This window comes from Molossus molossus, unplaced genomic scaffold (genome assembly GCF_014108415.1).
Source record: "Molossus molossus isolate mMolMol1 unplaced genomic scaffold, mMolMol1.p scaffold_m16_p_13, whole genome shotgun sequence".
In the NCBI taxonomy this organism is placed as follows: Eukaryota; Metazoa; Chordata; class Mammalia; order Chiroptera; family Molossidae; genus Molossus; species Molossus molossus.
The window spans coordinates 47,910,218-47,982,306 of NW_023425348.1; the positions used below are offsets into that span (position 1 = coordinate 47,910,218).

A 72,089-nucleotide genomic window follows, 5' to 3' on the forward strand; every position below is an offset into this window, starting at 1 on the left:
CAAGAGAAAAATATTTCAATGTCAGAAAATTTTTCAACACATTAAAGCAGAAAATTATATTAATGGATTATGAAAAAACATTTGGCAGAATTCATTAAGTACACTTATTAAAAATGAAAATGAAATGTAAATGAACAATTTAAATGTTATAACATTTACCCATCTAGAAGCCAATCAGTTTTCTAACAGGTGAAACATTAATGCCATGTCCATTAAAATGAGAAACAAGATTTGAATGTTCACTTTCACTCTTAATCTTTCATAATGGATTGGAGATCTAGTGAATTCAATCAAATGAATGGAAATAATGTGCAAGAATTTTGGAGAAAAGTTACCAATCATCTATTTTTACATATATATGCTCTATACAAATAAAATGCCCAAAGTAAAATAAAAAGCTACCATAGTACCATAGTGCATATGATAGTTGGTAAAGTACATATAATTCAAGATAAAAATGTTTTTCTCTTTCTAGTAATATGTATGTGGAAACAGAAATGAGGAAATATTTTATAAATAATAACAGTTGTTATACACTTAAATCATACACTAGAAAACTACATGGAAATAAATCTAATTAAAACTAATGCTTTTATTAAAAATGTAATACTATATTGGTAAAGGCATAAAACTAGGATCTCTTGCAAATTTATATCTAAAACATGAACAATACAATAGAAAAATGGATGAATGTTATTTGAAGAGAGTATTCATAGAGGTAACAAAATAATCAATAGACATGTGAAAGATAGTCATTCTTACAATTGGGGAAATTCAACATAAAGGTAAATGTGATAATTCTCAGTAATAAAATTGAAAATTTAAGAATGGTGGTAACAGCGAATTTTAGTGGATATGCAAGAAAAAGACACACTTCTACATAGGGTAGATATTTAAATTAATATAGCTTTTGGGGGCAGGGACCCACCAATATATATTGAAAATAAAAAATGTACAACCTTTTGAAACCAGCAGTGATGATCAAGAGATCAGTCTTATAGAAGTAAAAGCAGAAGTGCACATGGACAGCTGCATGAGGATGTTTATTACAACATTGTTTAGAGTGCCATAATACTGAAGACAACTCGAACATCCATTACTAGGAAATAGTTCAGTTACTTGCAGTCCATCTGTGCCAAGGAATATTATGTAGTCCTTGAAAGAATCCATATTTACTTTGAGGGATTGCTACCATAAGAAAGACAAGATACAGAAAGGCATGCAGAATGTTATTCAACTTTTGTGCTATAAACAAAGCAAGTGCCTCATACATGTATGTTAGTAATTGTAAGAACATAAAGAAAACATCATTAGGAAATTAACCATATTTATAGAATAAAATTGTAATTGTACTGTTTGTTCATTTTTTCAACGTGCAACCACAAATCTTAGTTGCTTACAACTACAGACTTTATTGTAATGCTTGCTGATTATCAGGTTGACAAAAGTCCTCTTGATTGTGACTGTTTTGACTTGATGGCTCTGCTTCAGGTCTCCAGCCATCTAGGGTTGGCTTCAAGCTCTATGTTTGCCCCATGTATCTCATACTGGGGACCAGGTAGAAGAAACAGTGACTACCAGAGCTAAACATTATTCATAGTAAAGGAAGAAATCCCACTGAAAAAATCCCACTTGGGCCCCTGCTCTTATCACATCCACTAATATCCTACTGACCAAAATAAGTCATATGGACTATGTTGATTAGAGTAAGTCATGCATCCAAGCTCAAAGAAAAAGTGAAGTGAAGGTAAGTACAATATGCCCACTATGACCTCGATGATGTAGGTGTGGATATATAATACTAATACTAGGAATTAAGACCAACAGTTTTATCTACTATGTGTAAGACTCCATTTATATAAAACTTTACATTTACTAGTGTTCACTAAAAAATGAATTATGGTTACATTTGGATAACAAAATTTAAGGTAAGTTTTACCTTTTTCTGAATTATTTGAAATTTTAATCACAAATATGCATATACATTAAAAAATTATACCAACATTTTGAATTAAGTGATGAGTTAAGAAGTTTACTTCCCCTCTTTTTTTCCTGATCTTATCAGAGTTGTATAGCATATATCTTGGCGTGAAAATCCTAAATGAAATACTTACTTGTGCCCTCCCCTTTCACCCAATCCCTAGGATAAGTAAGAAATCTCTACTCTTTTATGATGGCCCAAAGCTAGTTGAAGGTCCTTCATCTAGTTGAGTAGAATGGTTCTGTCTTCTTTTTTTCCCATGTAACTGCTTTACTCCTTCAGTTTCCTCAGTTATTAGGATATAGATGTAGTGTAGAAATTAACAAAAAACAAACAAAACAACAACAGATATACTTGGATGGTTGTGACAAGACCTAGATTCTGGTCCCTTCAATGCCATTAATTTGTAGTGTAACAGTGGATAGACCTTCCATTCTCTAGTGTTCATAAGGTTTCATAAATATACATGGGCACACATTTAGAAATAGGCATATCCATTCATGTTCATGTGCTTATGTGTACCTGGAAGACCATTTCAGCTATGGAAACCTTTGTATCAGGTAGCCTTGAGCCACCAAATGTGGAGGCACATCATTCTCACTGAGCGCAACCTACCTTCCTGGGTTGCAATCTCTTGAGTATTCTCTCTCTAATCTCCTTCATCTTGACACTATACAGAATAGGGTTTATCAGTGGAGGAAGCAGGAAGTGGACATAGGAGAGAAGTGTATGGGCAGACTGAGGGACTGGCATCCTAAGACGGTCAATGAGTGCCAGGAGGATCATGGGCACATAGAAGAGGAGCACAGCAGAGAGGTGGGCAGCACAGGTTTGGCCAGCCTTCCAGCGATCCTCACTTGATCCCAAACCTTGCAATACCCTGCCAATTAAGCCATAAGAAAAGAAAATAAGCAGCGGGTCCAATCCCATGGCTGACAGGACCACAAAGAGGCTATAGACTGCACCCCAAGCTCCTGGGCAGGCCAATCGGGCCATATCTGGGTGCAAGCAATAGGAATGGGTCAGGACCTGTGGGTGGCAATAGGGCATTTGGGCCAAGAGGAATGGTAGGGGCAGATGGAGACCCAGGCATCGGAAAGCAATGGTAAGGCTAATCTTGCTAATGACATCATTGGTGAGAAGTGTTGGGTAGTGGAGAGGACGGCAGATGGCCAGTGCCCGATCTAAGGCCATGGCGAGCAAGACAGAGGACTCCATGACAGAAAAGACATGGACACAGAACATCTGCAGGAGGCAGGCTGAGGCAGGGACAGCATGAGCATCAGCAAGGGCAAGACCCAGCAGCGTGGGCATCAGGGCTGTGGCCAAGCCAACATCAGACACACTAAGCAGGAAGAGGAAGAAGTACATTGGACGGTGCAAGGTGGGCTCTATGGCAATGATCCAGAGGATAGTACTGTTGCCCAAAACAGAGAGAAGGTAGACAGTGATGAGGAGTATCGTCCACCAGGAGGGTACAGCAGCCAGGCCTGGCATGCCTACCAGCAGAAAGGTGGGGGTCATTGAAGTGCTGCTATTGGGGGCTGCCTGGATGGGGAGTGTTGACATCGTTCAGGATCCCACTTTGAGCTCTGGAATCTGAAAACTGATTAGAAAGATTTACTTAATCTTATGACATATTTGTGTGATGCTTTCTAAAAGAGCTTGCCTTTTCCTTCCTCTTCTCCTCCATACCTGTTCTAATGTCTATGCCACAGACATCCATTGCTTTGGAGTTTTATTCTATAGCTGTCCTCAAAGCTCTGTTTCTGTCTTTAAATTGTTTTTCCATTTTCATTTACTCCGTCCTGTCTGGTAGCTTTTTCTTAACTTACCTCCTTCCCCTTAATAGCAAACACCTGGGAGAAAGTTTATGTTCCCATGAATACTGTTTCTGCTCCTCCCAACCCCAGGCAATCTTACTTCTGCTTTATCACACTCACTTTTCAGTTCACTTGAATAGTTCTCATAAGTTTACCAGTTACTCCTTTATTACTAACTCAAGAAGCACTGGTTTTCTGAAACTGATTTATTTCTCAATGAGCTTTGACTCTTACTAATTCACTTTCTCCCTTTCTTTTAAATTCTCTCTCTCAGAATTTACCTCTTTAGTTCCTCTTGCTGTGTCCCATCCAATTTGTACACTGATGTTTCTGAGAGATCTTTATTCGGCTCCCTTCTTTTACCTTGGTGGTCTATCTACTCTCGCGACTCCAACTGAATTCCATAAACTGGAGAGTCAGGAATATATCCCCCAGATTATTCTATATTTATCCCACCATGTAAACCTCTACATGGATATTCCATGTATTTTAAACTAAAACAAATCTTAACAGATGCATCTTAAAATCTCTTCTTGCTTTCTCAGTTAAGAGACAGTGGTGGAAAAATTTCAAAAATGACCAAAGGAAAAGAAGCAATATGTCTTGTTTCCCTAAGTTAATAGGTGGTGTTACTATTCACCAATCTCCAAAAATAAAAGCCTCATGATAAAAACTCTTTACAAAACAGAAATAGAAAGGAACATCTTCAACCTGATAAAAGGTATCTATGAATTAACCTAACATCACACTTGACTGTAAGATTTAGAATGATAAAAAGTTGTCCACTTTTGTCACTTTTATTCAACATTGTAATGAAGATTCTAGATAATGCATTAAAGAAAACTAATTAAAATGTCCAGTTTGATCTTTATTCATAGATGACATGAAGTTATTCGTAAAAAATTCTAAGGAATCCATTAAAGAGCTACTAAAACTAATCAATGAGTTTAACAAGGTCACTGAATACAAAGTCAAGAAACAAACTTCAATTGTTTATATATATAATAGCAATGAACAATCTAAAAGTAAAATTAAGTAAATGATTTTATTCACAATAGCATCAAAATTTTAAAAATTGAAATTAATACAATAGAAAATATCCTATTTATACATTGAAAACTATAACGCAATGCTGAAAAAATTTTACCTATTTTTATATTTTTGAATATGATTTTTTTTAGTGAGAGAGGAAGGGAGAGAGAGATAGAATCATCCATGTGAGAGAGAAACATTATCAGCCGCCTCCTGCAACCCACTACTGGGGATTTAGCCTGCAACCCAAGCATGTACCCTGACTGGGACTTGAACTGGGACCTCTCAGTCCATAGTTCAACACTCAATCCACGAGACACACTGGCTAGGCAAAAATTTTAAAAGCTCTAAGTAAATGAAGAGATATTCTACATTTATAGATTAAAAGTTGACAATAGTCAATATAGTTAAAATATTTATAAATATGAAATATTTAGGTATCTCTCAATCACGCCCCCCAATTTAATCTATAGTTTCAACATTATCCCTAACAAAGGGCCAGAGGATTTTTTGTAGAAATTGATAAGCTTACCCTAAAATTCATATGGAAATGCTATGGAAGTGGAATAGCCAAAATTATTTTGAAAAAGAAAAAACAAAGTTGGGAAAGTATACTAAACTTCAAAACTTACTATAAAACAACACCAAGTCAAGATGGCACAAAGATAGACATAGACTAATAAAATGGAATAAAGAGCTTAACATGAATTAAATATTTACATAATACTGCAAACTATAGAATAAAACATAGGAGGAAGCTTCACGACATTGGAATTGACAGTGATTTCTTGTATGACACCAAAGCACAAGTAACAAAAGCAAAATTAACAAATGGGACTATATTAAACTTAAAACTTCTGACATGAAAGGCAACCTACAGAATAGGAGAAAAGATTTGCAAACTCTATCTGATAGAGGATTAATATCCAAAATATATAAGGATCTCTTACAATTCAATAGTAAAAAAACAAAATAGTTCAATTTTAAAAAGGCAAAGAAACTGAATACATATTTTTCCCAAGAAGACATAAAATGTCCAACAGGTATATGAAAAGATGCTCAAAATCACAAATCGTCAGGGAAATGCAAATCAAAATTATAATTAGGTATCACCTTATGCCTGTTAGAATGGTTTTTATTTAAGAACCACCCCCCCTGGAAAAACAACAACATAATAAACAAAACAGTTACATACTGTTGGTGGGAATGTAAAAAAAAAAAAAAAATGGTGCAGCCATTATGGATAACAGTACGATGGTTCCTCAAAAAATTAAAAATGGAATTATCATATGATCCACCAATCCTACTTCTGGGTATATATCCAAAAGAATTAAAATCAGGATTTTGAAAAATATCTGCATTCCCATGTCATTATTCACAATAGCCAAGATATAGAAACAACTTAAAGGTACATCAGTGGGTAAATGGATAAAGAAAATATGGTGTAGCCCTGGCCGGTTTGGCTCATTGGTAGAGTGTCGGTTCGCGGACCAGAGAATCCTGAGTTCGGTTCCTGCTAATGGCATATACCTTGGTTGCAGTTTGTCCCCGGCCCCAGTTGGGGTTGTGTGGGTGGCAACCAGTCGAAGTGTCTCTCTCACATCGATGTTTCTCTCTCCCCCCTTCTCTCCCTTCTGCTCTATCTGAAGAAAAATGCAAAAAATATCCTCGGGTGAGGATAAAAAAAAAAAGATGTATACATACAATGGAATGTTATTCAGCCTTTAAAATAAAGGAACTCCTGCCACATGTTACAATGGGAATGGACCTGGAGGACAGTATGCTTAGTGAAATAAGCCAGTTACAGAAAGAAAAATACTGCATGATTCCACTTATATGAGGCATATAAATAATCAAACTTCTAGAAACAGAAGAGAATGGTGGTTGCCAGGATCTGGAGGGAGGGAGAAACAAGGAATTGCTATTTAATGAGTATAAAGTTTATTATGTAAGATGAATGAGTTCTAGAGATCTTTTGTACAAGATCGTGCCTATAGTTAACAACTTAAAAATGTAGTAAGTGGTTAGAACTTATGTTAACCATTCTTACAAATATTAAAAATTCATATCACAATATTCTCATATAGCAATGGTATCATATATAAGATTAAAAGATAAGGAAAAGATTGGGACAGAGTGTCCCAAAATGAAATAATATTTGCAACTTAAGTTGTTGGAAAAAATTTAAATTTGGAATGTTTAAAGAACTGAAAATAAATAAGAAAGAGCCCTGGCCAGTTTGGCTCAGCCGTTGAGTGTCAGCCTGTGGACCAGAGAGTCCCGGGTTCAGTTCCTGCTAGGGGCACGTACCATCAAAAAAAAAAAAAAAAAAAAAAAAAAGATGGGTGGTCTAATATAAAATCTGGCAAAATATGAACATAATTTATATAAGAATAAATACAAATGCTAAACAGATGTGTAATAAAATCCAACTCAGTGATTACTAAAATAATACATATTTCAAAAATAATAAAACATTTCTTACCCATTGTGTGGGATATAACCATAAAATTTGATAAAATTATATGCTGGAAAAAATATTAAAACACTACTTTTAATCAAGGCTGTCACTATTATAAAATTATGTAGCCCTTTTGGGAACAATTTAGTACATTGCATTAAAGTTAGAACTTTACTTGATTTGACAATTCTAGTCTTGATCTATCTATCACAGAAAAAAGTTTCTCATGTGCACAAAGAAGCATTAAATTTTTTGTTTGCAATAGGAAAGAAAGTAGACATCCTCATAATTCTCATATTAATCTTATAACTAAGTAATCAGGGAGATGGTCATGGTGCATAATAGTTTCAATAGTTAAGACTGAAAAAATATTGTTGAGTTAAAAAAAGATGCATAGTGATTTATACATTGTGGTATGATATATGTTTTAGAAGGCTTTTAAGTATCTTCCTCCCAGATGCTATATTTGAACCTGTCTAGAAATAGTCCTTAAAGGATTTGCATTACATTGATTTGATTAAAGTAGTGATGTCTGGGGGAAGAGAACTAATATTGAATTGAGGATATGATTTAAAGATGACTCTGGCCTTAATTTTTTCAAGGAAAGCTATATTCTTGTAGCAAATGAGTAACTGTCAAATATTCCTATATTCCATTGTCTCATCTCAAATTTTCTTCCGTATCCAATTCTTTTTCCCATTAATTGTGTTGTTTTTTACTGAGGCTTTTGTTTGAATGATCCCAAATATCTTCCCTGCTGCTGGTTCTGCCTTCCAATCCTTCCTCCAACCAGATCTCACAGCACTATTTCTAATTTGCAGTCTGATAATGTGGCTGTAGCATCTACCCATAAAACCATTCGATTTTTTTGCTACTTTAAAATAAGCGCCACACCTTTATTTGTCATAGAAACCCCTACACCATCTGGCCCGAGACAACCTTGACTGCTTAGCTCATTTCTCTTCTATTTCTGCTCACATCTTAGCCTTTCAGAACTACAGTCACTCCTCAGATGTGTCATTGCTTTTTACACTTTCAAAATAATACATGTTATAAGTGGAGTTTCCTCCTCCCTCTCTGTATCATACTTTATTTATACCGTTAAGTTCCAAATCAGACATTGTTCTCGTCCCAAAACCCCTGCTAAGCACCTCTCCTCTAACAGCCCTGGGATGGATTGTTTACCCTGTGACACTAGCGTCCATTCTCTAGTAGAGTCCCTGTTATTCCCAATTATTCATATTTCTTTCTTTGGCTTTCTCCTCAACGAACTGTTAACTTCCTCAGGGGATGGTTCTTTATTTTATTCATTGTTGCGAGTCCAGTTCCTGGTTTATATTAAGCTTCAAATAAATGTGCTTCATAAGTCTTTGATACTTCTATTTTGTGCTTTTGCAATTCTGTGTTTCAAAATTTGATCTCATTCTGAAATACCCACTTTTATTATTCCATTTTCAAAATCTTCCCATCCACCTGTCATCCATACCTCATATCCCTTTCTCCAAAAGGTTATCTCTCCAACTGATTTTTAGTTTCCAACTCTCTCCTCCTCTGACTCTCTGCCTGAGGTGTCCCCTGGATGAAGCTGCTTCTGAGTGTCTGGGCTTGCAATCCGGAGAACAGAGGTTTCTCACGTACACCGTACTTTTTACAGAACATTCCTGCTCATTAAGAACAAGTCAGGGAGCAGGTATGCTTGACAGAAGGTAAAGCAGAAAGAGGCTTGGGATAGGTGCCTGTTGAACAGAGCCCGTGAGGCTTTCGTGAGGCTATTTAAGCCATCACACAGGAGCCTTAATATTTGACAGGTTCATTTCTTCCCAAAATTTTGAAAGCCGTCTTATGCATACCTAACTGGTGTACCTAAAAGTAATTATATTTTCTGCCATTTACACTATTTATACACAGAAAGATACATTTTATTTTTTATTTTTATTTTTTATCCTCACCCGAGGACATTTTTCCCTTTTTTTTGTTCAGGTAGAGTGGGAGGGAGAGAGAGGAACAGAGAGAGAGAGAGAAACATCGATGTGAAAGGAACACATCGAGTGGCTGCCACCCGCACAACCGACCAGGGCCGGGGACAAACTGCAGCCGAGGTACGCGCCCTTAGCGGGAACTGAACCCGGGTCTCTCAGGACCGCAGGCCGACGCTCTAACCGCTGAACCAAACCGGCCAGGGCCAGAAAGATACATTTTGTAATCAAGGTGAACATCCACAAATAACATAGACTTATATGCATATGCTCACACAAGCACACACTTATCTGCACTGATACACAGAAACACTCAAACTTATGTAAGAAAAGTTTCTATTCATGGATAAACCTATTTTTTGAGACAGATGCATATCAAACTAGCTATTGAAACAGAAATGTACTTCATACTCATATATGCATTGAAGGATACAGAAACATGCAAATGCTCATTCCCTAAGATAGAAGCACCTCTGAATATGTACTGGCATGTATGCATGTACTCACATGAAGAATCACACGAAAACAAAAGCTCCCGTACATGCACATGTGTTGTTATTATGTGTATACTTATCTCCATAAATCATGCATGGCAAATGCTTTTAACCAATCTTTTGCCACCTCAGGTAATGACTGCTAGGTAAATTTAAAGATGCAATAATTGTTCCAAAATGCATGTATGCAGTCAATGAGTAACTCTTATTCATTCACATACACACACATATTCATCAGACATTAACAAACATCTCTTCAACGGTCAGCATATGTACATACATTTATATACAAGGGGATTTTATACCTCTTACAGTCACATTTCATATCACTCAATTAGGCCACATTTCCCTTCGAATATCTAATAGACTTCTACAAAGACAAGTAAGCTTTCTTTTTCTCAAACTAAAGTCTTATTTTCTTTAGATTCAATTCTATGACAAAATAAACAGTGGGGACATTCTCACCATAAGATATTTATAAATCCTGAATAATGTCTTCTAGGAGAGACAAAATTTCATTCACTATCAGATTGATTCCCTGCTATCGGAGAGATAAGTGGCTAAGGTTAGTAAAGCAATGAAAAATAAGATATTTGATTATAGGGGAGATCCTGCAGCCACATAGAGATGGCAGAGTATTATGAATAAACATGCTCACTTTACTTTTGTGTCCAGACCTAGCCTGGCTGTTTGGCCCCTCACCACAATCTTTCCTGCTACTTACCAGATCAGCACTGAAGAGTGTGTCAGACAAGGTCTTTGGTTGCAGATGGATGCTGCAGAATTAGAATGGCTTCAAGAAGTGGCCAGTGTGACAGGGTTTGTAGCATTAACTCCCAAGGACTTGAGCAATGGAAGATAAGCCGGAGTAGGAAGAAATGGCTAAGGGAGTGGACTTATTTCCCAAACAGTGATTGCCCCTCCACATTGTGAGAGACCCCCATTTGTCTCCACATTAATCCTGACTGTACTAAAAGAGATATCTGCAGTGCTGAGCACCAAGCAAGCTGCTGGAGACAGGTGGTGTGACCCATGGATAACCACCTAACAAAAATAAAACAATATAGGAAAGAGAAATGATTAGGTAAGTCACCGGGCCCCAATTTAGAAAATAGCCTTCCATATTCTTAGTCTCAAATCTTTGTGGAATAGAAATGATCAGTTTGGCTGCTCCCTATGTTCAAATTATTTCTCATGCTGTGTCTTTATTGAAGATGCCTGTGGAATTTAACCTTGCCCTGAATAACCTGGGGACAAACACCCCAGTGGATGACCTTTGGGGTCCGGTAGGCAGCCCATATGTAAGGTATAGAAGATTTCCCCACTGAATTTTCAAACTTCCTAAGTTCTACCATTTTTACATCCAGTAAAGTTAGAATTGCACTATATAATTTTAACACATTCCCAGTGATGTTTCATGTGACTTTCTAAAGTATAATGTGTTTTTTTTTAAAAATTAAAATAATTGAGGTGACATTGGTAAATAAAATTATATGGGTTTCAAGTGTCCAGTTCTATAATACATCCTCTGTATGTTGCATTGTGCTCACCACCCAGAGTCAAATCTCCTTCTGTCACAATATATTTGACCCTCTTGATATGTTCAATGTTGAATCCCAATTTCAAATACTACGTGCTTGGTCATAGTCCTTGCCTTTGAACCTGCAGCTACCTTTACCTTCTCTCCATTTTCCATTTCAGGAAACAATGTATACCTACTGGACCTCAGATGCTACCAGCTCACATAGGCCTTCTAATATATTACTCCTTCCAAAAGAGTCACTCTGTCTCCTACCTCTATGCATTTGTCTAGCATAAACTTGCACAATTATACCTCCTCCCACGCCTTCCTACTACTCTTTGAGCTATTGGAAGACAAACGCCATCTTTTATAGTTTTTATTCCTATAATAACAACATCTTTTCATTATACATGAAGTAAGTTTGTTGAATTTCATGAGCTGTTTTAAAAAGACCACTTATTTATAAGAATTTTTCATTCTTGAATGTAAAGCTCTTTTAACTAAAGTTGACATACAATATTATATTAGCTTCAGGTGTGTAGCATAGGGATTTAACATTTATATACCTTACAAAAGGATCACCACGAGAAATCTAGTAACCATCTGTCCCTGTACAAAGTTACTGTGTTATTATTGACTGTGTTCTCTATGCTGTGCTTTACTTCCCTGTGACTCATTTACAGTTTGTGCCTCTTAATCTCCTTCACCTTTCTGCCCATCCCCTCACCACTCAACTCTCTGGAAACTATCAGTTTGTGTGTTCATTTGTTTAGATTTTTAAGGGAAAAAAAATGAGTCTGCTTATACAAAAATGTCTCGCTGCCCGGATTCTGGGCCTCAGAGCTCCTTGCCTTCTACTGTTTCTCTGGTCTCTCCCAATCATTTCATCCCAATTTCCCAGTTCCAGTCTACTTTCCCACTCTTTTTTGAATGAAGTAACTTTCTAAGAATGATAAAATTATTTGCCCAATCTCCTTTCTGTCCTTCCAAGCTCAGAAACAGTGACTTCTACATCATTTTCTCCCTCCTCTTCTCTCCCTTTCTTGTTTTATCTCCCCACATACTACCCTCTCCCCATTGATTTTTATGTCTCACCTGGAGTCTGATTGTCCTTTTCCACACCCGCTCTCTCGTTGTGGCATTCACTCACACCTGGTTCTCCCTGTGACCCTCACACAGTTTGGTGTTCTAGTGGACTGCCTCAGGTGTATTCTTTATACTACTTTTGTTGTGTTCCATCTGGGGGAGTGGGTGAGGTGTGGGATACAGAAAAGGTGAGCACAGGTGTCCAGCCTCTTGTTGCCAGAGTCCCATGGGGAGGCTCGATGAGAATGCTGTGGTTAGTTAAGGGCCTGCTGTTCTGCCCAGAGGAAGCACCATGATAACCTTTGGATGGCAGCAGGAATGGATGCATCCTTCCATCCCCAGCATCTAGCCCAGCTCTCATAGTCCTGGAAGCAGGTCCCTCTCCACCCCACACTAATCCTGAGCACAAAAGCCCCGTAGGTCCCAAGGTCCTCTCTTGCCTGGGCCTGTCTGCCCTTTGGCAATTACCGCCTTCTTTTTTTCAGAGAACAGATTATGAACCCCAGACAGTGCCCCAAGCTCAGTCCACAGGGACAACTTCTGGTTTTGTTGCTGGCCTTTGTTTTGACTAATTGTCATTAGTACAGTGGAGTACCACATGGTGCTAATAGCTAAGGTCACAGATTCCATCTTTGCAGAGATCACTTAGTCACTTTGCTTGGGATCCTCAGGCTAAGGCTTGAATCAATTCAAAGACTATGTAGGATATAGAATGACCTCTTCTTCTGTTAGAGTTTGACCCCCACCCCTGGCATAGGCACACTGCTATAATAAAATCAGATCTGTCTGGAATACAATAGCTAGCTTGACTGAAACCCCTCACTCCTTTGGCCCAGTTATTTTGGCTTATTCTCTTTCTTTGTCTTCCCTATACTTTGCACTTTCTTATTCTCCCTAACATTTATTGTTCTTTATAGATGCCCTGTTTTTTGATGGATCAAATATCATCAGATACCCCCCTCCCCATGCCAGCTTGTGGCTTTTCCTTCACACCCTGGACTTAATCAACCTGGGCATTCATTGTGCACCATGCCATCTACTGCTCCTCCCCCCGTGAGACCTTTCAGGGGTACTTTTGTTCCTGTAATCCCTGCAACAGACCTGGGTAACCAGATCCCAGCTCATGGGTTTATCCTGGCTCATCCCTGTCACTTCTGCTCCCTTTCAGGAGATGGTACATTAATCTCCTTAAGCCCAGGGTGCAGCTAAGCTTCCCCTGGATTCAAGTTACTGCATCCCTCCTCTCACTTCCTTCCAGACAACTCCAGAAGGTTTGATCTAGTGGACCTGGGAGATCCCTCAAACTCTCCTGCTGAAGTTTTAACACCATGGAGAATGGAGATGAACACGTTGACTACATTAGCTCCTCAGAACACCCACAACCCCATATCCAGGCCCTGTGTTAGGCTCCCTGTTCACTTCAATGTACCACACCCTATCTTTTCATCAACCTAGGATCCAGGGCTGTCTTACCTTTAATCTCCAAACTACAGAAAGGCTCTATACGATCTGCTCTCTGTGATGATCAGGACAGCCATTATTAATGTGATAAATGAATCTGGCCTAATAAATTGGAGGGAGGGACAGAATTAAACCATCCCTGGGTTCCTCCTTTTCTCAGATCAACATGTGTGTCATTTGATATTATGTTTCAGGAGCTCCAAGTAGGGTGCTGTGGCTTTCAGATTAGATCATCTAGGTAAAAATATTCACTTTGCCACTTTCTAGCTATAAGGCTCTGGACAAGCTACTTCATATGTCTAAGCTTCAATTTCCTTATCAGTAAAAAGAGTTTACATGTAATGTTAGGCAAGTGTCAGGGACAATGCCTAACTCCTATTTACTGTATGTGCCCATCAATTTTGGTTCTCTAATCACTCTTCTTTGTTGTCTAAAATGGCTTTCTCTCAACAGATAATTTTTGAGAACCTGATATATACCAGGTATTCTTCTAGGCTACAGTAGTAAACAACGGAAGTAAGATCCCTTCTTTTATGGATCTGACCTTCCAGCAGGGAGTGATAAACAATGAATGAGTGAACAATGTGATGATTCCACATAGCTCTATATAAGGTCTATGAGACAAGCTGAAAAGGGTAATGGGATCATAAATGGAGAGTGGCTGAGCACGATGGAAAAGTTTACATTTCTGAAGGTGATATTTAAGCTGAGGCCTAAAGACTGAGACTGAACTAGCCATTGGTGCTATGGTTGAAGTGTGTTCCAGGCAAGTTCTCAGGTAGTGAGGCAAGTCTAAGTGTGGCATTGCTGAGGAACAAGAAGGTGGTCAATACACTTGGAGTAGAAAGAAGGAGGATGAGATTAAAACAGAAAAAGATCAGAGATACTCACAGGGCTATGCCAGATACTGTCAAATCAGTCCTAGTTAGGATTATCTTAAAGGCAAGGAAAAACCCTACAGTGTTTTAAAACCAGAGAAGTATAAAAATGTGATTTGTGATTTTAAAAAGTTACTTCCATCTGCTAAAGTAAGAATGGACTTGGGCAGGGAAAATGGGAAGCAGAAAACATTGTAAGGAAAACCTTTCAAAGCAGTTGAGAGTAGAGGAAGTGACTCATCGTGCTTCTGGTAACAACTACGTTTCTGTATTCGTGTCCACTTAGAAGTGGTTAAAAGTCTTCCCTGTGCTCAGGAGAGAAATTACAAAATCATATTTATATTCCCTGAATATTTACCAAGTTTTGCTGAGTCTCTGTGGTGCTACTCGTATTGCAGTTTGTTCTATCCTGTTGTTTCAACCCTTGTTCATGCTTTCCTCTGGTCTTCTGTTGCCCATTGTCCTCTCCCCTTCTAAAGAATATATCTGATCATGGCATTTTCTCCTGCAGAAGTTTCCCATTCTTTATTCTCTGCCCTGTGGATAACGTTCAAATTCTTAAGGTATTCAAGGCCCTTAATATTTCTAATATTTTCTACTTTCCTCCCCTCATCCTGTGAGGCTACTGCACTGTCTCCTGAAACTGCCTTGAACCTTCCCACCCACATGCTCGTACCATGTACTCTTTCCTCTGCCTGAAATATTCTCCCTAATAGCTCCTCAGTGTAAAACCCTCAGGATTTGCTAAGACCTAGTTTAAATTTCACTCCATATATTAAATTTCCTCTGTCCTCTTGCCCCTACCAACTAGCAATGATTCCTCTAATATTAAATGATTCATCTTGGTCTGAGTTCCTTGTACAGACCATAACACATTTAACTTTAATTGTAGTTATTTTAATCATTTCATTTCTTTTCCCAATGTCATAGTGTTTTTTTTATTATGAAAAGAACCCACTTAACAAAATTTACCATCTTAATCATTATTAAGCATATAGTTCAGTAGTGTTAAGTATATTCATATTGTTGTGAGATGAATCTCCAAAACTTTTCCTCTTGGAAACTCTATACCCATTAAACAACAACTCCCGCTTCCCCTCTCCCCACAGCCACTGGTCACCATCATTCTATTTCTGTTCCATGACTTTCACTACTTTAGATACCTGATATAAGTGAATCTTACAGTATTAAAGGGGTATCACTTCTATTTTTGACTTTCAAATAGAAACCATGTTTTAGTGATACTCATTTATTAACAATGTATTAAAATGCTTCTTTCCTCCATCCCCAATTGTAAACTTACAAACTTTCTCCTGTGATATTTGACATTAACCACTAATTCAAGAAAAATATTTATGACCTATTTCATATAGACTCAAAGATAAAGTTTTTATCTTTAAGGAAGTAAGTGGTTACTCTTGATAAGATTTTTTTCTCTATATACATATCTTTAAAAAGTCGTAATGAACAATTAGATTGATGTTGTAGTACATAATTATATAAACAGCTTTTGAAAACAAAGTCCAACTCAAGGCTGTTTTGTTTGATACAAATAAAGTAAGCAGCTTTAAAAGTATTGCTCGTATCTGTTAAATTAAAACAAAAGTAGACCTAAAAAAGAACATTGATGCAGTTACAAAAGATACAAAGCTCTACTCTTATTTCATTGATACATACACAGTGGAGTTAGTATCAAGGAAAGAAAAAATATAGGATAGTATATTCATACACAAGACTATTGTTTTCAATTGCTCAGTGCAATGAGACAAAAAAAAAAAGCATTAATAACAATTTAAAGATTTAATATTTTATTTTTTACTCTATATTTAAAAATATAGACATGATCATGCAATGGAGGTAATAATAATTAATAAGATATATCTAAATAATAATACATATCTAAAATTTATTATATAAGCATTCTAAGCAAAATTATTGTAAGTCAGAAAAACAAATCAATCAAATTTAATACAAAGAAGTATTCATAGAAGGTCGAATAGCTTAACATTTACCTTTTGAAAATACATGTTCCTTAAAATAGCTTCTTTACTAATAGAAAAGTGTAATTCAATTATGAAATTAAATAAGGTAATTAAATATTACCAGGCAAAAAAGCAGAAGAAAAAACATAAAGTGCATTTCTACCTTCCTGTTCTAGAACATTTAGGTCACACTACCTTCAACATGGCTCCTTGCTCTCTGGAAGTGTCAGGCAGCAGGCAGCAGAACCATGTTGGTCATCTCACAGGGTCACAAAGGGAAGGTGTGAACACAACAGACCTTATGGTGCCTGACACAGTCAGTTTTCAAATGCGAACATGCAGAGCAAAATGGTTGAAAATTATTTTTCAGGGACAGTCACAGCTTGATAACAAAAAATATTTGTATCTTGTGCATATTAGGAGTGAAAGACCTCCCAGAAAAGAAACAAAGACCAAACTCAAAAGGAAAGGAAAAGAATTATATTGCCTATTCCTGGCAACTTGCTCAGAGTCTTTGCTCCATAAGCATTGTTACGTAACCATGGAATGTCCTGTGTGGAAGTCCTCAGAGACAGTGATGAGAAAGGAAGAACAGCCACACAAGGGGAAGGAAGAGGTTGGTGGACATGGATACAAGCATAACGGATGGTGTAGCCTAATCTGGATCTCACTCTCTTGTCCTTTGAAACAACTGAAAGCATAACTTGTTCAGCAGAAAAAAATTAAATCATATTTAATAAAAAATTTACAAAAATGCTTAATGAAAGACAATGTTAAGAGAATCAAAAAGTAAGTTAGAGACTAGGGGGAAATATTCACAAATCACATAAACAATAAAGGCTTTTTATCCAGAATACTTATTTAAATAAAAACTCTAAATTCAACAATAACAAATAAGGAACTCAATAAGAAACAATGGGGAAAAGATTTAGACACCTCCCCAAAGAAAATAAATGGCAAATAAATGCACAAAAACAGGCTCAACATTATTAGTTATTAAGGAAATACAATTTAAAACCACCATGATGAGACGTCACTATATAGTAGAAGGACAAAAATAAATAAATAAATAAATAAATAAATAAATATATATACATATATATATATATATATATATATATAGAGAGAGAGAGAGAGAGAGAGAGAGAGAGAGAGATATCATTGAAGGTGCCGGTTGGAATGCAAAACAGCTAGGACTCTTATACAATGCAAATGAATATCTATGCAATGACACAACCATTTAAAAAAACAGTTTGCTATTTTCTTATCAAGTTAAACAGTTTAGAATAGGAGAGGGCAATCTACGTTTAAGCATTTAATCATGACAAATGAAAGCTTATGTACATATAAAAACCTCTACATATTGCTTATAACAGCTTTCTAACTAAAGTTCCTTCAACAGCCAAATGAATAAATAGAATATCACCTATATTCATGTAATGAATATCCACACAATGCAACACAGTTAATCAATAACAGGATAAATTTCAAATGCACTATGTTAAAGTGGAAGAATTCAGGGTTGAAAGATTAGATGGTATATAACAAACCAAAATTCTAAGGTCAAACAACAAGTCAGTAGTTTCCAAGAGCTTGTGGTGGGTGGAGGGGTTGACTACAAAGGGGTAACAGGAGGGAATGTTTTGGGGTTGATGGGACTCTCCTGTATTAGGATTAGGATGGCGGTTATATGACTTTGTATTTATCAAAACACAGAATTGTCCTACAAAAAGTGTATACAAATTTAAAAAGTATTTTAAAAATATAAACTGTCATAAGATCATATGGCAATTTAATTTAAAATTTACCTTTCAAGGCTTTTCCCATCTTTTCTTATGTCCTTTGTCTCTCTTGCATTTTCTCATTATGTATTCCTTGCTTGTTTCCTGATTCTTTTCTTTTTTTCCCTTCTGTTTTTAATTCTTGGCAGTTGGATCGAAACATCTGTGCCAAATAGTAATCCAGTTTATCAGATGCCTCAGAAATGTATTAAGAATGAACACATAAGAAATAATATATGAAAAATACATGCTTTCATCAATGCTAAAGATTATCTTGATGTTATGAAAACTGCTTAAGGATAGACAAGCTAAATTATAGTCTCTTACAAATGATTTACAACTGTATTTTAACTTCTCATGGTTATGTTTTTTAATGAGACTTTCACATAAAATCAAATTTATGTGGCAATGAAATCATTTAACTAGATGTAATAATACATCTGTCTAATTCAAATTTGTTTAAGTGCCAAATGTTATTAGAGTAATATTTTCTAAAGAAATTGACAAGAAATAAGAGAAACCTCATTACTTGCTCATAGTTAAGAGAAAGAAGGAACAGGAAGAAACAAGATTAAGCAAAGCAATTTATTTTTACATGAATAAAAAGTTAGTATGTTATTGAAAAAGTTCACCTAGGATAAATAGAGGGTCTGGATTTGTATAGCATTGTTAGAAAGAAAGAAAAAAACAACACATTAGAAATATTTAAGTGGTAAATTATTAGGACTTATTATTTATTTGATGACATTATTATTTATTTTACATAACTAGATAGATTTAATTGTCAACTGAGACATAAAAATTTAAAAAATAACTGGTTAAGGTATATAAGAGAAAGCACAAACTTTCTTTCTAAAGTTGTGGATTTTTTGGTTCTGATAAATGTGTGTGATACCGAATTGAAGACTATGTGGCCCCCAGGCAGATACATATAACTGTCTAAAACTCAACACAAGAATCAGTATCAGAAATATAGATTTAAAATTAATCTGCTTATATATGTAGTTGAATATATATATATATAAATTCATATTAACAACATGAACAAATGTATGAATATATATGTAAATTCAATCACCAGGGAAGAAGGTGAAATGAGAAAAGCAAGTTGTTAGATGGAAGATGGAGTCAAAGACATGGGGAATGGAGTGGGGTCACTACTGACCGTGGGGAGAGGCAATTTACTTAATTCTGGAAAGGTAAAAATGGGTGTGGATGTATTTCAAAAAGAAGCTGAGAAAGGTGGATGTTGAGAAAGATTGGATCAAATGATCACATTTTAAAAAATGAGTAGGGGGAAGGTTTTTCTATAGAACATGATGGAGAGATGATTGAATGGGAAGGGGGTAAAAAATGTGGTGAATTCTTGAAATGGTTTTGATAGGAATGGGACTAGTATACAGTCAAGAAAAATGAAAAGAACTAAAGACAGATTCTCAAAATTTACAGAATCATGCAATCTGACCTACTGCACAGTCAGTCTCTTCTATTCATTTTCAACTTTGAAGATGTTAAAAGAGAGAGATGGTAACATCTATTTAGTCTTATATTTGTGCTAGTAGTATGTGACAGAGAGTTAAAAGAAATAAGGGTCCATGTGAGATACAAGTGATCAACCTGCCTAAGTAAAACCAAAAACAAAAGCAAAAAACAGTGTTGGCTGAGAAATTGGAAAAAAGTTACAGTGATTCAGTTACTCAAAAGTTTTATTTGTCAATATAGAAGAAAAATATGAATAAAAGCATGACTTAAGCACTATAAGAGGACACATTTATAATGAATATTGAAATGTAGCGGTTAAGATATTGCAAGTAGAGCAATTCCACTTTTTAATTACTTGAAACAGAATTAAAAGAATGACAACAGCCCGGCTGGTGTGGCTCAGTGGATTGAATGTCGTCCCATGAACTGAGAGGTCCCAGTTTGATTCCCCATCAGGGCACATGGCCAGGTTGCACACTGGATCCCCAGTAGGGGGAATGCAGGAAGCAGTCGATCAATGTTTCTCTCTCACATCAATGTTTCTATCTCTCTCTCTCTTCCTCTCTTTAAAAAAAATTAAATAAAATATTAAAAAAAATAATTACATGATGTAGAGATAAATTTTGAGTTAAAGAACCCAGGAGTCTATGGTATCGAAGAGTAATCTACATTAATATTAAATTACTCTAGGACTATCATGTAGTTAAATGAAAAGTGAATAAGAGAGCTTAGTATATGAGCTTCAGTCTATATGAGCATTTTTTCCTTACCTGGTCATGTTAGCCTTCATGTTCCAGAAAGTCTAAAACTCACCTGGAACAGTGAGAACTCCCTATCCTATTATTTCTATGCTAAGTATAATTTTTACAATCAAATTCTTACAATTATGTCAAGAATCTGGGACCAGTATTCAGTGAGAGTGATATTCAATTTATACAGTCCACAGGAGTATTAAAGTAATGAGGATTATGATGATGAAAATATAAAGCAAATGTGATAAATTACAGACCTGATAAAACTCAGAATTAAACCCTGACCATTTGGCTCAGCATTTAGAGCACTGGTCCAGGGACCAAATAGTCTCAGTTTTGATTCCTGGTCAAGAGCATGTACCTGGGTTGCAGGTTCGATCCCTGGCCCTGGTTGGGGTTGTGTGGGAGCGATCAATGTGTCTCTCTCATATTGATGTTTCTTTCTCTCTCCCTCTCTTTCTCCCTCCCTTCCATTCTATCTAAATATCATTGGAAAAATATCCTCAGGTGAGGATTAACACAAAAAACAAACCTCAGAATTAATATTAGATATTATTATTATTATTGCAGCTGTTGATACTTTTACTATTCAGAGGACAGGTAGGGATGGTTGTAGTATTTGCAAGTGATAATTGAATATGGTGGAATATTAATAATCTCTTGCCTTTCTTTTGCATAGAACATGATAGGACTTGTTAGATTAATAATAAACACTAAAAATGCAGTGAGACATCAGGAAAAATTATTCATTAGGGAGTCATTTTAACTTTAGAATTAATGGGAAGATGGAATGGGAAATCATGGAGTCATTTTTCCTTCGTTATTTTTGTTCATTAGTTTTGCTGTGTTTTGAGACAAATAAAAGAAACTATTATTTATCTCAGGGCATGAAAACAGTGTGGTGGCCCTGAGAGACTGTGTTCGAGCACTCATCAGCCTCTGGAACTCCCCAACCACCCAGACACACACACACACACACACACACACACACACACACACACACACACCCACACCCACACACACACACACACACACACACACACACACACACACACATACCCCTTTTTCTTTTAGTCTTTAAGCTGCCTCAATACTATCTCATTTCCTAGACATGACAATCTAGGAGGGGATTGTACAGCCCTGGAGAGACTACTCCTCAATCTTAGAGCCTCAGGGAATAATTTTGTAGATCTGTGAAACCCTCCATGGTATGGTTTGGGGAGGGGTTTTGAAGCTACTTAGGAAATAAAATTCCTCATGTGGGAGGTGGCAATGGTTTTGCCAAGAGAGCTTTAGATTGTTAAGAATCCTCTCCCAGCTGGGGACGCTTAGCAGCCAGGTAAGTTTTAGGGCAAAATCAGAGGACAAAGTTGGTCTAGGAACAGAATATTGTAAGATATCATCAGTGAAATTTCTAATTGTCCCTCAACCATTTCTTTCCATGGTCCCTTATCTCTTCTTTTTCCTTCATTCTCTAACCCAAGCACTCCATGTTCTTGTGTTCTTGCTCATTTACACCTGCTTTAAGGGATGGATGTGAAGACATCTTTAACCTCGTGATGAATAGGTCACCTTTTTCAAAGAGATGGATAGCTATCTGATTTTCTACAGTGAATGCATTGACTTAGAAAGTAGGGACCACCCAGTCACTTTAACTAACGAATGTAGGCAGAAGGAAAGTGTCACTTATAAAATACTGCATGAGTGTTTCTATATTGGTTAGACATTGAGCTTTTAAAATTCCTTTCATCTAAAATCCTAGAATGATTGGAGTTTGAGAATTTCCCCTTGAGAAGCTAAATTGCCTCTGTCATCAGGTGAGGAGTGGTTCAATTTATCTCTAGATCAGGAGGGTTTTCTTTCCTGTTTCCTCAGGTCCCCCCTGCCTATCACACATCCTGGTGTAAGGAAGCACTAATCAGAAAAACTTATTTGAAGACCATGCCTTTATTCTATTATCTACAAATACCCTAGAATACCTGGCCTGGATGTTTTCCTAGTACATAATAGTAAATGGTACTCTGTTTATCTGTTTGCTGCTTTCCACATAATTGGGAAATTTTGTAATTTTATTTTATTGCTCACCTGCTCCTTCAATCTAGGATCTGTAATGAGGTAATGTAGCTTGTGGTAGCTGAGGAAACAGATAAACAACACTTACACAGTCTATATTTTTTATAAATGTGGCAGAATGAACAGCAGAAGGTCAGGGCTAGATAAAATTTTCAAAGGAAGAACTTGGGATCTAAGAACCTAATCTTCAGGAGACAGACTTGAACTCAACCTGTTTTCTAGATCCTGAGCAATATAAATAAAGAACAAAATCTAAAGACCCATATCCGGGAGTAAGAAGCTTGCCAAGAGATGCAGTTTTGACTTCTGCTCTAACCGAATCCTTAAGCTCCGCTGCACTTAGTTGCAATTTTTCTCAATAAGGTTCTGGCTCACATGCCACCCCATCCCCCAAACTTCTCTTCTGTTTTGATACTAAAGAGGTGTTTGACGCAGGGAAAAGTTGTTCTCTTTACCCAAGCTTCAGTTTCTTTACTAGTAAAATGTGAACTGGATCAACGTTTATTTCTGCCCTTCGTTGGATTTCTGATTTTCTGTTATTATTTCTTTTCTCTCCTTCCCTATTTTCTTCTTCCCTCTCTCATTGTTTACCTCTTAAAATTTTCCCTCATTTCTGCTTTATCCTATGATTATTTGAAAAACTTAAAATTTTTTCTTTCTCAAAAACCACCAATGTAAAAAAGGAGAAACATCTGTAACAAAAATAAAATAAAAAAACAACACCACCAATGTAAACTAAAACTAAAACAACAGTGAATGGAAGGATAGAAAATGTATGCTGGCAATGTAACAGTCCAGATATTTGTATGAACAGTTGGCTCTCTTTCATAGGAGCAATGGAAAGAAATGCACATTTTATAGAAAAAGGGAAAAAGCGCTAAGATTTAAAAGTGGTTAAGGCTGGGGAAATCTGAATCAGAAATCTTTCAAAGAGAATCTTTTGGAAGATTTCAAAAACAGTTATGTTTTTTGATGCATCATGAGCAGGAGTCATCTAGAAGTGTACACATAGCCTGGGACTGAGACACTCAATATTTGTAGGGCAGTAGGTAGATTATTAAAAAGTTACAAGAGCCACAAAGTTAAATGTTATTCTTGTTGATAGAAGAGAATCTATTGATTTTCACTTCTACTAACTACAAAGAATTCTGGATAAAAATTAAAAACAGACAAACAAAACAAAAAATAAAAAAGAACTCTCCTCCCCCCAATATTAACACTGAGAACATGTGCAGAAAACTTTTTATTTCAAGCAATCATAATAAAAAGCACCAATTTTGTTTTCTAAGGCTTTTGATTTTTAATCTTGGCATGGTCCCTGTAGGATATTATTGTTGCCCGTGTATTACATGTGTAGGGCTATACTGAGGAGCAGGGGAAACTGGAATCTGATTACAAGATGTGTGGATCTATAGTCTATGTTCTTAGCACTGCACTGCCTCTTTGTCAACTTGGTTTCAATCAATTATTGAAAACAACTGATGAGTGTCTGAAGGTTGAGGGCTTCTCAAAGAGAGGCTACCCCATTTCTAACTGACATTCATGTCTAAAGTTGAATGGCCCTATCAAGGGGCCTTTTGGAATAAATATGGTTACTGATTCTGGCAACATGAGCATGTCTTCCAGAGCTCAATCAGAGTGTAACATATCACTCTGAACAATCACTGTGCCTTACTAATAGGATTGCCAGATTATCTTGATAAAAAAAGGCTTCAGGTAAGCTATGGGATTACTTTAAAAAGAGAATTACTGTTATTGCTTTCCTCAGTATAATTTGCTCCCCCTTCTACTATGATTTCACTAGGTTAAAGATGACAAATACATTTTATTTCCTATAACTAGAAGTGGCTGTGTGAGGTTCCTGGGATGAGCATGATTCTGAGGCCATGTCCAGGTTCAGGGTAAATGAAAGAGGGTTATGCTGAAATAGAAACATAGGCATGCACACTGAGCATTTCTACCCCTGCTCTACAGACAAGATTCATTTCCTTCATGAGAGTCTGGGCATATGGAGTGTGATGGGTGAAAGTGGTATCCTTAGGGGAACAAATAGTTCATATTTTATATTTATTTTGTCTTAGTCATTGTGTCTTCAACTCTCAACAGGATACACTTTGGATTAGTAATTTCAGGGATTTAGTCCTCTCTTAAACTCTCCCCACCCAGGTGAAAACAAAATGGTTCTACTCCAGAGAAGTTGGATTCTAATATGTTGTTTATCCCTGTGGTTGTATTTTCAGGAAGCCATCAATCAAGATCAAGCTCCTTCTCATGCCTATATCACATTGGCTTCATGGCAAATAATAACTACTCCCACTTCCAACACCTTTACTTTGTCTTAGCTGGCATTCCAGGGCTTGAACAAAAGTACTACTGGGTGGCATTACCACTGGGTGCGATATATGTCATTGCCCTCTTTGGCAATGGTGTCATCATCTCTACCATTAAGTCTGAATTGTCCCTGCATATCCCTATGTACTACTTTCTGTGTATGCTGGCATTGGCAGACACGGGACTTGCTCTTTGTACTTTGCCCTCTATGCTAGGCATATTCTGGTTTAACTACAAGTATATCGCCTTTGATGCCTGCCTTGTTCAGATGTACTTCATCCACACCTTCTCAGCCATTGAGTCTGGTGTGCTGGTGGCTATGGCCTTGGATCGGGTCGTGGCAATCTGGAGCCCCCTCAGGTACAGCACCATCCTAACCAATGGTGTGGTCCGCAGAACAGGGGCAGTCATCTTGACAAGGGCAGTTTGTGTGGTCTTCCCTGTGCCTTTTCTCATCAAGCGACTCCCCTTCTACCGCTCCAACATCCTGTCGCACTCCTTCTGCCTCCACCAAGATGTGATGCGCCTCGCCTGTGCCAGCACCCGGGTCAACAGTCTCTACGGCCTCATTGCTGTCATCTTCACCAAGGGCTCTGACTCCCTCTCCATCCTCCTCTCCTATGTGTTCATCCTCCGAACAGTAATGGCCATTGCCTCAGGGGAGGGTCGGCTGAAGGCACTCAACACCTGTGTTTCACACATCTGTGCTGTACTCATCTTTTATGTGCCACTCATTGGGTTGTCTGTTATTCATCGTTTTGGAAAGCACCTTTCACCACTGACGCATGTCCTTATGGCTAATGCCTATCTTCTTGTACCCCCTGTGCTGAACCCCATAGTCTATACTGTGAAGACCAAGGAGATACGAAGGAAGATCATCCAGATATTTGTTAAAACCAAGGTTACTTCAGAGACTTAAGGTTTACCGGCTTGAGAGAGGAAGCATCTATTGTGTAAAAGCTCAGTTATGACTGTGACAAATAAAGGTTTATATATTTTTTCACATTTCTGTGTGATTTGAATTGGGCAAAAGGAGATTTTCCTGATCTCAGAGCATGCTTTCCTGTTCCTCTGCCAAGCTGTCTTTTGTCCAGTATAGATAGAGTGGCATCTATAGGAACTGTTCAATGTTCTTCAGCCCTGCATTTATGAGTTGGCATATAATAGCTAAAGACAGAGAATGTTATTATTATTTTTAAATATATCTTTATTGTTGAAAGTATTACAGATGACCCTGTTTCCCCCCGCATTGTCCCCCTCCACTCCGCTCCCACCTCAGAGAATATTATTAATTCCATTTTGTAATAACTCTTTTGAACAGAAAGAGAGCATTCATTTTATGCTTTTTAAATTAAAGCTCATTAAATTGATTTAATGTTCTAGCTCAAGAGTTAGAAATGGCTTCCATTGGCTTAATAGGGAAGAAATAAACTATATTTATTAAATAATAAGAGAACACATGGGGATAATACATTATTAAATAATATATGAATCATAAAAATGATAAAATTCTGGATTAAGAATATAAATGTATGCAATTGAGCAGGGGCCAACTGTGTTGCATAATCTAGGATCAAAATATTGAGGGTGAGTCTTAGCTCTTCCATGTTTGACACTGGTATCTATTCTCTTGCTTTCTCTTTATTGCAGTTTTTAATCTTGAAAATGGAAATAATATCCCTTGGCTTCCAGTGTTGTTACAAAATTACATTTAATCATATAAATACAATTATTTGTAAGCTCTGAAGTGTTGTGCACCTATAAGAAATGCTCAAAAATCTCAAATGTAAGAGAATAAGAGACCATATATTTATAGACTGGCCATTAAATTAAAGGCAAGTGCCAGAGTCTTTACATGTTGTCTAATTATGGAACTCCTATAAGAAAGCATGTTATGTACTCTTTTCAAATGAAGATATCAAGGCACAGGGCAATGTATTTGTTGGCCTAGGCACAGGCAGGCAGACTTGCCTGGAGAATGGTGGACTCCATGTATATCATGGGAAATGGATAAAATGGGGTAGGCAGATTGGGGAGACACTCATAATAAGGGTTTAAAAATCAAAAGATAAACCACAGAACTTATATGCATGTATGCATAAGCAATGGACACGGACAACAGAGCCGGGTACGGGGTGGGGGGTGGGGTGAGGAAGAGGGTGTCAATGGGGAAAAAAAGGAGAAACATCTGTAACAAAAATAAATTAATAAAAATAAATCATTATGGATATTGTTTGAAAGTAAAGTATAGAAAGTAGAAAGAACAAAAGCACATGTGTAGACAGAGCTATCTATATCCCTTTACATAGTCCAAATGACCTTTTCTAAAATATTTACTCTTTGATTGTTAAAATTTAAGACTAAAGATACTTTGTGACTTGAGTGGTGAATGTAATTATCTATTATTCAAATCAGTAGCTATTTTAGAAATTTGTTGGGTAGACCCTAGCCTAGTTAAGATGAATTCAGTAAGAGTATGCGTACAAGGAATGAGTATTTCCATTTAAATACTGCTTTCCATTTAAATGCTACTTTCGGGTTCAAGAGGCCTTACTGAATTAATCTTAGATAGGTTCATAAAAATAATCTTCACTAAGAAACATAGCAGTTGCAGATGTTTAACAAAATCATAAAGAATAAAACATCATTTAAATATTCTGGACTTTGTGGGGATAGTTGAGCCCTACCACTCCCGGAGGCTTGTTAAGAGTTTGCCAACACAATCACAGTCCCGAGTCTGGAGCAGGGAACGGAACCCAGAGCTATTCCTGTTGTTAGGAGGCTAGGTCTCAACTGTTTTTTTGACATGAGGAAGGGGTCCTTAGAAGCACTGTAAAGAGACCATATCCTCAGGGGATGAACAAGCTTCTTGAAGACTTTCAGGTCTTGGGTATTTTCACCAATATGTGATACTTGAAATTTAGGCTATGCCAAAAATTTCTAAATTACACTCTAACTTTTACAGGCAAATAGAAATGCTCTTCATAGCCATTGTCTTTGGTGCCTTAATTACATAAAGGCTAACCTCAGGAACAAAGGTACTGGTAAAGGAGTTAGTGGGTTTTCCTATGTCCCTTTCTGTCTCCTTCACTTTTCTTCTTTCAAGACAAAGATGATGATAGTCACAGCAACAGCAGTACCAGCAGTAATAATAGCTATAATGCCACCTACTAAATAATAACTACACTAACTGGTGTTTTAGCCATGGTCTCATTACTCCCTGAATTAACTCTGAGTGAATACAGGGTGGGCAAAAGCAGGTTTACAGTTGTGAGTAGGTAAAACATAGAGTTTATGCTGTTATTATTATTTATTAATTATTATATTATTTTTCATATGATCAAATGTAAACCTGCCTTTGCCCTACCCTTTATATTGAGGGCAAGGGCTTATGTGTTATATAGCCCTGGGTCTAAGTTCTGGCTGTGCCACTTCTGTCTGTGTAATCTAGGTGAGATATCTAATTTATTTAATACTAATTGTTCTTATCTACAAAATAGGGATTAGATTATCATTTATTTTATAAAGTAACAGATTAAAGGAATTAATAATGCATGTAAGGCTTAGCCCAGGGCCTGGAAGTAATGAGCATTGAGTAAATATCAATTGGTATTATTCTTATTCCTATATTATTATTGTTGTTATTATTCTCAGTTGAAAAAATACACACTAAAGCACAGAGTATTTGTGTAACTTGATCAAGTTCACATAGCAAGTACATGGGCACAGCCACAATTTAAAAAAATATTTTTTATTGATTTTTAGAGAGAGAAGAAGGGAGGGGAGAGAGAGAGAGAGAGAGAGAGAGAGAGAGAAACATTGATGCAAAACATTGATTGATCACCTCCCACAAGCCCCACACTGGGAATTAAACTGATGTGTGGGATGACTCCCAACCAACTGATTCATACTGCTGGGGCATACACAGACAGAGTTTGATACCACATCATTACTCCAACTCTGAGATTAATAAGCAAGGGACTTTAAATATGTAATTTATCCAAATAAATCAAGTTGAAGGGGGATTGAGTTGAAAGTATTTGATTTGCTAATTGGAAAGAGGTCTGAACCATGGAAAATATAGCTTTCATACAGCAATGGAAATAAAATTCAGACTGCAGGATCTAGAGAAGGTATTTCAAATTGAGGATGTGGAGCGTGTATGTAGATTGCCAGTAAAAAATTTACGTTTTAGATTTTGCTACCCGATGGTCCCATCAGATAATGAGTGGGTGATGGCTTTAAAGGGCACTTTCAGCTAATTGTCTCTGTTATCAGTTTGTGAACATTGGAAATACAGTCTGTGGTTGTTGGCTTCTATCCTTAGTCTAGAGTAGTGGTTTTCAAATTTTTGGTTATGCATCCATACAAGGAAATGAAAAAGGACACTTCCTAATATATTTGATTTTTATTTTTATTCATTGACAAAGTATATGCACACACTGCTATCCTCATATCTTATGTATATGGTAGCACATTAAGAAAAATAAATATTTTGAAGTATGAGATACAATTAAATAGAAATATAATTTCTATTATTTCCTTTTTGTAGGCAAATTGATGATACTGTGTTCTGTTTGAGATTCATGTTTTCCATTTAGATAGCATCAATATTAAGGCCTTGACTGATATTTGCATTCTGCACAGATCTCCAATTTTCAAGTAATTTCCATGGAAAATGTAAACTCTCTATCAATCTTGCAAATTTAGCCTTAATATGCCTCTCTGTCTAGTTTCATTTTAGCAAGCTGAACTTCTTACGTAAACATTCAACAATATTGATTACCAGCATATCATCTTTCATGCATCTGTATCTTAAAATCACTGGTTCCTCCCCTCTCTTTGATATTTGCTTGCAAGCCTAGGAAACCCCGAGGCATAGGTCAAGTCTCAATTCACAGGTTCTACAATCAACAGATCTAAATTTGAATCTAGTTCTGCCACTTAAAAACTGTATGACTTAGAATAAGTTACTGAACTGCTGCAAATATTATTTTCCCCCATGTGTAAAATGTTGGTAACACTTATTCTCAAAAATTGTTGGGGAAATTCATTGAGATAATATGCAAAGGCAGCCAGCATTATTAGTTATTATTGAAAAATTAATTGTGATATTGTCATGTAATATCAACTTGACTTTTGATTTTATACATATTTCCTTGCAGATAAAATGACAGGGTTGAACAGAAAATTGGTGGATTTTTCTCTGTATCTTCAGGGTCTAGCATCATGACTGACATTTCATTGGTGTTAAATCTATATTTATTGAATGAGTAAATAATCCCCTAGCAACTTGATTGTGTATTGATTTACCGAATACTTAAAGGAGGAACTAACATCGATGCAAAGGCACATTGATTTGATATACACATCCCCATTCTTGTGTGCACTGCTTTCTTAAACTTTTCACTAGTACAGAAAATTTTCATTTGTCCTCATATGAAGCCCAGCAGTAATTTTACTTGGTAAAGTTTTGCTGGATTCTCCAGTACACAGCAAAATAGACTTTACTCTTGCTGAGTCAAAAAAGTAAGAGCAAAACACCTATTATTCTATTAAGTATGTGGCAAAAATCTAGAACTATTATATATATATATTTATATGTATATATATATGTATATATATATGTAAAGAAGTAATATCCCTTAAAAGAAGAGGTGTAAATTAACTATAGCTGTGTCTATTTTAATTTTATCATAGATACTCATTACCCAATAAAACTAAAACATGAAAATAAATGCTACTTAATTTTGTAACAGTTTTCTTTGCTCTATTAAAAAAAATCTCAGAAATCTAGTCCTTCAGCAGTGCTATAGGGCTTCTACAATTCTTGATGTAATTGTTATTTAATTGATAACTTAACATTATATAACTTAACATGATATTACTTAACATTATATAAAGAATGTAAGCATTGTCTGAATAAACAGGTGATAATTTATGTCATTACTGATGCTCATCTCTTGTTTCAGAGAATTAAAGTTATGATATTAATTAAACTAGATTTTGCATGTGATTTAGCAAAGTATATACATTCCAAAATGTAGTGTGTACAGATGAAGGATGACCTGTGTTTTATCTTTACCCACATGTCTTGCCCACCCTTGCATTTTACCAGATGTGTGTAATTTGGCTGCATTGCAACCGCTGAAAATGCTATTTATTGTTCATCTTCCATTTGCTTCCATTTCTCTAGGTCCTGTTCTTTCTTCTCTGGAACACGTGGATGATCCGCCTTCGTATCTGCTTTGTCTTCACACTGTAGACAACGGGGTTTAGTACAGGGGGGAGTAACAGATAGATATTGGCCATGAGCATGTGTACTACTGGTGATAAATGCTTCCCAAATCTGTGGATTATGGTAACACCAATGAGGGGAATGTAGAAGAGGAGCACAGCACAGATGTGAGACAGGCAGGTATTGAGGGCTTTGAGCCTTTCAGCTTTGGAAGCAATGCCCAGCACAGTCTTCAGGATGAGTATGTAAGAAAAGAGAATGATGAGGGCATCCAGTCCCAATGTGAAGATGACTATGATGAGTCCATACAGGCTGTTGATGCGGGTGCTGGCACAGGCTAGTCGCATTGCATCTTGGTGGAGACAGTATGGATGAGACAAGACATTGGAACTGCAAAAGGGTAGCCGCTTTATAAGAAAGGGCACAGGAAAGACCACACAGACTGCCCGGGTGAGGACAGCTATTCCAATCTTGCCAATGATGCTGTGTGTGAGGATGGAAGCATAGTGTAATGGGTTGCGGATGGCCACAAATCTGTCGAAGGCCATGGACACTAATACTCCTGATTCAACCACTCCAAATCCATGGATGAAGAACATCTGTGTGATGCATGCATCAAAGGGAATCTCAGGGGCATTAAACCAGAAGATGCTGAGCGTGGAAGGCAAGGTGGACATGGAGAGACTAACATCAGTCAGAGCCAAGATGGAGAGGAAGTAGTACATAGGCTCATGGAGACTCTGATCTACCTTGATGACAGCTAGAATAGTACCATTTCCCAGGAGAGTTAGTGCGTAGAGAAATCCCAAGGGAAAGGACATCCATGGGTTTTTATCTGGCATCCCTGGGATTCCTGTCAAAATAAAACTATGGTGATTGAAAAATGATGCATTAGAGTTCATCGTGGTGTTCTCACCATCTGGTGAGGCTGGACTCTCCCACTTTGCTCACAGCTCCTAAATTGAAAATATAGTTTCATATAAGAGAGACAGGTAAATGGCTTTATGAATGTACAAGAGGAACAGCAGAGGGGAGAATTAAGTTAAAAATAGCATCTCAAAGGTTTTTGTATTGCCCTGGCCAGTTTGGCTCAGCGGTTAGAGCATCAGCCTGTGGACTGGAGAGTCCCCGGTTCAGTTCCCATTAAGGGCATGAACCTTGGTTGCGGTTTGTCCCTGGCCCCGGTTGGGGTCATGTGGGTGGCAACCACTCAATGTGTCTCTCTCACATTGATGTTTCTCTCTCTCTCTTCTCCCCCTCTTCCTCCCACTCTATCTGAAGATACATGCAAAAATGTCCTCGGGTGAGAATTTTAAAAAAAAAGGGTTTTTGTATCACTATTTTTTGCTTCCTAGATAATCACATGGGATGACCTTCCTTCCCTTACATTTAGTTTCTTTATTCAAAAAATAGAGATAAGACTAAACCCCTAGTGTTTTGACAATAAAACATCTGGATATCTCCTGTATTAAAAGCTCTTCAGATTTGACAGAAAAGAAGCAGCAACACCCAAGGGCTTAATAGCACAGAGAATTTTTCAAAATAATAAAAAACCCTACTAAACTCACATTACCACACACACATAGTTACACCCATTCTACTGCCTTCACAAACCCATACATGTCCACATGAATCCATGCATGCAGTAGAATGTGTGTATACATATATGCATTCTCATACACACATACACACACACACACACACGTGTGTGTGTATATATTTCCACATGACTAGGTATTTATTTCATTGTATTTATAATGAATGGCCTACATTTTTTTTTTTAAGGTTTGCCATTGCAAATACACAAAACAGGGTTTATTCTTGTATTATTTGTCATTGCATTATTTTCCATACAAACAACTCTAAAGCCACTTTTATCCCCCCCGTATACTCTTCTTTTTATTTTTTTTATTAATTAATTTTTGTTACTCCTTTTCCCCCCACTGGTTCCCCCCTCCCCCTCCCTCCCTGTCCCCTCTCCAGTTTGTTGTCCATGTCCACTGTTCATGCATACATGCATATAAGTTCTGTGGTTTATCTCTCCCCTACCACCCCCTCTTCCGGGGATTGTCAGTCTGTACCCCACTTCCACGTCTCTGGGACTACCCCATTCCTCAGACTGTTATGTTCATTATATTCCACAAATAAGTGAGATCATATGAAACTTGTCTTTCTCTGTTTGGCTTGTTTCACTTAGGATGATACTTTCCAGGTCCCTCCATGTAGTCTCAAAGGATAAGAGATCTTTCTTTCTTACAGCTGCATAGTACTCCATTGTGTATATGTACCACAGCTTTTTTATATGAATGGCCTCCATTTGTACATAGATACATTAGTTGGTAAAACTGTTCAAATTAATATTTAATCTTCACAAAATTTAACAAATTTTAATAACCTCATTTTAAAGTATCAAGGAACAAAGAATAAAGGTTATTGGCCCACAAATAGCCACACATGAAATATGAGAGTAACCACTCACAGGATTTTTATTTTCAGAGTTTTCTAACTCATCAGGAACCTGGGGCCATTCTTGAAACCTTTTCTTTCATCAAACAGCATTTAACCACTTTCAAACTTGTCTTTAAAACATATGAAATAATTATCCCCTTTCTTTTTTTTTTTTTTTTATATAGCCAATCAATAGTATAGCCCACTTCTCCCAGGCTACCAATCATCCTCCTACCAATAATTATTCATTCTGCAGTCAGAATACATTTTAAAATTTGAAATATGATTTATTCATCACAATCAAAACCTCCTTATAAGGCTTCTATTATACTTAGAACAGAGTCACAAATCTTTATCTTAGCCATCAAGGTAAGGCACCATTCAGCCCCTCTCTACCTCTCTAGTACCAGCTCACACCATTTGGTCTCTTTAATTCAGTCAAATTTGGGGTGTTTAAGTTCCTGAATCTCACTAAGATACTCCCTGACACAGGATTTACACATTTGTTTTTCCCTGTTCCTTATACCTTTCTGCACCTCCTATATAGTTCCTCTTTGCCTGATCAAAGCCTATCTGTCCTTCCCAAGTGTAAGCCTTTTCCAAATAACCACTGTCCTTTAAGACGCCCTAGTATGCTGTTTGCAAATTCTGGGCTTTTTCTTCTTATAAGTGAGTACAGTTCATTAACCATTGCATAAGTATTTAATGTCTATCTCTCCCACTAGAAGTTAAACTCCCTGCAAGAAAGGAATATTTATCTGCTCATCACCTAACAGACCCTATGCTAAGCATAAAATGACGTTTCCACGTGTGTTGAATAAAGGAATGAAACAGTGGATACATTAATATGGATTACTGAATGCCATATTTCTTTCCAGAAGTCTTGAAAACCCTTAAACTTCTCCTGTTTCTTTGCTATTTGGGGGACAGCACTGCAAATAAGTTATTTTGCAGATTCTGAGGAATCCTTGAAAGACAGTGTAGTCTACTAACAAAGGTTGTTTGTATGTTGCAAACAGAATCCAGGCCTCTTTCCCAATAAATCACAATGCTCAGTTCTAAACAAAGTGTGCTGTGGTGGTATATCACCCTGTGGCTGGACTCTGAAGAAGGGGCTATTTAATACTTTACTTGGCAAGTGAGAACCCTTCACTGCTGATTCCATATCTCAAGCAATTCTGATGGCTTTCATTTGGGAAGAGTCAGCTGGCTTATTTTTACTCAATGTTTTTCTTCGGAAGACTTGAAAGATCTTTGCTATTCTTTGAATAAGACCCAGGGACTGCTGAACCACTGTTGTTCTATGGAGATTGTTGATTTTCGTTTATCTTTTCCTGCTTTGGCTCTGTTTATCCAAATGTATTATTACCTCATCTTCTCCTTTATTTCTCATTCCGTTTTCTATTCTCCATCTTTCTTTTTTCCCCCCTAAATTTTCAGCCCCCTATTTTCTCTAGTTTCCAATTTAATTCTCATTTACTCTTACATCCAATCTTCATTTCATTCTTCTCTATGCACTAATTCTTCCCCCACAGTATGTCTTTTTTTTTTTTTATCCTCACCAGAGGATATTTTTCCATATTTTGTACAGATAGAGTGGGAGGGAGAGAGAGGAAGGGAGAGAGAGAGAAACATCGACGTGAAGGGACACATCGAGTGGCTGCCACCCGCACGACCAACCAGGGCCGGGGACAAACTGCAATCGAAGTACGTGCCCTTAGCGGGAACTGAACCTGGGTCTCTCCGGACCGCAGGCCGATGCTCTAACCGCTGAGCCAAACTGGCCAGGGCTCTTCTTTTTTTCTAATAGCAACATCTACTTTTACTTTTTCCCCATCTTTGCTTTCTGCCACTCATGACCCTCTATAGACTTCTCATCTCTCCTTCTTATTTCTCTCACTAGAATTTCTTTTATGAGGATTTAATGAAAAAAAAAAAAGTTCGTAAATAATCATACACAGAGGTTGTTAGGTGGAGAGTGTGTAAAAATTTCAAGATTAATGTATTACCTGTATCAACCTCTGGGCTCCAGTTCAGATTTAATTTGGCTTCTTTTCTGCTTTGAGACTAGCAAAAAGAGCATTTATTAAGAGTTCTCAAACCTCTGGTGGCACCTGGAGCCATCATGATTCTATGACGATTTCACAATTGCTCTGGGAAAATCCAGTGGGGTGTATTATGTAGTGCCACCTGGCTATTCCACCTGGACTTCCCTGTGTACTCCAAAACTTTCCTTCATCTGTTAAACTATTCGTTCTTCTGAAAACACATCTTTTTAAAATATTTTGATTTTATTTGCATCTTGTCTGCCAGGTTTGAAGAAGAAAAAAGAAGAATCTATTTCTCCCCTCCCCTCCCCCACCTCATGCATATGTATATATTTGCCTTGTGTTAAATCACTAAATAAGATATAGGATTCCAGCCCAATGTCAGTCCAGATCTTCTGATTCCAAAGCCAGTCTCACTTTCAGTAATGACATAATGTTGGGATTTATCCTAAAATAGGGCTGAGGTCTACTGTTTTTGAATTGAGACATGGATTGCCTGAACTCCCCATCAGGAACACAGAAGAAAAAGTTTTTACAATTTGTTGGACTTGTTTGGTTTCCTAGGTTGTTATTTCAATATATTGAATATAATGATACTAAATATCTTAATTTTAATTTGTTTTCATGTATTTTCTTATAATGATCATTTTTCGTCAGTGAGGTAATTCTTAAAATTACAGAAACAGCCGGTATTCCATCGGTGTGTGCCTTTATGTGGTTAGTCCTTAAACGGTTTACAGACACATTCCACTACCTCTTCATGTGCCTTTTGGTCTCATTTATTTTCCTTCATAGGTACAGTCACAATATTTTTTATTTTATTTATTTTTAAAAATTAATTAATTTATTTTTGTTACAGATGTTTCTCCTTTTCCCCATCATTAATTCCCCCCTCCCCCTCACTCCCTGCCCTGTCCCCAGTTTTGTTGTCCATGTCCATTGTTCATGCACACATGCATATAAGTTCTGTGGTTTATCTCTCCCCCAGAACCCCCTCTTCTGGGGATTGTCAGTCTGTACCCCACTTCCACGTCTCTGGGACTACCCCATTCCTCAAACTGTTATGTTCATTATATTCCACCAATAAGTGAGATCATATGATACTTGTCTTTCTCTGTTTGGTTTGGTTCACTTAGGATAATACTTTCCAGGTCCCACCATATCATCTCAAAGGATAAGAGATCTTCCTTTCTTACAGCTGCATAGTACTCCATTGTGTATATATACCACTGCTTTTTTATCCATTCGTCTACTGATGGACATTTGGGCTGTTTCTAGATCTTAGCTATTGTAAATAGTGCTGCTATGAACATGGGGGTACATATATTCTTCCTGATTGGTGTTTCAGGCTTCTTAGGGTATATTCCTAGAAGCGGGATCACTGGGTCAAATGGAAGTTCAATTTTTAATTTTTTGAGGTAACACCATATTGTTTTCCCTAGTGGCTGCACCAGTCTGCATTCCCACCAGCAGTATACTAGAGTCCCCTTTTCTCCACATCCTCGCCAACACTTGTTGTTTGATGATTTGTTGATGGCGGCCATTCTGACAGGTGTGAGGTGATACTTCATTGTTGTTTTAATTTGTATCTCTCTGATGATTAGTGATGTTGAGCATTTCTTCATATGTCTCTTGGCCATTTGTATATCCTGTTTGTAGAGGGGTCTATTTAGTTCCTCTGCCCATTTTTTAATTGGGTTCTTTGTCTTCCTTTTGTTGAGTTGTATGAACACTCTATATAGGTTGAAAATTAACCCCTTATCTGATATATCATTGGCAATTATGCTCTCCCATATAGTGGGTTGCCTTTGCATGTTGATGATTGTACCTTTCACTGTGCAGAAGCTTTTGAGTTTGATATAGTCCCATGTGTTCATTTTCTGCTTTGTTTCTGTTGCCTTAGGTGATGTATCAGTGAAATTCTGCTGTGTATGATGCCTCCAATTTTGTTGCCTACATTTTCTTCTAGGATTTTTATGGATTCATGAGTCACCTTTAAGTCTTTTATCCATTTTGAGTTTATTTTTGTGTATGGTGTAAGTTGATGGTCTAGTTTCATTTTTTTGCATGTAGCTGTCCAATTTTCCCAACACAATTTATTAAATTGTAAAGAGGCTGTCTTTACTCCATTGTATGCTCTTGACACCTTTGTCAAATATTAATTGAGCATATTACCTTGGGTCCATTTCTGGGTTCTCTGTTCTGTTCCACTGGTCTATACGCTTGTTCTTGTGCCAGTATCAGGCTGTTTTAATTACAGCGGCTTTGTAGTATAACCTGAAATCTGGTAATGTGATCCCTCCAAGTTTGTTCTTCTTTTTCCAGATTGCTATGGCTATTTGAGGTCTTTCTTGGTTCCATACGATCTTGAAGTATTTGTTCTAGTTCTATGAAGTATGTCGTTGGTATTTTGATAAGGATTGCATGAATCTATAGATTGCTTTGGGTAGTATGAACATTGTAATGATGTTAATTCTTCCGATCCATGAACAACGTATGTGCTTCCACTTTTTTATATCTTCCTCTATTTCTTTTTTCAATGACCCGTAGTTTTCTGTGAATAGGACCTTTATTACTTTGGTTAAGTTTATTTCTAGGTATCTTGATTTTTTTGCCGCGATGGTAAATGGGATTGTTTTTTTAGTTTCTCTTTCTGTGAGTTCATCATTGGTGTATATAAATGCCGTCAATTTCTTGATGTTAATTTTGTATCCTGCTACTTTGCCAAATTAATTTATGAAGTCTAGTAAATTTTGATGGAGTCTTTAGGGTTTTCTACATATAGTATCATGTCATCTGTGAATAATGACAGTTTCACTTCCTTCCTTCCAATTTGGATCCCTTTTATTTTATTTTTCCTGTCTGATTGCTGTGGCTAAGACTTCCAGTGCTACATTAAATAAGAGTAGCGAAAGTGGGCATCCTTGTATTGTCCCTGTTCTTAAGAAAAGTGCTTTTAGTTTTTGCCCATTGTGTATAATGTTGTCTGTAGGTCTTTCATATATGGCCTTTATTATGTCAAGATACAATTTTCTATTCCTAGATTGCTAAGTGTTTTTATCAGAAATGGATGCTGGATTTTGTCGAACACATTTTCAGCATCTACTGATATGATCATATGATTTTTATCTTTTATTTTGTTTATGTGATGTATCATATTTATTGATTTTCAAATATTGTACCAGCCTTGCATCCCAGGGATGACTCTGATTTGGTCATGAGAATAATTTTTTTGTTGTATTGCTAGATCCCATTTGCTAGTATCTTATTCAGGATTTTGGCATCTATGTTCATCAGGGATATTGGCCTGTAGTTTTCTTTCTTTGTAGTGTCTTTTTCTGGTTTTGGAATTAGAATTATGCTGGCCTCATAAAACGAGTTTGGAAGTCTTCCTTCTTGAATTTTTAAATGGCTTGAGGAGAATGGGTATTAGTTCTTCTTTGAATGTTAGGTAAAATTCCCCTATGAAACCGTCTGGGCATAGGCTTTTGTTTGCTGGGAGAGTCTTGATTACATCTTCAAATTCCTTAGCTCTTATTGGTCTGTTCAAGTTGTCTATCTTTTCCCGGTTCAGTTTTGGGAGACTATGTGTTTTTAGAAATTTGTCTTCTCACTTAGATTGTCAAATTTGTTGCCGTATAATTGTTTATAATATTTGTTAACAATTATTTGTATTTCTGTGGTGTCAGTTGTTACGTCTCCTCTTTCATTTCTGATTTTGTGTATTTGGGTTCTCTCTGTTTGTTTCTTGGTGAGTCTAGCTAAGGGTCCATCAATCTTGTTTATCTTTTAAAAAAACCAGCTCTTTGTTTCATTGATCCTTTGAATTGTTTTTTGGTCTCCATGTCATTTATTTCTGCTCTGATCATTACTATTTCCTTTCTTCTACTTGTTCTAGGGTTTTCTTTTTGTTTGCTTTCTAGTTCTTTAAGTAGTGAGGTTAGATAGTCTATTAGAATTTTTTTTTTTTTTTGCTTCATGAGGTAGGCCTGTAGTGCTATGAACTTCCCTTTCAGAAATGCTGTCGCTGCATCCCATAGATTTTGTGCTATTGTGTGTTTATTTTCATTGGTTTCTAGGAGGTTTTTAATTTCTCCCTTGATCTCCTTGGTAACCCATTCGTTGTTTAATCTTATGCTATATAGCCTCTATGTTTTCAAATGTCTTTGCATGTTGTTTTTGCAATTGATTTCTAGTTTCATGCCATTGTGATCTGAGAAGATGCTTGATATGATTTCAATCTTCTTGAACCTGTAGAGTCTTAGTTTATGTCCTAACATGTGGTCTATCTTTGAGAAGGTCCCATGTGCACTTGAGAAGAATGTGAATTCTGTAGTTTTGAGGTGTAATTCTCTGTAGATATGTATTAAATCCATTTGGTCTAGTGCTTTGTTTAGAGTCTCTGTTTCCTTGCTAATTTTTTATCTAGAGGATGTATCCAGTGATGTGAGTGGGGTGTTGAAGTCCCCTGCTATGATTGTATTGCTGTCGATTTCTCTTTTGACGTCCTCCAGAAGATTTTTAATGTATTTTGGTGCTCCTATATTGGGTGCATATATGTTTACCAAGGTTATATCATTCTGTTGGATAGATACTTTCAATATTACCTAGTGGGTTTCTTTGTCTTTAGTTATGGTCTTCATTTTGAAATCTACTTTATCAGATATGAGTATTGCTACACTAGTTTTTTTTTGCTTTTTGTTTGCTTGAAAGATTTTGTTTTTCATCCCTTCACTTTCCACCTCTGTGGGTCTTTTGTTGTAAGGTGGGTTTCTTGTAAACAACATATATGAGTCATGCTACTCTTATCCAGTCAACTACTCTGTGTCTTTTTATCGCAGAATTTAAACCATTCACATTTAAGGTGATAATTGATATATACTTATATATTGCCATTTTTGTTTAGTGTGGTTCTACTTTTCTTCCTATTTCTTCTACTAGTTACAGCAGTCCTTTTAGCATATCTTGCAGTGCTGGTTTGGTGTTAATATATTCCCTTAGCCTTTTTTTTTTTTTTGTCTGGGAAGCATTTTATTTGACCTTCTATTTTGAATGATAGCCTTGCAGGATAGAGTAGTCTTGGATTCAGATCCTTCTTTTTCATGACCTTGATTACTTCATGCCACTCTCTTCTGGCCTGTAGTGTTTCTGTTGAGAAGTCAGCTGAGAGCCTTATGTGGTTTCCTTTGTAGGTAACCTGTTGCTTATCTCTTGGTGCCTTTAGGATTCTCTCTTTGTCTTTAATTTTTGGCATTTTAATTACTATGTGTCTTGGTGTGGGTGTGTTTGGGTTCTTCTTAGTTGGGGATCTTCGTATTTCTTGAACTTGAATGCCTTCTTCCTTCACGAAGTTAGGAAAGTTTTCGTTCACTATTTCTTCAAATACATTCTCTAACCCTTGCCCATTTTTTTCCTTTTTGGGGCCTCCTATGATGCAAATGTTATTATGTTTTCAGTTGTCCCACAGTTCTCTTAAGCTATCTTCCTGTTTTTTAATTGTTTCATCCTTTTGGTGTTCTGATTGGTTGATTTTTTTCTACCCTGTCTCTAATTCACTGATCCAGTTCTCAGATTCCTCTACTCTGCTGTGTAGTCCTTCCAATGTGTTCTTTATTTCTGCTATGTCATTCTTCATTTCCTCTTGGTTGATTTTCAATGTTTCTATATCTTTACTCATGGTGCTGATGTCCTTACTCATGCTGTTGAGCTTCCTGAACATAATGGTTCTGAACTCTACCTCTGATAATTTGATTAGCTGCATTTCATTGATCTCATTTTCGATAGAGTTGTATTCTTCTTTTATTTGGGATTTGTTTGTTTGTTTCACCATTTTGGCTATCTTAGTGGGTTTTGGAGCCTGCCATATTTTCCCTGTGGGTGTTGGTGTTCTGCTGTTTGTGGCTCCCTCTGTGTTTGGATGAGCCTGGGTGTGCCCACATTAAACACTACTGTCAAGTCTTACTTTCCTGGGTAGATTTGCCCAGTAAAGGTTCAGTGATCCTCTAGCTTTTTCTTGGTGGCTAGTAGTCTCAGTTACTCAGTGCCTTGGAATGTATCTTTGGTGTTCTGCATAAGAGGATTTCCAGAGGGTGGGATAGATGCTGGTTGTTAATGAGCCTCAATTTGCATTTCTTGCCTCACCTGGGAAAGCCTGACTCTCCAAGGGAGGGGGCGGGGAGCTGCTGCTTTTCTTCACAGCTCAGGGAAGGAACAGACTGGTCACTGTCCTTTGTGGCCCCAACTCAGCAAAAACTCTGAGTTCCCTCTAAATCCTGGTTGTCCCCACAGAGTTTTAACCCAGTCTGCCTTTCCTCTGCCGTAGCCCCCAGGTGAGTGGCCGTGGCTATTTTAGCGTTTTGTCCCCACTCTCTGTGCTGTGGAGCGGGCTTGGTCTTTATTCCCCAAGGGTGCTGCTCACAGCTAAGGCTCCCAGTCTGTGGGCTCCCAGTCGCCACCATCTCATGCCTACGCAGATCCTACCAGTGTCCCTGGTTATATGGTCCTGTCCTGCTGCCTTTCTGTTGCTTTTTTCCGAGGATTTGTCTTTTTTTTAGTTGTAATTGTCATGAGGTTCTGGGACATCGTCTCCATATCTTCTATTCACTATGCCTCCATTTTCATATCCCACACTCATCCACTTTTCTAATTTGATCTTTCTACCTAGATGGCAAACAGGCACCTTTTTTTCCCCCTTTTGCTACAGTTGTTGCTCTTTCAAACCTAAGACTTGATTAGAGACAAAGATGATTTTTAAGCATTTCTGGAGCTTTAACTTTGACTTTATCTAATTGAACTACAGAGAAAATATCAGCTAAAAATGTCACCTGCTCGGCAGTAAATATGCTGCTAGACTATGTCTAAACAATACCATGTGTTTTTAAGAATGTGGAAAAGCAATATAAGGCAGTCAGAGAAAAACAAATATTACATGATCTTAGTTATATGTGGAATCTAACAAACAAAATGAACTGATGAACAAAATATATCCAGAGACATGGAAGCATAGAACAGACTGATGAATCTCAGAGGGAAGGATGGTGCGGGGTGGTGGGGAAAGATTAACCAAAGAACTTACATGGGTATATGCATAGCCTATGGACACAGACAATAGTGCAATGGAGGTCAGGGGAGGAGGGGCAGGAGTGGGTTGGTGTGGGTCAATGGGGGACATCTGTAATACTTTCAACAATAAAGATAAATTAAGAAAAAAAAGACTGTGGGGAAATTGAAATTCTTATACTTTGCTGATGTGAATGTAAAATTGTTCAGCCACATTGGTAAACCATTTGACATTTTCCTCAAAATTAGAAAAATACCTATCATACTATCCATTAATTCCTCTCTCAGATATCTGTCCAAACATATCAACAAAAAGACTATAAGCTAATGTTTGTGGCAGCATTAATTGTAATAGTTAAATGCTGTGAACAATCCAATGTATGTCAACTCGTGAACGGATTAACATTTATATAATGACATACTACCCAGCAAGGAAAAGGAATAGATTATAAATATATTCAACAACATGGATAAAACTCAAAACATATGTTAAATACAATTTATTGTATGATTCCATTTATATGAAATTTCTAGTAAATAAAAACTATAAAAAGAGCATATTCATGGTTTCGTGGAGCTGGACACAGGCCCATGGCTGACCTCAAACCACCATCAGGGGATCTTTTTATGTGATGGAAGTTCTAAAACTTGTTTGGGGTTTCACAGTTGTATGGACTGTGCACACGATTGTATGCAACTGGATAGACTGTGGTATGGTTAGTATGATTTATCAAAATAAACTATAGCAATTAAGAAGAAAAACTTCAGTTTTTATTTTGCAGTATTCATCATGCTAATTTTGAGCTTCTTATTTGTTGTCCAGGTGAAATTATGAAGTAGGAAGTTGATCTAGAAATCAAGGCAGACTTCAGGCTGGAAGATGTACTTTTGGAGGTTATCAGTACCTAGCTGATATTTAAAGAAATAAGATTTAATGATATTACTTAGTGAGAGTGGAATTAGATTAACAAATAGCGCAAAAGACCAAATAACAGACACACTAACAATGATGTCGGAGGAAGAGAAACCATCAGAGGATATTGAGGAGTGAAAATAAAGCAGAAGGGAAAACATGGTGTCACAAAAAGCAAAGAAAAGATGAGGAATGCATGTTCACTGGGTTTATCTATAAGCAGGCCATTGGTGGCATCTGCAAATATAGTTTCAATGGAGTGGGAAAGAACTCTCACTGAAGTTCACCGAGGAGAGAATGGGGAATTAATGGAAACAGGGACTACAGACCACCATCTTAAAAGCTTTACTGTGAACAGAGAAAGAATGAGAATTACTAGAAGTCATGTGGAAACAGAGTGAGTTTCTTTCCCCTCTCCTCCCCTCCCCCTCTCCACCCCTCTTTCTATCTGAGAATTGTTAAGCTTAGGCACTAAAGTGTGTGTGTGTGTGTGTGTGTGTGTGTGTGTGTGTGTGTTTTCCATAAAGCTAGTGAGGCACCATTCATGTAGGACTGAGACCGATTCAGTATTTGGAAGGTTGCCATCACAGGTTTGCATTAGAAAAAACTAGGTCCCCTGAGATTAAGACAAAAAGACCAGTATGCCCAGAAGTCAAAGCCTATCTACCTGTTGGCCCTGGAAAACATCTCCAGGAAGAGTGATGCTCAGGTCTCCAGTGGATCACTCCAGATGGAATTCTGGGCTAGGGTGCTCCTAGTTTTAGATCTCTGGCTGTACTACTGTGGATGTCAGCATCAGAAACAACACTCATCTCCTAGATGAGGCTTTTGGTGAGTTGGGGAACAACCTGAGGCCTAGGTGTGATTTCTCTGAGGATGCTGTCACAGAATGGAGGAGATTATAGTATAGAAAAATCTTTAAAGCTCAGAATTGGGTGGTAAGAGTGAAGGAGGTCATGTCTATTGAGCTCAATGTACTGTTTGGTTTGGAATTTGAATTTGATGGCAGACATTGTCCCTGTAGCTAAAAGTTAATCATCTCCTTTAGGACCAAAAAGAACTTTAAAGCATAATGATTAGAACACCTCGATTTAAATTTTAGTTTTGGGATTTGGGTCAAGTTATTTAACTTATCTGACCCTTGTTTTACTCATGCATACAGTGGCAATAATAAATAGTAATTTTCTCATAATGTTTTCATGATTATTAAATGAGATAGTATATGTAAAAGGTTAAAAATGCAACCAGGAGCACAAATAAATACTAAATAAATATTAGATGTTTTTTTATTTAAAGACTTAAATAATTTATAACGTCTGCTCATTACCCTTTTCATTATCTGTCTATGACATATAAACCTATTGCTTGTGGTTTCTATGTATCTATAAAAAGCCTAGAATTACTTGTCTCAGCAAGAATTATTTTTCCATTTCTTGTTCCTTTTTTCCTAAAACAGAAATATGATATGATATGACTTCTAACTGAAGATGTGAGAATTAAGTGGAGAGTATGTTATTCTAACAAAGGCTAATTAGAAAAAACATGAGCCCTATGAATCATTGCCCTTCCCCGCTAAGCCCCAGCTCAAGGCAAATAGCAAATATATTTCTTCCCCAAATTAGAGACTACTCTATTGCTCCCACAGAAGACAAAAGCAATGGGCAGGAACTATGTGTCAGTCCAAAGCTCAAATACTTTACGAAAATAACATTCTCAGGCCAGTCCTTCAGAGAACAGTCCTTACTGGCTGCCTGGGTGGAATAGAGTATTGAACTGCAGTTCCATAGTGGGTAAAAGGATGATTCTCATTGTCCACTTCTCCTTCACCTCCATCCCCATGTACTCTTTTAAGCCATAGAAGCTCCTTCCTTTTTGTTGTGAGGAAAATTTAGGTTTGTTTTCTCATTGTCTATCCCTAGCGTTAATGGAGGCAGAGTTAGGCTGAGTCTAGCAGAGAACACAAGCGGAACATATTGACCAGCTGTAAGGCATGGCTTTGTTCAACCCCAGGCAGGCATTCCACTCTCATTTCTGATCTTGTTTTTCATGTATACTTTGCTAAGGCTCTTGGAAAGAAGAAAGCTCCTCCTTTTGGTTTTCTGATTATTATGGCATGTCTAGTACTTAGTAGGAATTCAACGTATATTAAGTCATTAATGAATAATTGAATTAAAAATGAACAACTTTCCTTGAGTTCACTGGATCTTAAGGCATCAAGAGCCTTGTTTGCCATTCTCATCTTGAATTCTGGAAGGGCTGTGCTGGTCTCTGGGATTAAGTCCCTCAGGTGGTCAGTGCAGTGTTTCTTTTGTGGTCCTGGTCCCTCAGAATCAAGTTTTCTTACTCTTCCTTTTACTGATTGTTACTACCTACCAGTGCATTATTTTGCATTTCTGATTTATCTAGGACCTGTTTCTAATAAATCATTTATAGTAAGCATTTATGATTAAGTGAGAGCTGCTGAACACAGATCCACAGAATCCACTCTCTCTTTTTTTTAAATCCTTTAAATCCTCACCTGAGGATATTTTTCCATTTATCTTCAGATAGAGTGGGGGAGGGAGGGAGGGAGAGAGAGAGAGAGAGAGAGAGAGAGAAATATTGATGTGAGAGAGACACATTAATTGGTTGCCTCCCGCATGACCCTGACCTGGGCCAGGGACAAAATTGCAACCAAGGCATGTGCCCTTATCTAGAATCAAACCCATGACTCTTTGGTCCATGGGCCTATGCTCTAACTGCTGAGCCAGACTGGCCAGGGCTGAATCCACTCTCTTGAGCACTGCAACAGCCACCATCTGCTAGCCAATTTTAGTGCTAAATTGGCTGAGGAATGGAGATATTTAGATAATATAAAACTGGATAAAAATATATAAATGATGTATGAGTAGGTAGGTAGATACATTTAGTAGCAAATTAATAGATTTCATAGCTTATAAGTACTTTGAGAGATAATTTTCACAGTTACCCAAACATTACGAAGTTTATAGATAATGGATGCATATTTATTATAAGTAAACTTTACTAAGTGTTAATTATTTGCCTGGTGCTTATCTAAATACACTATCAATAATCCGATGAATACACTTAACAATCCCATGGCAAGTACTATTATTTATTTATTTATTTATTTATTTATTTATTTATTTATTATCCTCACTCGAGGACCTTTTTTTCCATTTTTGGTTTAGATAGAGTGGGAGGGACAGAGAGAGAGAGAGAGAGAGAGAGAGAGAGAGAGAGAAACATCGATGTGAAAGGGACACACCGAGTGGTTGCCACCTGCATGACCCAACCAGGGCTGGGGACAAACTGCAACCGAGGTACGTGCCCTTAGCGAGAACTGAACCCAGGTCTCTCTGGACCGCAGGCCAACGCTCTAACCGCTGAGCCAAACCAGCCAGGGCTAGTACTATTATTTTCATTTTCATTTTAAAGAGTTGAAGAGTGAAACACAGAGATTTTATTCAAGGTTGTGGAGCCAGGGTTCAAATCCAGATAGTCTCTCTCCAGAGTCACTAGTGTTAAAGCTATTTTCCTATGAAAATTTCCAAAAGTGTCTTAGGACAGAGAAGCCTAATTGCAATGAAAAATGAATAGCATACTGTAGAAAAAGACAGGGCCTGAGTAAATGAGAGATATAGGTAAAGAGGGATAGAGGTTATACAGTATATAAGTGAAAGACCCTCAAATCCAATTGGATCTAAGATTTTTCAAGGAGTCAGCAAGAATGCTGGCATTCTTTAAAACTGCAGTGTATAGTATCACTTTTATAAATTTCGATAGAACTTTGCAATAATGAAAATGTTCTACATCTGTACTATTCAATATAGTAGCTACTAACCAATGTGGCTATTAAACATTTGAAAACATGATTAGTACAACTAAGCTACTGACATTTTACTTTAATTTAATGTAATTAATTTAAATGTAAATTGGCATGTGCTTAGTGCAACACTAAATTACTAACTCTCAAAAAACTTGGAGTAACGTTTTCTGAGCTCCATTCATTCCCAAATATCCAGAGATCTCTGCTTCTTGTGCCCAATCCTGGATTTTGTCTAGATACTTTGCTCCTTTCTCTGACCCAGTCTCCTATTCCAGTTTCTTTAATCTATGTCCTACGATGAGCTTTAATAATATGCAATTTCACTTAATATTTATGGAGACCTTTGTTTGTATTTGTGTGTGTGTGTGTGTGTGTGTGTGTGTGTGTGTGTGTGTGTAACATTCTTATTTTTAAGATCCTTTAAGGGATTCTCATAAGGGTACAAATACAAACAGAGCTATAGCACTGCTCTTTCTTTCAGTCCTGAACCCTTATCAATTGTATGGCTTAGACTGGCCACCAGAAGAGGGACTAGCTCAGCTATACATTCGGATATATCCTCCTAAAGATAACAGCAAATAACTGAAATAGGAGAGAGCTAATTGTGTGGCACCAAGATTTTAATTTTGATTTTTGTCACTGCAAGTATTTGGTATCAATGTCTATAATGGCCCATAGGTCTATCTAAGCCTTACTCAAAGTTACTGTAGGAAATATACTTGCTGGTAGCTCAAGGTGGAGTTCACTAGAATAGTCATGTAATATTTACATGGAATTCAGAGAATGAGAAGTCTCTATAGAGGAACAGGAAAAAATCAAGTCTAGTTGACTTTCCAATACCAGGGACACTGATTTTACCAATATAAACATTGTTTGGAATGGTCTTTTGGGAGATACTTAATGGATAGATTTCATCTGACTGAACCAGCTGTTAATCATAAAACTCTTTGCAAGTGCTAGAGGGCATTCTGCTCCATAAGGAGTAGCAGAGAAATGGATCTCAGGATTCCTTTCCAGATGTACCTGAGGACAGAGAAGTCTAATTGCAATGAAGGTTTAAGAATATACTATAGAAGCTATTTGTTTTGTACTTCTACCATAACACATCACCACAAAGGTAGTACCTTAAAATAACAGAGGTTTGTTATCCTACATTTCTGTAGGACAGAAGTCCAACATGGTTCTTACTGGGCTAAAATCAAGGTGTCAGCAAGTCTGCATCCCTTTCTGAATACTGTAGGGAAAACCCTATTTCCTTGCCTTTTCCAAATTCTAGAGGTTGCCCAGTCCCCTCCCCTTACTTTCACAACATGTCATGTTGAGTGTACCTCATGCTGCTATGTCTCTGGTTCTTTGAAGCTGGGAAAACATCTTCACTTTTAAAAACTCATATGATTAGAGTTGACCTACTTGGATAATCCAGAATAAATTTTTTGTCTCAAAATCTTGAACTTTAATCACATTTGCAAAGTTTTTTGTGCCAGTGAAAGTTAACATAGTCACACTTCAATGATTAGGATGTAAACATCCTTAGAGACCATTATTCTTCTTACCACTGTGTGATCTTCAGAAGTTCTTTGGGAACCCAAGTAACTTCTCCCTCTACCACCTGCTCTATACTCAGGTCTTTTTATTACCCATACACTCCTAGGAATGCAGAAGGTCAAAGTTTTAAAGTTCTTCAAGAGTATTCTTCTCCCCTGTTCTATATTACGCAGGAGGAAAAATTGAGTCCCAAAGAGAATCATGTCTAAATTCCAATTTAAAATCACAATTAAGACACACACATATGTACACACATGCATATATGTGTTTATGAGCAGGCATGTCATGTTTGTGCTTGTTAATATTTCCTATATGGTTATTGTCATCAGTGTTCATTATCCACATAAATGTAGAATGTCAAATTCTTAACAAAGAAGCAAGACAGCTAAATTCTTGATGTTTCCAGATGAATTGTATCTGTATTGGGTGAGGTATTGATTGAAGGTTTTTTTCTCTTTATCCTAGGTATTTTAATATATGATATTCAGTAATAAAATTATTGCTTCGTGGGCAGAGCCATGTTTCCTTATCAGACTGTGGAGATGAGTGTGTTGAAATAATATTTAAGTCACTGTCTCTTATGACTACCATCACAATACTACTGCCACTGATTCTAACTGAAGACTGGTTGACTTAAGCTTTCTCCTTTTGCCTACTCAGATTTCCATTCCACTGTCACCATTCAACCAAACTACTGATAACCACCAGACCTTCACCTTGACTGGGATTCCAGGAATGCCAGAGAAGGACTTCTGGATGGCCTTGCCCCTCTGTCTTCTTTATAGTATCACAGTCCTGGGTAATGTTATTATTCTTTTTGTCATCAAAACTGAACAAAGTCTTCATGAGCCCATGTATTATTTTCTGGCTATGCTAGCTGCCACAGACCTCAGCCTTTCACTATGTACCATGCCCACCATGATAAGCGTTTACTGGTTCAATTGGCACTTAATAACTCTTGATGCCTGCATCACTCAAATGTTCTTTATCCATGCCTTTGGGGGAGTAGAGTCAGGTGTTCTGGTGGCTATGGCCTTTGATCGCTTTGTGGCTATTCGCTTCCCTTTGCACTATACTACCATTCTCACTCACAGAGTCATCGGCAACACTGGGGCAGCAGTCCTGCTGCGGAGTGTGGTGGTTGTTCTCCCTGTGCCTTTCCTCATCAAAAGATTACCTTTCTGCCACTCCAATGTCCTATCCCATGCATACTGCCTCCATCAGGACGCCATGAGGCTTGCCTGTGCTGACACAAGTGTCAACAGCATCTATGGTCTAGTGACTGTGATCATCTTCATTGTACTAGATGTCTTGATCCTTTTGGTCTCTTATGTTCTCATCCTCCAGGCAGTATTGAACATTGCTTCCAAGGAAGAGAGATTCAAAGTTCTCAAAACCTGCCTCTCTCATATCAGTGCAGTGCTGCTGTTCTATGTGCCTCTCATTGGCATGACTCTGATTCACCGATTTGGGAAGCATTTGTCACCATTTGTACACATACTCATGGCCAATATCTACCTGTTGCTTCCTCCTGTGCTCAATCCTGTCGTGTACAGTGTTAGAACCAAACAGATTAGGCAGCGGATTATCCGAATGTTCTGTGGGGGCAAGAATGGCCCTTAATAGCATCTACTACATCTGTGCAAATGCACAAAAGTCAGAGAGGAGCATTAAATGCAGCACTGTCCAATAGAAATTCCTACAGTGGTGGAAATGGTCTAAGTCTTTATTGTTGAATACAGTAACCACTAGTCATGTGTCATTTTGAAGCACTTGAAACTTTGCTAGTTTAACTGAGGACCTGAATTTTGAAATTTTAATTAATTGAAATGTAAATTTAAATAGTCACATGTAACTCTATTAAACAGTACAAATCAAATGGGTTATGACATGTCATTGCATAATGGTTTTGCTGAAATCAAGAATTTATATCAAATAGCTTGATAAAAATATAAACTTTCTTTTCTCAAAATGGTGTATAAAAACTTTCCAACACTTATAAACAACAAAATTTACTCTTTTTGGTATATAGTTCTATAAGCCTTGACAGACACATAGAGTCATGAAGCCACCACTGATGCCAAGATACCAAAAAATTATATTACTTCCCCCAATTTTTTTATGTTGCCCCTTTGTAGTCAACTCCTCTATCCATACCCAATCCCTAACAAACAGTGATTTGTTCTTCATGCCTATAATTCTTCTTTGTCCAGGGTGTCATGGAACACTGAAATATGTAGTCTGACTTCTTAGTATAATGCACTTGAGATTCACCTATGTTGTTGTGTGTATTGGTAATTAATTTCTTTGTATTGTTGAGAAATATTCCACTGTATATGCTATGCTATTGTTTAAAAACTTGGCTGGGGAGGGGGGTGGGCTGGGTGGAGGTGGGCAAAGTGGGGGAAAATAGGGGACATCTGTAATAGAGTCAACAATAAAAAAAGAAAAGAAAAAATTCCCAGATTGTTTTGCTTTATTTTAATCACTCTGGTATTCAATGCTGAACATAGCATATTTATTTACTTTTGTCTTTTGTGTTTATTTACATGTTCTTTGAATATTTTTTTTAAATAAAAATAAGGTGTGTATGTGTAAAGGGTTGGAAGCAGAGAGAAAAGTATTTTAAAAAAATAACTTGTGAAGAGTGTGAGAGCATGGTGCACTCAGTGAGCTAGAAGACTAAGAACCTTTCTAAACACTTTAGATAATCACTTTAAACCTCACTTTAGTCCAAAAGGCTTTCTGACATGCCCTTTGTTATGTTAGACTCTAACAGTTAGAGTTTCTCACACTGTACTATAGTTGCCAGCCAACATATCTTCACTGCTATTATATATACTTTATAAGAACAGGGACCTTTTTCATTTAGCTTCAGTCTATCCCAAGTTCTCAATGTAGTTCAGAACATGTGAAAGACACTCAATATGTATTTTTTGAATTAAAGAATACATGATAACTGTACTTTATCAAGATTAATCTCATGCTTTCTAACCCCTTTGTCTCATTTAATACTAGTGAGTCTTATTCAAAATTTCCTGAGACAATCACATTTTCTGATAAGAACCAATGAAAAGTGGTGGTATTTATTTATTTATTTGACTTTATTGATTTTAGAGAGGGGGAGAGAGAGAGAGAGAGAGAGAGAGAGAGAGAGAGAGAGAGAGAAACATTGATTAAAGAGAACATTAATTAGCCACCTCCTGCACACCCCCCACTGGGGATTTGGCCCACAACCTGGACATATGCCCTGACCGGGAATCGAACCCGTGACCTCTTGGTGCATTGGTTGATACTTAACCACTGAGCCACACCAACTAGGCAAGTGGTCGTATATATACAGGGTGTAGCAATAGTAGGTTTATAGTTGTTTATATAGAAAATAATACAACAATTAATAAATAATAATAGAAGAATAAACTGTATTTCATATACTCAGAGCTATAAACCTACGTTTGTCATATCCTACATATGAATCTAAGCATTACTTATTATGTAACTTTATAAAGTTTCCTAATCTGTCTAGATACTCATTGGGATAGGCAGCTTTGTTCAGTGTCCTTGATAAAAATATAGTGAGAATATGAATGGAAAAATACTTTAAGGAGGATAAAAGTCAGTGATTATTAGATATAGTCAGGATTATTTATTCAGTGCCTACTAGGGAAAGGTAAATTTTGGTTAAATGAGGCTTAAACCAGATGGGAGCATGCAATTTGGAATCAAGCAATCCATAGAATGGATAGGTTGAGGACTATGTATTGCAACCATATCTCTTCAATATATGAGCAGAAGCAGTTGACCACAGAAGGTAGTACAGCAATATTGGTTAAGATGAAGAAAGAACTTTGGAGTAAGGTTGACATAGGCTTAAATATCAGCTCTGTAACTTAGTAACTTTTAAGTAAGTAAAGTTATTTAAAACCTCTGAGTTTCAATTTTCTCAACTACAAAATTTTGGAGAATAATGTTTAACACATAAGCTTGATAATGAATAAATACAACAATCTGTTTACAGGATAGCATAAAATTTTTGGTATCTATTATGAGTTTATCAAATACTAATTTATTTTATTTTTTCTTGAATTTATTGGGGTGACATTGGTTAACAAAACCATACAGATTCCAAGCATGCAACACAACAAAACGTCATCTGCATACTGCATCGTGTGCCCATTGCCCAAATAAAGTCTCTATCCCCATTTATCCTCTTTTTGCCCTCTTGCACCTCCCCACCACCCTTTCCCTCTAGCTATCACCATACTGTTGTCTGTGTTTTATAATAATAACAATTATATATATATAGCTTAATCCCTTCACTTTTTTTTCCCACCTAGAACCGCAATGCCTCCCCCCTCTGTCACTGTGTTCTATGTATCTCTGCTTCCATTTCTATTTTGTTTGTTAAATTATTTTGTTTATTAGATTCCACATATAAATGAGCTCATATGGTATTTGTTTTTATCTGACTGGCTTATTTCATTTAGCACAATACTCTCCAGGCCCTTCCATGCTGTTGTAAAAGGTAAGAGTTCCTTTTTTTTTTTTTTTATGGTAGAGTAGTAATTCATTATGTAAATGTACCAAATCTTTTTTCTCCACTCATCTACTGATGGGTACTTAAGCTGCTTTCAGATCTTGGCTATTGTAAATAATTCTGCAATGAAAATAGGGATGCATATATTCTTTTGAATTAGTGTTTTGGATTTCTTTAGATATATTCCCAGAAGTGGAATTTCTGGGTCAAAAGGCAGTTATATTTTTAATTTTTTGAAGATATTCCATACTGTTTCCCACAGTGCTTACCTGAAGAAGCAAGAACAATCTTAAATAGACTATTTAATCCTACACCTAGAAGGACTAGGAAAAGAACAACAAACACAACCCAGAATAAGTAGAAAGAAGGAAATAATAAAGATTAGAGTGGAAATAAATAACATGGAGGCTAAAAAGCAATACAAAAGATCAATGAAAGCAAGACCTGGTTCTTTGAAAAGAAAAACAAGATCTTTTTTTCTTTATTTATTTTTAGAGAGAGAAGAAGGGAGAGGGAGAGAGAGATAGAAACGTCAATGAGAAAGAACATCGATTGGCTGCGTCCTACATGGCCCACAACCTGGGTATGTGCCCTGACTAGGAATCAAACTGGCAACCTCTTGGTGCATGGGTCGATGTTCAACTACTGAGCCACATCAGTTGGCAGAAAAACAAGATATTTAACCAGACTCATAATAAAAAAAAAAAGAGAGAAGACTCAAGTAAAATCAGAAATGAAAGAAGTAACAATCGACACTACAGAAATAAAGGATTGTAAGAAAATATTATGAATAACTACATGTCGAAAAATTGGACAACCTGGATGAAATGATAAGTTTCTAGAAACATACAATCTTTCAAAACTATCAAACATTAGTTTAATTATGCTTATAAGGGAAGGTGGGCTGCAGATGTGACTTAGTTAGTAGGATGGCTTTTTAGGAGAGGTACCTGGACAAGAGGAGGCAACGGGCCAGGGGAACAATGAGACCTATTAGAAAGAGTACATATTGGAGCAAAACAATTGAGAGATGGCTCTTTTTGCATTCTCCTGATCCCTCTCTGATATTCAGGGAGCCTCTTTGGCTGAGAATCTGTAGCCTAAGGCAGTGTGAAGACAAATGGTTATAGTTATCTGATTCAGGCAGGCAGTTTTTGAAGGTACCCATTACTGTCAGCCTCCAGGGCCAGGACTCTGATGTATGAGGTTTGCTTGGGGCCCCAAGCATGGTTTGAACCTGTGTCAAGGAGACATGTCTGAGATGTTGTAGAGGAATATATTCATATGGGTTCCATAACTCTTGCTCCAACCAGTACACTCACTCATGAATAAAAATAGCTCTCTGTTGCCTGGTGACTCTACTAAGCTGCGTATAAAGCTCGTACCCTTGGAAGCTGGTTTAGTTCCTGTTCTGTGATGGGAATGAAGAAAAGTTGGTGATTTTTTCCACTGATGTGAGCAGGTAAGAAGAGTGCATTAATGAAAAGGGATAGGAGGAGAGGGATTAAAGAGTGAGCAATGCTAGAAAAAGGAGGGAAGGGTAATAAGTGATTAAATGGTGGAAGCTACAAATAAGGTGGGATGAAGAAATGAAGGGGTGTGACGGAGCCCGGAAGAAACTGAGACAGGGTTATAAGAGACATAAGGGAAAGAAAAGAAGAAAAAGGAATAGGATCCAGAATCTCTGTCTATGGCCAAGATTATTCAGCAACCAGTCAACATTATTAATTAAAGCTCTCTATTATTCCATACCCTACTTTGGTAACTCTCATTGAGAGAAAAAAGATAGGCATGCCCAAACTTTTAAGGGACTCATACTTCAGGCAGAGGAAGGAGATGGCACTTGAATATAAAAATTACCAATATCAGCCATGCCTCATTATTAAGAGTCAAATGAAAGATACAAACCTAAAATGGTGCAGAGATTTATTTATTTAATTAGTTAATTTAAAAATATTTTTATTGATTTTTAGAGAGAGAGGAGGGAGAAGGAGAGATAGAAACATCGATGAGAGAGAACATCAATCGGCTGCCTCTTACACACTCCCTACTGGGGATTGAGCCCACAACCTGGGCATGTGCCCTGACTAGGAATCAGTCAGGTGACCTCTTGCTGTGTGGGATGATGCTCAACCACTGACCCACACTGACCGGGCTGTTTATTTAATGTTATCATCAGGATAGTTTGCTGGTACAGAGATTTAGAAGCAGAGGGTAAGTTTCAGGTAAACACAGCCTGGAGCTGTCAGGGCAGGTTCCAGATTGTGAAAAATGAATAGATTACAGAGTTGAGAAATAAACAGACGATGGGGATTTATCAGTGAAGAGGATAGGATACCATTATTGATGCCAGAAAGCAGGGATGTTGACCTTTGGATTGCTAAATTATTGAGTTGGGTAGATCTTATCCTCATTTAATGTAGCCTTCTGTATATGAATTGGAGGATGTTACCTTTTGCCTGGACAGTCAGATGAACTAAAGATAGAACGCCCTAGCTTATTCTTCTGGTTAGTGGGCAATGCGGAAAAAACCTTGATGAACTGAGGCACACACTTTGTCCTACAACTGGTGCCAGAGAGTATGAGCTCACTGGATCTGGAGGAAAGGGCCTCCGCCCCCTCTCCGGCCCATGTGTCTGCATTCTGTAGGAAACAAGTTCTCCACCGCAAAACGAGCCATTGTCTCCTCTCTTCCTAATCCTGAGATCATCCAGTGTCATCTTCTTGTCCTTTACGATACAATTCAAAGAACAGAAGATAATGATTGGCTGCTTTATTTAACTACCTTCCATTCCAATACTCCTTCTACGCACACCAGCACATAGAGACACACACAATACAAACATCTGTGAACATTCACATGTTCTTTTAAACACACACAGACCAACTTCACAAATATTCTTTTTAAAATAACTTATGAGGACACTTTTTTGCCTGTTACTTATTTTTTTATTCCTCTTCTAAGTCATATAACAGAATATAAGCAATTCTTGTATTTTAAAAGAAGAAAATCATACTGTCTAACTTTTCAACTTCTCTCATAAGCCTGGATTCTCAAATGGTCTATGGGTTAATGAAAAGTAAAGAACTTTGGAGTTAGTATATCTGGTTTTGAATTTTGAATCTATATCTAACCCTTTTACCCTTGAAATACTTTATTTACCTTGCAGGGTCCTGTCTTTAAAATAGGAGAAAGACATCTCTATTGTTTTTTTCCTGGGGTTATATTATATTATAAGGTGGCTAGCAAATGTTGACGTATACAAAGGATCTCAATTCTTTTCTTTTTCTCTTAACCTATCCCCTTCGTCTCCCAATCAATGAGAGGACAATTACTCTCCTTATGTTCCCCTGTGTCTGGGGCAATGCTTTCCCTCTGGCTCATCCTTCCTTCAAACTTCCAGGCTCAATATATATTTCTCTCATATCGTCTTTATCCATCCCTGTATCATCTATCAAATATCCATCCATCAATACATCTAATATAAATCAGATTATTAGAGTTTTTATCATGTACCAATAACTGTGCTTGCTTCTGGAGAAAATATAAAAATTAACATGTATGTTTTATGTTCCCAGAAAGCCAGCATTTTAGAGGGAAAAAGAAATGTGATCAGGCAATAGGATTATAGTGGTGTAAATAGCATATATAAAGTACTATTGGAGGAGAGTAATAGAATGAATAATTTTGCATTGCAGAGAGACTTCTGAATTGTTATCACAGAGGAGATTGGTTCTCTCTTAATATCTGTGTTTATCAAATTGAGCCGAAGAATTAAACAAATCTTAACAGCCTTCTGCTTTCTTGTGTGGCCAGGTTTCCCTCATTTTCCCATGTAGTAATTACCTTCCATTAATATTTTACCTTGGCTTGTCACATTATTCATTCCACTAGGAGAGACTTAAGAGTATAGAAACTGTTCCTTACTCATTTCTGTTTCGCTGGCCATCTGCACAGTAACATCAAAATAGTCATTGCAAGACTGAGTGGTTGATTTAATTCAGCATGTCTAATCCACATCTCATTTTGCATTAGTTTTCCTGATTCTTAGTGTTATTTCTTGTGGAGGGTGGCTGAGCCAAGGTCTCTTGTTGCTCCTGTGGTGTTTGCAAAGCTCACCCAGGAGCTTTCTGTGCGTCTCTGGCCTACTGTTGACCCTGAGTGCTGAAAAGGTGCAAGCAGAAGCATTCTGCCCAAGGTCTCTGGTAAATCCTGTGTGCTGGCAAAGCCCACGCAGGAGCCTAATGAGCCAAGGGCAAGAATGTTTCAACACTTTGATCTGAGCTCAGAGGCCGATGAGAAACATCTGGGGTTTGAAGACAATACGATTTTTAAACTCTCCTCCTTCAATATTGGCTAGGTAATAAACTTGCTGAGCTAGCTTGGTGTCACTGTTTCTCCATCAGCGAGCAGTGTCCCACCTGGCCCCAGTTTTTCTCTCTATAATGTCTCGATGTTTTTCTTAGTCTCCCGTCGCCCCTCCTCAGGTCTGGTTTGACTAGCCATGCAGGTCGCGGCAATTTCTCAACCATGGGTTATAATATAATAATACTAAATATGATAGCAGAAAAAGGAAGTAGTCTTTTTTCTCCCTTTGGAGTAATAAGTGATGATTTCTATCATCATCTTTAGTAGACCGAAGGAGGGGAAGAAAATTACTAACAATCCCTCATATTCTTATATAACAACTGTCAGGGTCTGGTACTAGCAAATTGCTTACATCTATTCAGATACAAATTCCTTGTATCTACTCAGACAAAATGGTAGAAAACCTGTCTACTGAAAAATATGAATACTGTGGTTGGCCATATCTATATAACAACTGGGTTAGGTATATCATTCCTTGTTAGCTCTCTGTTAATGACTAAATGTCTTCAGTAAAAATTTAAAAATCAGCAGTGATCATACCAGCACTCAGTTAACAAGTACTGCACAGACTTGCAATGATCATCTTAAATCTAGATTACAGATTCTGCCTCCTTTTTGACACCATTCCTATTTTCTTTGCAGCTATAATTCTGTGGACCGTTTTACCCAGTGAACTACTTGATAATCCAGTTTGTAATGTCACCTCATATTTGTGATGCCTACCTGTCCCTAAGTAACTCCCTTTTAGTTATTATTCTGTGCTTCTCCCCACTTCTAGCCCATTCATGCTTGTATAAAGTCATTCATCTCATGTTGCTGAGTGCTCCCATACCTTTCATATGGTATTTTATCTGGGTCTATGCCCAGATTAGGATGCCTCACGCCATGTATTCCAGAATACTGTTTGAACGTTTTCACAGGATTCATAGGATGGTCAACTCTCCTTGGGTTGGCTCAAAGTCACATGGTAGCTATCCATGGGAAGGAGTAGAAACAAGTGCTATAAGGTATAAGATGGAGTGAAGGAGAACAAGACCTATTGTTTCAGTAGATCTGGAAACATACAGAGAGAAACAGAATTAAAGCACAAGATGAAACTAAGTTTCATACACATGTGGATGGGGGAACGGAGGAATTATAGGAAAAGGAGTAAAGAATTCCTGATGCAAAAAGTTGCTTCTAATGGTCTACTAGGAGGGGGTGACCAATGATTCAGGTACAAAGATACCTCTGGCTACAATAGCCCAGAACAGCTTCTAGCAAGGACATCATGGGGTTTGCTATCATAGGTGCCCAGGGGCTCTTCTATGCTTCTCCATTATTTCTGGAGCAATTTATATAGTTTGGAGACTTAATACAAAGACCCGTTGATTGTCATTGTTGTTGCTGTTTGTTGGTATGTGTGCATGTGTGTGATGTAAGTCTATAAGTATTTTCTATTTTAGGTCAGGGCTTCTCTGGGCAGTAGGAGGAGGATAAGCCTAGACAGACTGATGGTTATAATTGGGAAAGGGTAGAGGAAGAAAAGTGAGGCCAGGTTCTGACAAGAAAAATTCAAGATACTATAGAATAATGTGATAGGCACTATAATTAATTTGGGGGTTTGAATAAAAACAACTGTGTAATTTGGAAAAATTGTATAACAAAAATCAGGGCTTAATAAAAGGATCAATATGACAAGCACTCTTATTGTTGTCTCTCTTTTCAGGCTGTGTCCTCAACCTACTATGGTAATTTTCAATAACACCACATCATGCTCTTCTAACTTCCTCCTCACTGTGTTCCCTGGGCTAGAAATGGCTCATGTCTGGATCTCTATCCCTGTCTGCTGTCTCTACACCATTGCCCTCCTGGGAAACAGCATGATCCTGTTTGTCATCATGGTTGAGCAGAGTCTCCACAAGCCCATGTACTATTTCCTCTCCATGCTGTCAGCTGCTGATTTCTGTCTGACCATCTCAACCCTCCCCACTGTGCTTGGGGTTCTCTGGTTTCATGCCCGGGAGATCAGCTTTAAAGCTTGCTTCATTCAGATGACCTTTGTGCATGCCTTCTCCTTCCTGGAGTCCTCAGTGCTGGCAGCCATGGCCTTTGACCGCCTCATGGCCATCTGTAACCCACTGAAGTATGCCACTGTCCTCACAGACATGATGACCGTGGTGATTGGATTGGTCATCTGCCTACGACAAGTGATTTTCCTCTTTTCCATCAGTCTGTCCTTCAAGAGTGTTTCTTTCCATGGAGTCCAGGAGCTTTCCCACCCATTTTGCTACCACCCAGATGTGATCAAATACTCATATTCCGACCCCTGGGTGAGCAGCTCTGTGGGCATGTTTCTTCAGCTCTACCTGAGTGGCACTGATTTATTGTTCATTCTTTCCTCCTATGCCCTAATTCTCCGTACTGTCCTGAGTACTGTGGCCCCTAAGAAGCAACAAAAAGCTCTCAGCACTTGTGTCTGTCACCTCTGTGCCGTCACTGTTTTCTACGTGCCAATGATCAGCTTGTCCATTACACACCGCCTCCTCAACTCCACCTCTTCAGTGGTCTGCAGCATTCTGGGCAATGTTTACTTGCTCTTACCACCTGTACTGAACCCTATAATTTATAGCTTGAAGACAAAGACCATCCGCCAGGCTATGCTCCAGCTGCTCCAATCTAAAGGTCCACGGGGCCCCAGTGTGAGGAGTCTTAGAGGTGGGGAGAATTGAAGGGGAGAAATTGCCAGCACACAAATTATATTTAGGAAGGAAAGGGGTCTGTGTTCATCTCATGCCCAGGCAGTTTGGTTACTGAGGCAGTTTCAATGAAATTCTAGCAGCAGGAAGAAGAGAAAAATTTCCCCCTAAACTTATAAAAAAGTTTTAAAAAACTCACTGCACTTCAAAACCAAATGAATTATGGATATGTTACTCAAATATTTAAAACAATTACATTTAAAATTAGAGGATTCCTGTGCACATTAAAAGCACGATAAGGCCCTGGCTGATTTAGCTTAGCAGTTAGGACATCAACCCGAGGACCAGTGAGTCTCGGGTTCGATTCCCTATCAAGGGCAAACACCTGAGTTGCAGGTTCAATCCCCGACCCTCATTGGGGTTGTACATGAGGCAACCAATTGATGTGTCTCTCTCACATCAATGTTTTTCTCTCTCTCTCTGTCTCTCTTCTTTCCACTCTATCAAAAAGAAAAAAAAATCAATAGAAAAATATCCTTGGGTGAGGATTAACAACAACAACAACCAAAAAAGCACAATAAGATTATTTTATTCCAGCTGAACAATTTAATTGTGCTTAAAAATGGGGATTCCTAAACAGACAAAAAATAAATGACAATAATTTTATTTTTGCATTCAGTTGAACAAAATCATTTATTTCTGTAGTCAAATTTCCTAAGGGCAATAAAGATTTTTATCTTGAGCTGGCAAATGAAAAAGTTAGAGACGTGTACAAAGGCACTCACATAGAAATTTGTGGTTTAAAACTAGGAATTTGTTGCATGTGACTTTCAGTTCCTAGAGTCACCTCTAGAGAGCCCTATCTCCTTACAAATGCACTCCCTGAAGACTCAGGGAGTGCATCTTTACTTTAATCCCTTTCTTCTTTAGTAAAAGTGAACTTTTCACAGTTCCAATTGCTATTTGTTATACCTCCAACGAGTTCAATAAACAAAAGCACACATTGCCTTATTGTTTTCCCCACAGCCTAGATATTCTAATACAGTTCTGATTCTGGTTCCACAGTCCCTCCATCCCAGGTATAGACCTTTTACCTATGTGCCCTTGTTTCTTTGGTTGAGCTGTTACACTTCTCAAACTGTTGGTGCTCTTGTTACTGTAGAATTGTATAGTGACTTTGATGCTTTTTAATAGAAAGTCTTCGGATGAGCTTTATTTGTTTTGTGAAGAAGTAACTACTGTATAGGGTTAATAGGATGTTGGGAGAATGCTCCTAACTTTTTTCTCATACACAAAGTTATGAAACTCTGATAATTATTCTGATAATTGTTCCACTTATGATAATTCATGTCTGAGTCCAAGGAACCAAGCAGATATTCTATTCTGAGACACTGGTCTCCACCCCTACATCAACTTCAAACTCCTGGCAGACAGGGACTACCACTCCCAAACTCTGGTTGGTTTGGTTCAGCTTTCTATGTAACTCAAGCACTGAAAACTTTGTGACTCTACTTTTGCCCAAACCCATTTTCTCTAATCATTAGCAACACTCTCTACATATTATTTCTTGTTAAAATGGTTTGTGTGATTTCCCTTTAATACAGCATATTCAGATACTCTTGATATCTCCCTGGTTTGTGTCCCACACACAGGAGTGTGTGGCAGAAGGCAGTATTGTAAGTGGAGACTAAGCAGTGTGGGATCATCCAGGAAATAATACAATTGGAAATAAAATTCAGCTTTTCAGAATTTAAGGCCAGCATTGCAGCCAGAGTGTCTCTTGGCCTTTGCACTTTATGGGAAGTCTTTGTATTCCATTAGACCACAATTTAGCATTTCAGATTTCACTTTTTTATTCTCATATTACTGCCAAATAAATGTCCATTTGGCTCTGTCCCCTTCAACAGGATAAAATATAACTACTATGCAAAAGTTCAAGAGTCTCAAGATGCATCTAGTCTTTAGATACCTTGCTCCAGAGCAAGGATTAGGAATAGAATACTTTTTCTTAGTCACACAGTCACTTCATAAACCCAGAATAAAACAACCCAGAGGAAAAAGACTTCAGAGACTTTGTTGATTTAGATAAGGATTTGGAGATGAGATATAGCTAAGAATTAAAGGCATGAGGACTGAGCTGAGAGAACTGTCACAGAATTGAGCATGTAAGTGGCGCTAGATTAGGTGACTTGGCATTCTCTGAGGACTTTAGGGAATTCTATAAAATGCCAAATATCTCTCAATATTCATTATTTTAAGCCCATATACTGCTGTGCTTACAGAGGAAAAAGAGCTTGTCCACCAGCTGAGAAAGGCCAGTGAAGATGAACTAGGAAACAGGAAAGAAGAGAACATCACACAACAATGGAGACTGACCCTGAAATCAACCTATGGGAAATCCCACACCACACCCTGATCTAACCCCAACCTAGTCCTCATCAGTTCTTATGAATATCAATGGCTCTTTAACTGTTTCTTTGGAAGATCTTTCTAAAAGTTTTTGTTTGTTTTTCTTAGATCCACAACTATTCACAAGTCATAAATTTAAAAGCATCTGGAAAAAAAATAAACTTAAAACATTTTTTCTCTCTCTTAAGTTTGGTGCCAACACTTATTGGAAGTAAAAGCTAACATGAACTGATGTGAATATATTTATGATCATTACTTATTCAATTTGAGTGAATATTCACATATTTCACTTCAGAAATATAGCTGTGCTTGAACATAGGGTGATGCCTCAAGGATTATAGCATCTTTTTAAAGTATGAAATTATAAATTCCAAAGGTTTTAGATAAAAAATTGTAGAAATGTGCAACCATTTTCCAGTTTTATGATGGTTACTATGTAATGCTGTCTGCAATGTGTATGTTAATATTTATTGCTCTAAATAATACTTTTCACATCTGGCACAAAATGCAACTCACATACTCCATACAAAAACATTTTCTATAGTAGGTGTTACTAGAACATGAATTTGTTCTTTATTATTATGTCAAGAATGTATTTAATATATTTTAAGGTTGTTTTGATTGTCACTGTCACACATATGCATATATAATTATCCACATATATACAGGGTGGGGCAAAAGTAGGCTTACATTTGTTTGTATGGAAAATAATACAATAATTAATAATAATACAAGAATAAACTGTGTTTAGCGTACTCACAACTATAAACCTACTTTTGCTCCACCCTGTATTGTATACCATTAAAATTTTGTGACTATATTGAGAAACTGAGAAAAGTATTAAAACATTTAAAAAAATTACTCATAGCCCTACTAATGAGAGATTATATGATATAGGATTTGATCGTTTATTAAGCTAATATATATGCACACACATATTTATATATTAGGATAATAGTGTATACTCAAATGTATATCTTATTTATTTGCTTAATATTATTCATTGTTTTCTATTAAATCATATTTTACATCAGACTGTACTGCTTCCAGGAAGCTTTCTTTGATTCTCCACTGAAGTAGGCAAGTTGTCATTCTTTTATTTGTGCTTTTTTCTGCATGTGCTTAAACTTACCATAGTTTACTTGGTGAATTTAAGTATTTGTTTACTTGTTTTCCCCACCACTGTACTGTAAGCCCCTTGAGAGTAGGCCTGTGTTTTATGTTTCATTTAATTCTTAACATCTCATGCAGTGCTTAGTAAATACCACTTAGTGGTTGATGCAGTGTTGCATAGGTGGATACTATTTAATATTATTTGTATGTCATGGTTTATGTTAGCATTTTCTATTATTTAACATTTCAGTAGGTTAGAGTATTTTTAACATAGAAAATAACCCTTGATATATAGTCTTATAAATACATATTTGATCGCACCTCTGATTATGTTCTTAGATTCCAAGAATGTGAATTATTAAATTTTGAAGGAAGCAAAGTGACAATTGGTCTATTGTAGTAGATGAGGTTGTAGGCTCTGGACACATGCTGCCTGGGTTTAAATTCAAACTCCTAACACTTTATATTTGTGTCCTTGGAAAAGTTGCTTAATTTAACTTTATCTTCTTAATCCACAAAACAGGGGAAAATAATAAGAGCTAACTTCTCATTTTCTTGCAAATGTTAGTAGAGTTAATACAGGGAAATTTATAGACCAATGTCTGGCACCTGGTAAGTACTGAATATATTCTATGTTATTATATTCTAACTTACAGCTATATAAATGTTATGTATATACTTGATTGGTTTTCAATAAAAACATATAACACTTTTCCTTTCTGCTGTTCCATTTTTTGTTATTTCTGTATTTAATTCTTAATTTGTTTTTGTGTGGATAAAAGATTACACACAAATATGGTTTGTAAACTAGTTTGTAATTTTTTTCTACCAGTATTATTTAACTAATCAATCTATTTTCAATAATGTTCTGATATTCCTTAACTATATATTATTTTCATATAATGTATGGTATATTGTAGTGTGTTTGTTCTATTTCTTTGTTTTTCTTATTGATTTGTTGAGCAAACTACTCAAATTTTGTTTAACAAATATCACTATCATATAAAAATTTACTATAGTTTCTATTTTTTTAATCTTTTTTTTATTCTCTCTCGAGGACATTTTTCCATTTTTTGTTCAGACAGAGTGGGAGGGAGGGAGAGAGAGAGAGAGAGAGAGAGAGAGAGAGAGAGAGAGAGAGAAACATCGACGTGAAAGGACACATCGAGGGGCTGCCTTCCGCATGATCCAACCAGGGCTGAGGACAAACTGCAACCAAGGTACATGCCCCTAGCGGGAACCGAACCCGGGCCTCTCTGGACCACAGGCCAACGCTCTAACTGCTGAGCCAACTGACCAGGGCTATTTTTTTAATCTTATATATTCTCCAGTTTACTCTTGTAAATCTATTTTTAGACTTAATTTGGCAAACTCTCAATAAAATGTTACTGGAAGCTTGACTGAAAATGCATTAAACTTATATTGTAGTTGCGGAAAACAAATTTTAGGTCATTCACTCTTCTGATCCAGAAATAACATTTATTTACATCTTATGACTTGGGCTCTTTCTGGCTTGTAAATATTTCAATTTCTGAGTTGAGGGTAAATACTAAAAGGAAAGTAAGTATTCCTCCATATTTCTTTCATGACAACCTGTTTTCTTTTTTGTGTGCTTAAACAGGACATGAATTGTTTTTCAGGGCAGCTCTTTTGACTTAAAATTTCTCATTACTCCTTACTGATTTTAGCAATAGGTTTTCTATCATTCCAGATATTTTGTGTACTTGTAATTTATCATCATATTCCAAATTGTCAAAGCCTTTTTATTTGTTGCTGTTTGATTTTTTTTCCCCCTAAACAAGTTGGCAAAGGTGTCATTTATACACACTGTACAAGTACTGGAGATACGCCAACACATTTGATGTGTATAGTTCTTTTGAGGAAACAAAGTGCAAGTAAGAGAGACAGACATGAACTAATGATTATAGCATAATTGGAAACATCCTGGGAGGAGGTGCAAAAGGCTGTACCTCCTTTCCTGAATTAGGCTGTGGGTTCTAGACAGGGTCAGCTATTGAACAATAAGAACTCAGATGAATTCACCTGGGGACACAAAATGTATAAAAATATTTATTAATCAGAGAACTTCTTCAAAATTATTCTTTAAAACAAAAATAATATTATTTATTTGTGAGTTCACCTTAGGCAGTAAAACATTGAAGTTTATTATCAACAGTTTTCTCCCAATTTACAGTATAAACATTTTAAGCGTTGGTTGACTTATTCTAATTTTTATGCTTTATACCTTTGTTTGCTATGAAGTGCTTACAAATAACAGATGAACAAGAAACAAATGAATTTTACAGAAAATAATTTGAGATCGCCAATCATCTATAGTTTGCTATTTACCTTTTGGTAATGGAACCATATATGCATAAATATGATTTCATATTGCTAATATATGTCATATTTGCCACTAGTTTAAAATTATTTCTAGCTTGTTTGGTGCAAATGAAAATATCACAGTTCAAAATAACAAGTACCTAAACAAGCATGAGAGCAATTATTGTAGAACATATATTTTAGAGTAGTTAATAACATCAATGCTTAACAAGTTCTGCACTATTAGCTTTCTTATTTCTCTCCAGTAGCAAAGGAGTTCCTCTGTTCGCCTTTCAGTAACTATAATTTAAAAAAACCCTGATGTACAGAGAAAAAATATGGTCTGTTGTAAAGAGAGTTCACTGTCATAATTTAAGGGGAGGGGAACTCTTAAGTTGAAGAGAATCACTGGTTGTTCCTATTTGATTATTGAGGAAAAAGCAAAGGGAGAAAACCTTAAACCAACTCATACTTGATAACAAACATCTTTCACTTAAATGAGAGGTCAAGAATTTGCATTAAAATTAACTGAAGACTCCTCAACAAATAGATGTCTAAAGGCTACCTAGAAGAAAACCAGTAACTGGATTGGGGTAACATCCTTTAACTTCTAGCTCCTTTAATATTCATTCTCTATAAAGGGACACAACCTTTACTTCCACGTGTATTTATCCTGTGCTGTAAACAGTGTAACTAAAATTCCACACCAGTGTGCTTATTCATGATTATGATATATTGCAAATACACCTGTTAATGCCCATGTTAGTCCCAAACTCATAGACCTCAGTGCCCAGTCCATATGTTGTGCTGATTGTAAGAATGATTAAGAAACAATCATCCATAATACTTATTTTATTTTATTCTCTGACCCTGGCTGGCCCTGCCTCACTTTTCCCCATACCTTTATTTTAGACCAAATTTCCCCAGAATCTTCTCACGAATTTGCCGTGTCTTCACACAGTACACAATCGGGTTCATCAGAGGTGGCACTAGCAAGAAAATGTCAGCCGTGAGTATCATGACACTTGGGGACTTTTGCTTGTCAAAGCGGTGCATAAAGGCCAAAGCAGTGATGGGCACGTAGAAGATGAGCACAGCACAGATGTGGGAGACACAGGTATTGAGGGCCTTGAGCCGTTCTTTATGGGATCCAATTCCCATTACGGTCTTCAGGATGAATACATAGGACAAAGCAATGAACACACTGTCTGACATCATACAGAGGGCAATGAAAAAACCATAGAAAAAGTCAGCTGTGTTGTCAGAGCAGGCCAGGTTCATGACATCCTGATGGAGACAATAGGAGTGAGAAAGCAGGCTTTTCTTACAATATGTCAAGCTTCTGAGAGTGAAAGGAAATGGGAGCACTAAGAGCATGCTTTTAATAAAAAACACCAGGCACAGCTTGGCAACTCTGGCATTAGTCAGGATAGAGCTGTATCTCAGAGGGTTGCGTATGGCCAAAAAGCGGTCAAAAGACATAACCAGGAGCACCGAGGACTCCATGTCTGTGAATCCATGGATAAAGAATTCTTGAGCAAAGCAGGCATTTGGGGAAATTCTGGTAGCATTGAAAACAAAAGTCCTCAGCATAGTGGGGAGGGATGAGAGGGACAGGCCCAGGTCAGAAATAGCCAACATGGAAAGGAAATAATACATGGGTGCATGGAGTGAGGGTTCTGTCCTGACCACAAAGAGGATGGCACAATTGCCGAGGATGGACACCAGGTTCATGAGGCAGATGGGAATAGAGATCCATACATGGACATGCTCCAGTCCTGGGATTCCAATCAGGAAGAAGGTAGGGATCTCAGTGTCAGAGGAATTGAGTGTGTGCATGATAAATCAGTTGGGAAATACTTATTCTCGGAACTGAAAGGACACTTTCAACATAAGTTTATTATGCTCATCTCCTTTTTCGGCACTTTTGTCTGAGACATAAACAAAGAAAATACAATTTTGAGAAATTTCTAATATTAAAGAATAAATGAATGAGATATTTCTTCTAAACAATTGATAATAAAGACAGATAATGTTAATTGATAAAGTAAACCAGAAATATAAGTGGTGTCTTGATCTATCACACTTTTCCACAAGGTCCTCAGAAAAAAATACCCACAAAAAGAGTAGTGATTCAAAAATAAATCCCCCCTTTACTATTAGGCTTTGCTTCCTCCCTACCCCCAATCCAATTCCAACATGTGTTGAGGGGAGGGGACTTCCCACAGAACACCAAACAATTGTTAGAAAACTAGCAGGGGGTCATAAAATTATTCAACTAAATTCTGACACTATCTAATCCGAGATAGCATCCTATCCCGCAGGTTAAGGACTAAGTCCTATAAGATAAACTCCTCCCAAACTTCAGATGCCAATCAAAAGTCCAGGTTATCAACTGTGTTTCTAACCAACTGGTTAGAGATTGGAGGATTCCTCCACTCCCTCCTTGGACCTCAGATGCCAGTCACAAGTCCAGGTTGTTACCTGTTCTCTGACCAACTGGCTACAGATCAGAAGTTCCCACAGCCTCCTCCTTGGATTTGATTTATTTGCTAGAGTGGCTCACAGAAATAAGAAAACCAATTTACTCACTGGTTTATCAGTGTATTATGAAAGGATATAACTCAGGAACAACTATATGTAAGAGGTGCCTAGGGCAAGGTATGAGGCTAGGGCCTGAAGTTTCTGTGTCTCCCTGAGCCTGCCATTCTCCTCCACGTTCATGTCCATAGGAAAGCTCTCCAAACTCTGTCCTTTTGGGTTTAAATGGACACTTCTTTACATAAGCATAATCAATAGCCACTGGCAATTGATTCAATCAACAGCCTCTCTTTCCTCCCTGGAGGTCAGGAGGACTGAAAGATTCAACCCTCTAGTCATGTGGTTGGTTCTCCTGGCAACCAGCCCCCAATCTTAGATGAGTTACATTATTAACACGACAAAAGACACCTTTATTGTTCTCATCACTTAGGAGATTCCAAGAGAGTTCTGTGCTCGGACAGGGATGAAGATCAAATGCATATTTCTTATTGTAAATCACAATATCACAATGACAAATTCCTTCAACTCGCAATGCATTTTATGACCCCTAAACATTTCTCTGCTAAAGTCAACCTTCTTTCCCCTTGGATTTAATCCTCTGGCTTTGGCAAATACTGCTTGCTCCCTATCTCTCTCTTCCTGATTCTCTGGGCCTTTTTCTCAACTTCATTCTATATGCCATTGTCAGTCATTTTTAATGCCCGTCCCCTTTTTTCCCCCAGTCTATTTGCAAAATGTATGAATTAGACAAACATATTTAAAGGTTTAATTCTCAGCATAAAGGCAGCAACATCATAAACAGAAAAGTTTTTATTATGCATCTAATCTCTTATTTCTTTGGCATTTTCCTTCATGTTTATATTAAAATCTGTAGCTTTTAATATAGCTGATGAGGACTAATAGGACAAAACCTCTAGAAACCCCTCAGTTGTGCTACAACCACATTTCTTTTTGTTGTTCCTCAAACACTGCAACAGTCTTCCCATCTCAGGATCATTATAATTGCTGTTTCCTTGGTTCTAACTGCTCTTTCTCAAAAGTCACATCCTCAGAGAGGACTTCCCTGACCACCCTGGCTGCCTCAGCCATATGCTATTCCATTGGTCTTATTTCTTTTAAATCATTTTCACCATAAGAAGGCAAATTCAGTTGCAGAACTAACTCTGTTTTGTTCACTTCTGGCTTGAGGACTTACAAGAAGTTTAGTATCATACATCTTGGCCCCAAATTTGGCTTTTTGCAGCTTGAGCTCTGAAGCTACTTGCAAGGCATGACTGCTCTTTGGAGCAGTCTCCGAAACTACCTGCAGAGCCAGCAGTCTCACTGTGCTGATTGTACTGTTTGATAGCTTGTACTCCTTGCATTGTTGATAAATAATACTCCCTGTGCTATAATTGTGTGACCAAAGATAGCCTTTTGGTTCTACAGGCCTGGGCTGAAACTGGGATTTGATAAATGTTTAATCATATATTACCCATTGTTCTCACCTCACAACACTTGCTCAGTCACTGAGCCAGATAACCATTGAACGTTTCAGTTGCTTCCATTAATCAGAAAACAAATGATGTAAGTTTATGGTCTCTTGTCCCAGGGCAACCCATCTCTTTGATCCTCACCTCCTTTTGCCTTTATAATCCCTGCTCAAATGCGTTCATTCTGGAATTTATTCTCAGTTCACACTGAGGGCTACATTTCGGACTTTGTAAATTATTACCTGAATAAACTCTCTTTAAAATTTAAAATATTTTGTTTCCAGGCATCTATATAATAAACTCTCAATAATATGTTAGATAAAATAAGTAAATGAATAAATTATCTTTATTAAGATGCTATCAGCATTTATTGATATAAAAAGTATTTTCTATATTTTAAAAATACAGTTTAGAATACCTTGGGGTTAGCTTTAGTTTAAAAATGTTATTTATAAAGTATTAAATTAATTCACTACAAAGCCAATAAACATAATATATAAAGATAAAATAAATACACTTACCAGTATAATTCATTATCCTTATTAATTAATAAATACATAAATAAATAAATCACTTCATAGATAGATAGATAGGACACTTCATTTTATTCCCAGATGCTAAATTTCAGAGACAAGAGGAAGAAAAGTGGAGTGGATTGAAAGAGAAAATAGGGAAATGTAGGAAATGAGAGGGGTGATTATTAACCTTTATTAATTGTGCTAGATGTTTCATATTTATTATTTTATTTAATCCTTATATGATACTATTACTCCTGTTTTCCAAATTTGAAAAGTGAAGCATAGAGAGATGAACTAATTTCTTGAAAAAAACAAACATATATTGTTCTGAACAGACATACGTTTTGAACAGATGCCATTTGATTTTAAGCTTTTCATTTATACTATGCTTTCTCTCTTGTGTTAATATGTTCAAAAATTGAATAAATCACAAGGAAATTTGACTATAAGGGAGGATTTACATCAATCAGTGATGTAATAAGTAATATAAATATCAAGGTAGGCCGAAACCTTGAACCTACCTGCCAGTTCCACTGCCTTAAAGAGTTACCTCTAGAGCTATTTTAATGCAAATATTTCAGTTTCATTTCTGAAAACATTGCACCAGAGGAGAGATACATGGCCCGTAGAAATTGTTGGTAGCAAAAGCCAGCAAGTAGCATCATCCTGAAACAGTAAAAGGGAAGGGACATGATCAGTACCTGCTCAGCCAGGTCCAGAGGTGAGGGAGATAACAGGTGGCTCTTAGCAAGGTGGGAGAGGAAAAGAGGGGTAGATATTTTATGAAGAGGGAAAAAAGAGAACATTGGGAATAATTACTACATGCAGACATTGTGTTACATGTACATAGTTCTGTTTTCAAAATGTTTGCTCTACTTTTTATGTGAACTTGAAACAGATAATTATCTGTGAAGTCTCATTGCCTTACTGATGCA

General features: G+C 37.1%; 6 protein-coding genes across 6 annotated transcripts; 3 read left to right on the top strand and 3 right to left on the bottom strand.

Annotated features, from left to right (window-relative positions):
* Positions 1 to 2,543: 2,543 nt before the first annotated feature.
* LOC118628931 (olfactory receptor 51S1) lies at positions 2,544 to 3,619 on the bottom strand. The gene has a single exon (XM_036259953.1). The coding sequence runs from the start codon at positions 3,548 to 3,550 to the stop codon at positions 2,579 to 2,581; it is 972 nt and encodes a 323-aa protein (XP_036115846.1). The 5' UTR covers positions 3,551 to 3,619; the 3' UTR covers positions 2,544 to 2,578.
* A 21,458-nt stretch (positions 3,620 to 25,077) lies between these two features.
* Positions 25,078 to 26,034, top strand: LOC118628557 (olfactory receptor 51H1-like). The gene has a single exon (XM_036259540.1). It carries the CDS (start codon positions 25,078 to 25,080, stop codon positions 26,032 to 26,034), a length of 957 nt encoding a protein of 318 aa, XP_036115433.1.
* A 5,273-nt stretch (positions 26,035 to 31,307) lies between these two features.
* Positions 31,308 to 32,255, bottom strand: LOC118628824 (olfactory receptor 51H1). Its single transcript, XM_036259791.1, has one exon. The coding sequence runs from the start codon at positions 32,253 to 32,255 to the stop codon at positions 31,308 to 31,310; it is 948 nt and encodes a 315-aa protein (XP_036115684.1).
* Positions 32,256 to 44,640: 12,385 nt separating this feature from the next.
* Positions 44,641 to 50,818, top strand: LOC118628558 (olfactory receptor 51H1-like). The gene is made up of 2 exons (XM_036259541.1): positions 44,641 to 44,652; positions 49,856 to 50,818. The coding sequence occupies exons 1-2, from the start codon at positions 44,641 to 44,643 to the stop codon at positions 50,816 to 50,818; spliced, it is 975 nt and encodes a 324-aa protein (XP_036115434.1).
* Positions 50,819 to 59,810: 8,992 nt separating this feature from the next.
* On the top strand, positions 59,811 to 60,812 carry LOC118627483 (olfactory receptor 51T1). Its single transcript, XM_036257613.1, has one exon. The coding sequence runs from the start codon at positions 59,829 to 59,831 to the stop codon at positions 60,810 to 60,812; it is 984 nt and encodes a 327-aa protein (XP_036113506.1). The 5' UTR covers positions 59,811 to 59,828.
* Positions 60,813 to 67,526: 6,714 nt separating this feature from the next.
* On the bottom strand, positions 67,527 to 68,462 carry LOC118628915 (olfactory receptor 51A7-like). The gene has a single exon (XM_036259917.1). It carries the CDS (start codon positions 68,460 to 68,462, stop codon positions 67,527 to 67,529), a length of 936 nt encoding a protein of 311 aa, XP_036115810.1.
* Positions 68,463 to 72,089: the final 3,627 nt, after the last annotated feature.

Bases quoted from the DNA above. Each gene is read 5' to 3' on its own strand.
- LOC118628931 (XM_036259953.1), bottom strand. From the start codon at position 3,550: ATGTCAACACTCCCCATCCAGGCAGCCCCCAATAGCAGCACTTCAATG.
- LOC118628557 (XM_036259540.1), top strand. From the start codon at position 25,078: ATGGCAAATAATAACTACTCCCACTTCCAACACCTTTACTTTGTCTTA.
- LOC118628824 (XM_036259791.1), bottom strand. From the start codon at position 32,255: ATGAACTCTAATGCATCATTTTTCAATCACCATAGTTTTATTTTGACA.
- LOC118627483 (XM_036257613.1), top strand. From the start codon at position 59,829: ATGGTAATTTTCAATAACACCACATCATGCTCTTCTAACTTCCTCCTC.
- LOC118628915 (XM_036259917.1), bottom strand. From the start codon at position 68,462: ATGCACACACTCAATTCCTCTGACACTGAGATCCCTACCTTCTTCCTG.